Genomic DNA, 72,089 nt, shown 5'->3' on the forward strand with positions numbered 1-72,089 from the left:
CTCCGGAGAATAACAGGTTTGCAGGTTTGAATGCATTTGAGATTAAGGAGGAAACATAAGGAAGATTCCATGGAGGTGGAAGAAGCAAGGTGGTCGGCAAACTGCGGCTCAAGAGCCACATGTGGCTCTTTGGCCCCTTGAGTGTGGCTCTTCCTAAGCCTTAGGAGTACCCTAATTAAGTTAATAACAATGTACCTACCTATATAGTTTAAATTTAAAAAATGTGGCTCTTCAAAAGAAATTTCAATCGTTGTACTGTTGATATTTGGCTCTGTTGACTAATGAGTTTGCCGACCACTGGGATAGGATCAGAGAATAGTTATAATTTTGCACTCTCTTGGAGAGTGGTCAGCATTAGAAGGAGCCTGAAAGGGGGCATGTCAAAGGTGTGTTAACCTAGATGCACAAAAACAAGGCATCCTGATTAAGGCAAAGGTAAGCCTTTTACTACAGAAGTCCTGGCCTGGAGTGTGTCCACTCACCATGACCTTTCCAGGTGGGAATTTATGGTGAGATCACCTTTGAGGTTACTTTCCAAAGAACCCTTTCTTGTCCACATAAGTAAACAATTAAAGCTAACAAATGGGGAAACATGTTTTAGCCTCCTACTGTCACACAGACACCCTCTGACCACCTGAAGGCTGAGTTCCGGGTTAGAATTCGGATTCCTCAGCACTAGATGCCACTTTCCCTTCCACTTCCCCAATCCTGGAAGCCTTCAAGCGAGATTCTCACATCCACAGACTCGCCAGGCCTCATGTCTGCCTTCCAGCCACACCACAGGCCACAGGGGTTGGGCAGGTAACAGGAAAATATTTAAAGGCATGAGCCAGAATTTAGGTAGCACCATAGTTCCAATTCTCCCTGGTGGCGTTACTGCAGTGAGGGCCTGACCATGGATGGATATTCTTGGTCAGGTATATCCAAAGAAATCGATACCCTCCCACCTTCAGAGATAACCAGGAGCCAACCCATTATCTTCCTCCTGCGCTCTCTGCATCAAAACCACAGACCTCACTGGAGAGCACACGCCCTTAGCTCGGTGGAAGCTGCCTCCCAATACTCAGAGATCAGCCAAAGGACTTGTATGCATGCATATAAGCCCAACCAATGGAAACAGACATGGGGGGGGGGGGCGGGTGAGGGCATGAGTGGGGGGAGCGGGTGATGGAGCGATAAGGACACATATGTAATACCTTAATCAAAAAGAAAAAAGAAAAAAAATTTCAAAGTAATGACTAAACTTTTCTTAGTTACTATCTAATAAAACAGTTCTATACTTTTCAAAAAAAGACTCAGTAGTGCTGGCACCCGCTCTTCTCCGCCATCTGGTGGTCACAAGTGAGAACACGCCAACCTGCAAAGTGGGGAGAGATGCCAGAAACTTTCTGATGTAAGCTCTGTATCAAAGTCTGTTGTGTTTAAGTTCCTCCTCCGCTCCGTGATGAGCAGGATGAGGGATCATCCTGCAGAAGTGGGTAGGAAGCCGCAGCCTTCAGGGGAGTTGTGAGTTTGCTGTATGAGCTTGCTCAGAAGTCAGTGGGGAAAGTAGCAGTGGCTCAGCTGGAAGAGATCAGCAGGACATCAGTGTCTCCCAAGATTCAGAGCTGGAAGCAATGGTCCTGTCGGGTCTAAGGTCACCCTGAGCTGGAAAGACAGGTGTTTACCTGTGAACCGCTCTTGCCTGGGTCACCTCAGAGTCAAGTCATTGATACAACTCTTTTATTTAAAAATATTTTTTTATTGATTTTAGAGAGGAGGGGAGAGGGAGAGAGAGAGAAAATGATCAGAGAGAATCATTGATCAGCTGCCTCTTGCACACCCCACACTGGGGATTGTGCCTGCAATCCCGTTCATGTGCCCTGACTGGAAGTTGAACCGGAACCTCCTGACAGGCTGACAAAGGTGCACTTTTAAATTAATTGCTTTACAGGATCTGCTCCATCCGATTCTTTATGCATCAAATGCAAGGGAAGTTGGGAATCTGTAGAGACTCAGAGCGTGGAGGTTGCCGGGGGCAGGGCAGAGAGGGGCATGGGCGGGGCTGCCTATGGGAGCAGGTTTCCTTAGGTGGGGTGGGGGTTGAAAATGCTCTGGAAATCCATAGCAGTGGAGGTTGTACGACACTTAAGGTACTAAAAGCCTCTGAATTGTGCACTTTAAGTGTTAACCTTTTAAATGGTTAAAAATGTCATGTGCACTTTACATGAATTTGTAAACATGTAAAAGGACACAGCAAAATAGATGTGCAGCTGGTGAAAACCACCGACGGGAAGGCTGCAGCCCAGGGCTCTGAGCCCTGAGAGCCCGCGGGCAGTTTGCCCAGCGCCTTCTCCTGGCCTGTGACCCAGGCTCTCCTCCGTCCACGCGCCCAGACGCGGAGGACTCCTCCTGAGACAGCCACGGCCCACGGCCACGTGCAACCTCACCCGAGGAGCCACTGGGCGAGCCGAAAGGCGCCTCCGTGGGTCCAGGCGGGCGCTCCGCTCACGGGCCCTCCCTGGGAAGCTGGCTGTGCTGCCCTCCCCCACGGTCGCAGACACGACTATGGGGGATTCACCCCCAGAATCACAGGGTCGCCTGTCCTGCCAAAGGCCACAGCGCCATGAGCACCAGGAGACCAGGCAGTCTGAAGCCCCGGGGTCAGGGAGGAAGTTCTGTGGAGATGAACAGAGGCCCTCAAGGAGTTTCTGGGTCGACGGCAGTTTTGATCTGTGGACCTTGGATTCACTTTCTGTACATGGTATCGCAAAGCGGCCATGTCTTTACAGGCTCTTGCTTTACAGGATCTGTTCCCCAGTTGAAAAGAAATGTTTTGAAGTTTGTGTTCCTGTGTCATTTGTGTCTCCAAAGAAGGATGTCTGGGAAGCTCGAGGGGCAGCGACAGCAATAGAATTAGAATCTGGGGAAGAAATAATAACAAAACGGGTTTACAGTGAGTGTGATTATAGTGTTGCTACCACGTGGAGCTAATCCTGATTGAGCACCGCCTGTGTGCCAGGAAGTGACAAGTGCGGCACATGTGACCCCTCGTTTTGTCCGCAGGAAGCCCTACAGGGTATTTGTCCGCCGTCTACCAAGGCCTGAGGGACAGGAGGCTGCCCGGGGTCACTCAGCGGGCAGAGGAGGAAGTGTGTTTCCTGAGCCACTGCTCACTCATCATGCTCATCACTCCTGAGAAGGCGTTTTCGTGCACATGTTCTCCACTTTCCCCTGTCGTTTTGGCTCAGTTTGGGGATGTAAGATGGGTTGGACCTTCTCTGAAGGCAACAGTTTTTCAGATTTAATGATTAGGGTGTGGTGCAGGCCAGCGTTTCTAGTTCAAGGTCAGCTTCTCCAGCAGTTCCTGGTGTCACCCCTAGAGGGAGGCAGTTCTCTTCTGCTAAGAGTTAAGGTTAGTTTACTAGGGTCTGAACCAGAGTTGCGAGTGGGGTAAGAGACCATGTATGTGTGTCTGTGTGTATATGAGAGAGAGAGAGAGAGAGAGAGAGAGAGAGAGAGAGAGAGGCAGACAGACACAGACAGAGAGCAGTAAGGAGATCTATTCAGATCTGTGACCTGAAATTTTATGAATCTCATTGGATAGGGAGATTATGCCGCAGGAGCCCTTGACCTCATCGAGGCGGTTTCCCTGGAGGAAGAGCTTTTCTCTGCTGCTCAACCCTCCCCCTTCAGGAGCAGTATCTCCATTCATCTTCCTTCATCTCTCCATTCATTTTCCACATCTGGAGGGTCTGGAAGAAGATCCTTGATAAAATGTGATGCAGGATGGATGGCCAGGTTCCCAGCAAGTCGCCTCGTGTGCAACAAAGCCCTCAGCCAGTGCTGGGAGGACGTGGGTCACGGGTGCAGTGACAGTCTCCTGATGACAATGTGCTCTCCCGGCCCTGTGAGCCCCCCTGCGGTCAGCACAGGGACACAGCCGGTGTCCTGGGAGGCTCTTGTCCTGTGGTCTGGGCTCCTTAGTTCAGAGCTGCCTGCCAGGTCCAGCCTGCACCTTCAATGTCAAGGTAACTCATGTGGGACCAGCTTCTCTGAAAAGACTGTGAAGAGGTCAGCACTGCTCTTTCTTGTGTCCCATGGGACTTGGTTTTCCAGAATCTCTGGCTTCCTGTCATCTCAGAGGAGTAGCTTTGCTGCCAGAAGGAACGGAAGGGGGAAATCCTCTAAGTATACCCCTGCTCCTGGGAGATACTGTCATCTTTCTATCGGGAGGCTCAACTCCGCTGTCTGTGGGCACTTGCCTGAAAGAAAGTCTCCTCGGGCGCTTGCAAGACTGAACAGTCACAAATGCCAGAGAGATGGAAGAGAAGGGCAGGGGACACCACAGTGTCATCCAACTGGCAAAGTTGCTGATCCTTGGGGGGACAAAAACAAAACCCAGGTAGAAGCAAGAAAGGGGCAGAAGGCAGGCGTGTGGTGAACATAGCGCTGACCTGTGTTCCAGGTGCTGCACACGTATCGTCTCATTGGATTCTCACCACTGTACGAGGTTGTGTCCTAAACCCATTTCGGAGAATGTATCTGAGGCTCAGAGACCTGAGTGTGTCTGCCTAAGGCGGAGGCCTGAGCCAGCAGCCTGGTCAGCTGCAGTGTTCTGTGTGTGGGAGGGCGGGAAGCAGAGCAATGGAGTTAGCTGCCAACACTGAAAAGTTAAGAGCCCTAGCTGGTTTGGCTCAGTGGGTAGAGCGTTGGCCTTCGGATTGAAGTGTCCCGAGTTCAATTCAGGTCGAGGGCACATGCCCGGGTTGCAGGCTTGATCCCTAGTAGGAGGTATGCAGGATGCAGCCAATCCAATGATTCTCTCTCATCACTGATGTTTCTATCTCTTTCTCCCTCTCCCTTCCTCTCTGAAATCAATAAAAATATATTTTTTAACAAAGAGAAGAAAAATTAAGAGATTTCACCCTAGCCAGTTTGGCTCGGTGGATAGAGCATTGGCCTGTGGACCAAAAGGTCCCGGGTTCGATTCAGGTCAAGGGTATGTACCTCAGTTGCAGGCTCCTCCCCGGCCCAGGCCCCAGTCAGGGTGAGTGCAGGAGGCAACCAATCAATGTTTCTCTCACATCGATATTTCTCTCTGTCTTTCCCTCTCTCTTCTACACTCTCTAAAATCAATGGAAACATATCCTTGGGTGAGGATTAAAAAGAAAAGAAAAGAAAAATTAGAGATTTCACCATAGTTGGGCTGTTTGACTTCTTATGAAAAATTGGAAGTTCTGGCCACATTGGCTTCACAATCTTGCCTGATGCCAGTCAGTGGGGAGGAGGGTGGCCCCTAACTCCAACTGGCCACTAGACCAAGAGAGAGAGCTCAGAAGCAGGCTCCCCACCCCATGTGTGAAATTCTGCCTGTGACAGAAATCACATTGCATTGGAGAGTGTGACCTCTGGGACAAGGTCAGTGCCAGGGGTGGAATTCAGTCCCATCCAAAGCCAGGTGGGCTCTCCGAGGGCCTCGGTGGGATGGAAGAGATGTGTGACCCATGGATGCCCATGTTGCTTGCTGCCCAGGTGGCTGGTCTGCTCCAAGGGGGTGGTAAGGTTTCCATTCAAACAGTCCCTGGAAGAGGCAAGACCGATTGATCTGCAGTGGAACCTAGACCTACCTGAGGCCGGGGAGGAGCCAGGAGCTCTGCCCGCAGGTGCTGGAGCAGGCCCTCCTTCTGCAGGGAGGGGGCCGGAGGGGGCAAGCAGGCCTGGACTGAGGGAGCGCAGGCAGGAGGCAGAAGCATGTGGGGCCTGGAGCCTCAGTCCTAGACCAGGCAGCTCACCTGTCACTTCCTGTCCCTCCCAAAACAGCACTAAGGGAGTAGAGGGAAAAGCAGAGCATGGCCCCCAATAGGAGACACCATGAGGGCCCCCCGGGGGAAACCCGCTCTGGGGAGAAAGGAATGCATGAGGGGCTTCCTATGTCTGTAGTCTGAAATCTATGGAAGGGGGTGGGGGGGGATAGAGGGGGTCAATGGGAGGAAAAAGGGACATATGTCATACTTTCAACAATAAAGATTTTTTTTAAAAAAGAGACGCTTGTATCTGCTCGCCCTCTCCCACCCAAAGATTTTGATCTTTTTCTTTTCTTTTTTTTTTAATTGTTATATCTTTCTTTACTCCATTGTGTGATTCAGTGTTTTATTTATTAGTTATCATTATTATGGTTTTGGAGGGGTTTCTTTTTCTTTTCTTATCCTTTGTTTTTCTATGGTATGATTCATTTCAAGTAATAAATAAAAGTCATTGTTTTTATTTTTATTGTTTATATTAATAAAACTTATTTATCTACACTAATAAAAGAGAAACATGGTAATTAGCGTACGACCGCTACCCTTTTCATTGGCTAATCAGTGAGTATATGCAAATTAACTGTCAGCCAAGATGGCGGCCGGCAGCCAGGCAGCTGGAAGCGAACATGAGGCTTGCTGCAGGGACTGCGGGCTCCAACGTTCCCCGCCTCACTTTCCGGCCTCTCAGTTGCAACTCTAAGCAACTATGTACTATGTTGCAAATAAGAAGCTAAACAAAAGCCCAGAAACGGGCTTTCAGCCGGGCTTTAGCAACATTGTATCCATGTTTTCAGCGAGGCCTCAGAGCTAAAGCTGGCCCAGAATAAAAAAAAAAAGTAAACAAGGAGCAGTTGGAAGCTTCAGTCACTCGCTTCCGGAAAACAGCCCTCAGCCCCTCACCCAGACTGGCCAGGCACCCCAGTGGGGACCCCCACCCTGATCCAGGACACCCTTCAGGGCAAACCAGCTGGCCCCCACCCGTGCACCAGGCCTCTATTCTATATAGTAAAAGGGTAATATGCCTCCCGGCACCGGGATCAGCGGAGCAGTGAGGCTCCCAGCACCGGGATCAGCGTGACAGGGGGCAGCGCCCAAACCCCCTGATTGCCCTGCAGCTCTGTGTGTGACAGGGGGCGGGGCCACAACCTCCCTATCTGCCTTGCTCTGTGCCTGATAGGGGGGAGCTCCCCAATCTCCTGATCGGCCCTGCTCTGTGTGTGACAGGGTGCGGCACCCCAACCCCCCCCCCCCCCCCCACGGGTCCTGCTCTGTGTGTGACAGGGTAGAGCCACAACCTCTCCATCGGTCCTGCCTCAAGTGTGACAGTGGTGGGGCCCCAACCCCCTGATCAGCCCTGCTCTGTGGGTGATAGAGGGTGGCGCCCCAACCCCCCTCCACTGGCCTTGCTCTGTGTGTGACAGGGTAGAGCCATAAGCTCCCCATTGGCCCTGCCCTGAGTGTGACAGGGTGCAGCGCCCCAACCCCCTGATCCGCCCTGCTCTGTGTGTGAGAGGGGGCGGTGCCCCAACTCCCCTATCGGCCCTACTCTGTGAATGACAGCGGGGAGCTCCTCAACCCCCTGATCAGCCCTGCTCTGTGCGTGACAGGGTACGGAGCCCCAACACCCCTGATGGTCCCTGCTCTGTGCATGACAGGGGGTGGCGCCACAACCTCCCCATCGACCCTGCCTTGAGTGTGACAGGGGGCGGTGCCCCAACCCCCCAATTGGCCCTACCCTGAGCGTGACTGAGGGTGGCATTGCAACCTCCCTATCTGCCCTGCTCTGTGCATGATGGGGCGGCGCCACAACTCCCCAATCGGCCCTGCTCTGAGCCTGACCAGGGGCTGCACTTAGGGATTGGGCCTGCCCTCTGCCACCCGGGAGCAGGCCTAAGCCAGCAGGTCGTTATCTCCTGAGGGGTCCCAGACTGCGAGAGGGCACAGGCCGGGCTGGGGGACACCCCACCCCCCCCCCCCCCCGCCCCGAGTGCACAAATTTTTGTGCACCGGGCCTCTAGTATTAAATAAAAGCAATTGTTTCTATCAATGTGGCATTGCTGAGCATGAAGTACATTCCTGATGCTATGCAACCAGCACCACTATCTGGTCACAGAATGTTCCCTCCCCTCAAATGGAGACCCTCACCTGCACCAGAAGTGCCCACTCCCCTCTCCTCCCCCACAGCAGCCCCAGATCTGCTTTCCGTCTCTGCTCCTTTACTGATTCTGTGCGTTTCCTATAAATGGAATCTTACAGTAGCGCCTTTTTGTCTGCTCACATACTTTGGTTTGTTTTCATCTGAAATAGCATTTTTGTTATTGGGAAGGGAAATCCCAGATGGATTAGAGGTCAGATGTAAAAAAAGGGGGCAGCGGGGGGGCCTTTAGGGAAGTGTGAGCATCATCTGGGGTAGAGAGCACTGTGCTGAGTGTGACCCCAGGGCCAGAATCCAGTGAGGAACGGCTGGCTCTTCCTGTGCCCTAAAGGAAAAATGAGAAAAATGCAGAAACCTGGAAAGACAAACCATGAGCTGGAAAGCGTTCCTCACAGCCCAAGGCCAGAGAGAGGTGTCACATCCCTGTGGGGCAGAAAACTCTTCAGGTCGGTGTTTTCTAAGGGGCCAGAGGACAGACACATGCACCTGCAAAGAGGGGCTGTGTACAAGGCAGTACATGTCAGAGATGCCCCAACCCCCCGAGGGGGACACCCACACTGACACCACTGGGGGAAGCCACTGTCTCCATCAGGTTGGCAGGCTTCTGGTCTGAGCCAACCAGCCTGGGAGCAAGGCCCCGGCAGATGCCCTGGGGAGAGGGGAAAGGCCCCTCCTCTGGGAGAACAATGGGCAGGATCCATCAAGGTCCCACAGGTGCACCCCCTCACCTGGCAGGGCTCACCCTAGGAGGTCGCCCCACACAAGTTCTTGCACAAATACTTCAAAGATGTCTTTCTGAGACCACCCATGAGCACTGGTGAAACAGCTGGAATTTAAAACCCACACACTAATGTGCATGGAGAGGCGATGGGATCCACCACTCCTGGCCCACGTGGGCGAGGGAAGCTGAGCCACTGCTAAAGTGGGTGCAGAGGTCTCTGCTGCCAGACAAAGACCTCAGGGGTCCTCTCACGTGAGACACGTGGACCAGCCTTCGGCATCCAGCATCCCACCTCTTAGACCACATGCATGTGATTGCAATGGGCAGACGTGCATTTGTGAAAATGAGTCTGCCTGTCACAGAGAGAGACCAGAGAGGCGGAGCCTGAGGCATACCCACCAGGCCACACGTGATGGTCACCTCTGGGGTGGGACTTGCAGATCTCTGATCTTCTCCTTGAGGTGATGCCTAGATGTTTATAATGCATCTGTGACTTTAATAGTCCTACAAATATTGAAGTCATTAGTTCAGTATTAAACATTTATCCCTCATCTATGGTATAAGTGCATTGCTGCAGATCTGAGCCTGCCACCTGGCCCTGTTACGCCATCTGGTGGGGAAAAGAGAAGACATGGATCCACCAGCCAGGAGAGATTTTAGAAACTTCTGCAGGTCATCTATAGCAATTGGGTTCTGTTCAGGTTCCTCACGGTTCTTTTTTTTTTTTTTTTTTTTTTTTATATATATATTTTATTGATTTTTCACAGAGAGGAAGGGAGAGGGACAGAGAGTCAGAAACATCGACGAGAGAGAAACATCGATCAGCTGCCTCCTGCACATCCCCCACTGGGGATGTGCTGGCAACCCAGGTACATGCCCTTGACCGGAATCGAACCCGGGACCCTTCAGTCCGCAGGCCGACGCTCTATCCACTGAGCCAAACCGGCTTCGGCTCCTCACGGTTCTTTGTGAGCAGGAGGAGGTGTTACCAAACCGAAAGAGGGTCTGCCCACCAGTGCACAGCGGAGCCAAACCCTGAACACTGAGTTCTGCAGTGGAGAAATTAAAGCAGTTTATTGGCAGTGCTCCAAGCATGGAGAACAGAAAACTTGATTAAAACTGAATTTCCCAATGCTTTTTTAAAAAATTTATTTTTATTGATTTCAGAGAGGAAGGGAGAGAGACAGAGGAACGTCAATGATGAGAGAGAATCATTGATCAGCTTCCTCTTACACGCCCCCTACTGGGGATTGAGCCTGCAACCTGGGCATGTGCCCTTGACCAGCATGGAACCCGGGACCCTTCAGTCCGCAGGCTGATGCTCTATCCACTGAGCCAAACCAGCTAGAGCCGAATTTCCCAATGCTTTTGATCAAGGATTCTTCAAGGCAAAGATTGCGAATTAGGGGCTAGGCGTCCTGGGTGAAGCTGGTTGACTAGTTCTTGTGCTAGCCTCAGCAGTTTTCCGTAGTCTGATTAATTTAGTTCCTGAGGTCGTCTTGCCTGGAGCCCTCACAACTGTGGTCAGGTGATCTAACCGGGTTGAAGAGCCAGGATTCTGTAAAAGATCTCATGATTGGTGTTAGTGATGTTATCTTTAAAGCAAAGGGCAGAAATCAGGCATCTTGTGACCACTGTTATTGTTTAAGCTATCATGGCTTTGTGCTAAATCGTTACATTTTTCTATTTTTCTATTGTCTCAAGCAAAGTGTCCTTTTACACATTTTTTCCTGGAAACTTACTTTGCAGGCAGGCCTCTGCGGCATGACTAACCTATTTCCTTAATCTTCGACCGTAAGCTACATGACAACCGAACCAACTGAAACATGCAGTTAAAGCCTGTACCTGTATGTGGGCACCAGGATCTAACACCCAAACATGGGCACTGTTCACTGTGGGTTTCAGAGGGACCTGCCTGCAGGACGAGGTTAGATTTTCTCAGAAAGGAGAGGACTCGAGTATATTTTGTTCTTCCTCACCTTTCCCAGGCTGTGGCAGAGTCTGCCAGTCTGGGTACCGAGAGGTTCCGGTTTACCCTCCCAAGACCAGGAGGGAGGGGTTGAGGCAGTCCCGCCCAGGCCAGCAGCTCCTGGGGGGAGCGGAGGGGGAGCGGGGCGATGTGCAAAGGCTCAGGCGGAGGAGCAGGAGGGACGGTGGGGCCCCTGAAGCCCCTTTACCTGTTTTGGCTTTGAAATCCTTTACCCACCTGCCCTCTCTCAAGCCTGAATGAAAGGTGAGAATGTGTGCGTGTGTTTGTACGCTCAGCCTGAATGGAGGACATCGTAACAGCCGAGCTCTGAAACCAGCAAAGCCGTATTTTCCTGGGCGATGCGTTCTGGGGAAACAGCATGTGAGCTTGTAACTGATCCTGGGATGAGCACAGCCCCTGGGGCGAAGGCTCCAGCTGCGTGTCTGAGACACATTGCAGTCCCTGCCCCGCAGCAAGCCCAGGACATGCTACCACGGGCAGCAATCCGCCTCCTGCGCTTAGGACACGTGCGGGGCTGAAATGAGAGGTGCCCCTTGTCCGTGAGAGTCCGGAGCAGAGGGCCTCTCCTCCTTGCCTTTCTGCGGCGATGACTTAAAACCTATGCTGAGTCAAGATGCTCCCGCAGCAGCATCGCCCTGGAGACCACGTGCTCACTTGGAAATTTCTTCCCAGTGGGACGGACTGGGAATGGGAACTCACCGGCTGACCTCGCTTTGAGATTCTGCCCTCAACTTGCAAATCTCTGTTTATCCCATTCGCCCCCACCCCCACCTCCTGTTCTGAGAGACACACCTCTCCTTGCACAGCCGGCAGAGGTAGGAGGAACACCCGAGGGTGATCTCAGTCTTTGCCTTGGCCGGGTGCCTTGGCTGTCACAGCTAAACATGAGACAGGAAACTCCAGTGTCGCTGAGTGATGTTGGGAGTGAGCCAGGGCCAGAGCATGACTGGTTAATAAGTCAAATAAAGTAAAATAAAGACCCTGATGTCCCCCAGCACCGAGCACAGCCATGAACACACGGCAGGTGCTGAGTAAGTGACTGCTGAGTAAGTTAACACATTTTTTAAAGTAGAGCTAAACATCCACGTGGATGGGAATCACATAAAATATCATCTCACAGGCAGTTTGTTGTGCCCAAGTATGAGAAGAATTATTTTTAAATGCATCTGCGCTCATAGCTAATACTTTGATAATGACACACAACTTATTTTTTTATTGGCTATCTGTTAAGTCTGTTCTTGGCTCTCAAACATTCACATGGGGTGCAGTTCTCAGTGCTACCAGGAGGGTTAACTCCCTCCACACCCAGCGAGTTCTCCATGCTGCACCCCGAGCTGCAGGTACCCAGCTGGGTCCAGGCCAATTGAACACCGGCCCCTGCCTGTTAAGATCCAGATTAGAGCGGGGATAACACAATTTCTCTGAGGCTCAGTTTCCCACCTCTGATGATTTTATGAGCTGATGGTTATTAGAGGGCCTGGTATGGTGTCTGGCACAGGAAGGCACTCAGAAAAAGGCAACTGAGAGCATCTTCATGAAGTTCCTTTTCTAATCCTGAACCCGTGAGCAGTAGCTCGTCAGTGTGTGTGACCTACAGCAGTGTTCTTAAAGCTCACCTCGCTCACCAATGCCCTGGAGGACTTGTGCCAACACAGGTGGTGGCTCCACCTTCAACTTCTGACTCAGCAGGTCTGGGGGTTCCCAAGTGTGCTGCAGCTGGTGGCCTGGGAACCCCACTCTGAGAACCACTGGCCCTAAGGAACTGGTATTAAAGTCCATTTTTCTCTCCAAAAGTCAAGTGTTCCCCAAGCTCCCAGAGCAAAGCTGGCCCTGCAGCACGGAGAGAGGAGCAGCGTGCCTCAGCAGCCACCATCCCTGCCTCACTCCTGCTCCTCCACGGCCCTCTCCCTGTCCCAGGTCAGGCCCCCAGTGCTCCCAGGGCCTGTGTCTGTGTTCTAGAACTCTTCACACAAAGGACTTAGCTGACAGACTTAGAGGGCTGGATCCCCAGGCTGTCTGTGCACCAGGAGGAGGTTCTAGACAAGCCCTGTGGATCATCTAAATGACTCTTGACTCAGAATTTCTAGCAAAAAAAATAAAAGCCAAGGGTTCAAACAGGGAAAGGGAGGCTGAAAGGCCGTAACTTAATTGGTCCTACCTGGCTGCCCCGAGACCAGTGAGTGGGTGGTCACCATCCTGGTGGGTGTGGCAGCTAGAGGCAAAGTGTCTGTGTGTCTGGATGGTCACTGGGAGGTTCCAGGTGCCTCAGGATCTCTGGGTTAGGTTCTCACCCACAGGTACCTCCAGGAACCCCTGCAGCAGCCCGTTCCCACGGGGGAGAGCAACTGCCCCCTCCACACAGACACACAGTCTTTCTCTCCTGGTTGCCTCTTTTGCTGCCTCCCCCAGACTGGGTGGCCTTTTAAATGTCACCTCCTCACATATGACCCACATCCTTCATGTACAAAATTGCTAATCAACTAATGCATCTTACACCTATGCACAGCCGCCTGCGGGCTTCTGACCAACCTGAACCGGTCACTCACTCACATGCGGAAGGTGAATTTCATCCCTATTCCACCAAAATTAGGATTACACGTCAGAGCGACATTTCCATGTATGCTTATAGGCATGCACATATACGCAGGTATGGGGGGCTGGCGTGTGTGTGTGTGTGTGTGTGTGTGTGTGTCTGTGTGTGTACCACTTCAGGGCACTGTAAGTACAGTGGGGCCTTGACTTACAAGTGTCCTGACTAATGAGTTTTTTGAGATACCAGCTGTCTCTCGCCGATTTTTTGCATTGAGTTGATAGAGTAATTTGAGTTAACAAGCTCCTTAAAGAGCTCGGTCTCGGAACGAATTAAACTCGTAAGTCAAGGCCCCACTGTACATAGGATAGAGATGGAGGCACAGATATGATAACAAAGGTGTTTAGGAAAATGGATAAGTAGATATAAGTAGACTTATAGATGCATAGATAAAGGTCATGGATCTGAGCAGACACAGTCGTAGATATGGAGCCATGTCAGTGTAACGTAGGCAGACCCACATATCCGTAGATCCACCACACAGGTGATGCTACGGATGTCATCATTCCTACTGGGAATCATAAACACTAGGAAAAATTGTGATTGAAGGTGGGGGGTGGTGTTTCTCTGTGGGAGTTTGTGGTGTCAGTGTGTAGGAATTCTCTGACTTTTTTGCTGCAAATGAGCCCACTTTGGTCCATGTCATTGGTTTTCATCAGGAAGAACCCAACAAGATCCAGCTGAACCAAGTGATTTTCTGGTTCAGTTTCCTGAAGTCTCTTGTGTCAGAAGAACCATAGGTAAGCTAAGATGTCCCCAAGGGAGTGGATGCCCTCCTGCTGGCCAGCAACCCCTTCTGGAGGCCATGCTCAGATCCTGCAGCTGCTAACAGCTGTGGCTCCCTGTTCCTCCTTCCTACTAGAAGGTCTCCTCTCCCAAGGTTTCCTGAGGCTCAGCTGTTCATGTGGTTCTGCAGGGACTTGCTCAGGATCTCATAGCCCTGTCCCGAAGACCCAACTCTGAGCAATAGTCCCTGAGAGCCGTTTCTCGCTTTCTTCCTACTTTAGAGCTGTGGCCACTTTTGTCGGATGCAAAGGGCAATGCCTCCTTCCTTAGCTACTGCGCTCTTACCTGATGGGCACATAGTTCATCGGCAGACTAAGCTCTCCCTCATTCTGCAGTTCCACCAAAAATGCAAGAAAGCCCCTCCGCTGGCTCAGTTGGTTGGTGTCCTCTCGTACACCAAAATAAGAGGTTGCGGGTTTGATCCCCGTCAGGGCGCTTACATGAGGCAACCAATCAATGTTTCAATGTTTCTCTCTCACATTAATGTTTCTCTCCCTGTCCCTCTTCCTCTGCCTCTCTCCCTTTCTCCCTCTCTCTCTAAAAAAAAAACACAAAAATATCAGGTGAAGATTTTTTTTAATACAAGAAAAGGGACCATACTCACTGAACAGATGATCTTAACTTTATCCCTGGAGGAGGGGACAGCATGGAATAAACTTCTTTTGTTCTTTTCATACAACCGAAACAGCCTCCCTGGTGATATGCAAAGCTCAGGAGTCACTTTTCTTTTAAAAAGCAGATAATAATCAAATGAATTGGGCTGAACTCCCCTCGCCCTCACCCTCGGGGTACCACCACACCACTTTGCCTCCTTCTTTCTCACTCTCTTTCATGCTTCCTCTTAAACACTCGCAGCGCTGAGAGGCCCTCTGTCCTGTGAACTGAGCCATTCCTGTGGGCTCGCTGCATTCAAGGGCGCTCTTTGACCTTGTAAAGGGCGCTGAGGTCAGAGGAAGACCCCCTCACCGTGCAAGCCGGGGCTATTTGGAGGAAGATCTGAGAAGCTGCCTGGTGTGCTGTGGTCGGTGTTGGTCCACTTCTGAGCAACCTTCCTGAAGGCCCAAGAAATAGGCTCGTTCTGTTGGTGTCAGGCCTGGGACCTTCTGGAGGTCACACTGCACAGCGGGCATGGGCCTCGGGTCTGCGGGCATGAGGCCCCCACACACACAGAGGCCAGAGCACCCAGCTCACCTGGGGAGGAGAGGCAGCCAGGAAGCCAGGAAGGAGGGCCTCCCTCTGACACCGTTGGCTCTCTGCCTCCAGCCTCTGATGGTGAGATAAAGAAGCCGCTTCAAGTTGCCACCCATGCTGACGTCATGACTGTTCCTCATCCAGCTGGAGACGGGTTGGGACATGACAAAGACAAGATGCTGTAGGAGAGCTCAGGAACAGGTGAGGGCGGCCGCCGACTTCAGGAGCAACACAACCAGCGTTATGTGAACCAGGGAACGGAATTCAAGCAATTCCGTTGGTTGACTTTTTTGCTGTACTTTTTATTTTTACCAGAGCAATGAATACACATATTAACAAATCACTTAGAAGTGAAGAACACGGGATAAAAAGGAACAGTCCTCTGACTTCTCTCTTCACCACTCGCCCCTCCCCCACCCGCCGCACCCCTGCCATACATAACTTCTTTTAGTGGGTTTCTGTTGTGTATGTTTTTTTTTCTTTCAGCTTTATTGAGGGATCATTGACAAATAAAATTTTAAGACAGTTAAAGTGTATATTGTGATGATTGCATATATGTTTACATTGTAAAAGGATTTCCACCACCTAGTTAATTAAAACAAAACATTCATCACCTCATGTGTTTGTCTTTTTTGATGAAAAAAATTAAAGTTCTACTCTCTTCACAAATTTAAATTCTGTCATAAAGTGGTGTCAATGATAGTCACCATGCCATACATTAGCTCCTCGGTTTTTTGGTGTTTTAGCTTCAGTTCTTTTGATGCTCATTGTCCTACCCCTGACCAATGTTCCTGAAACAGAAGCTGGAACCACTAGAGGTCATGAGTTCCATTTAGAGGGCTCCCCAGTCCTTTCTCCAGTGAGGTGGCCAGGAAAAGAGTAGAGTGATGAGGAAGATAGCGGCGTGCATTCCATGTCAAGTATTTTGTAAGACTTTTGTTTCATTTGTAAACATGGATGTGCACAGGGTCATCATGCAAAAACTAAATAAAAAGTATCACATACTGTCAAACAGGTTTGAAACCTGCAGCTCTGTGTAACATGCTAATAAGCTGAATTCTCACTTTGCCCGCCGAAGACACTTGTATGTTCTCTTCCTGACACAAAAGTTCAGGCTTCTCTTTAGATCTGCGCGTGCCCCATGCTCCTCCTCTGCTCTCACATTGTCAGCTACAGCAGCATCTACCCGCCCCCAACCCCCCACCCCCCGCCCGCCGGCCCAGCAGGGATGAGGCCCGCTTGCTCCAGGTTAGCGGAGGCAGCTGCCTCTCCAGGCCCAGGGGCTGGTCTGACCCTGTGGCCAGTTTGTATGGATACTACAGGCTTGACATTAAAGTTGAGTCTGGAAGCCAGGGAGCCGGAATTTTTTAAATTCCAATGAAACTACTGGCTACTCTGCTGGCCCCGGCAGCCATACTGGGAGGAGACTGAATCCAAGCATGGGGAACGGGGGAGAATCGAAGCTCTCATGATGAGACGCTGCTGGGTATCAAAAATGTTTTAACCATAGTAACGAACTCACTCCTTGGCACAGCATTATCTTGCCTTCTGGTATTTAACCAGCAACTTTCTAGATCCCAGCACATAATTCACTCTTTAAAATTTTATTTTTTAAAATATATTTTTACTAATTTCAGAGAGGAAGGGAGAGTGAGAGAGAGATAGAAACATCAATGATGAGAGAGAATCATTGATTGGCTGCCTCCTGCACGTCCCCTGGGGATCAAGCCCAAAACCCAGGCATGTGCCCTTGACTGGAATTGAACCCGGGACCCTTCAGTCTGCAGGCCAATGCTCTATCCACTGAGCCAAACCAGCTGGGGCCAAAAATTTATTTTAGATAGAGAGGAAGAGAAAGAGCAGGAAACATCTATTTGTTATTCCACTTATTTATGCATTCATTGGTTGATTCTTACATGTGCCCTGACCAGGGATTGAACCTGCAACCTTGGCGTATCAGGACAATGCTCTAGTCTAACCAACCGAGTTACCTGGCCAGGGCTATAATTCACTTAATTTGGCATCACATTCCTCCGTGTCCCTGAGATTTTAGTAAGTAAATAAATGAGAACTTAGACATAGGAGGGGGAAAAGAATAGGCATCTAAGTCAGGTCGTCCCACTATGACTGGCCACCAACCCCTCCTCCAGGACTGTCACTGCCCTCTAGGAACTAACCTTTGGGTCTTATGCAAATATCACCTTCTGATGCCTTTTTTCTGCTTAGTCACCTGTCTCCCTAGTCTCCTGGGTATGGACAGGTTACCAGTGTATCTCCCAAGGCCCTGAGGAGTTGGCAGCGTCTAGGACTGAAAGCAGATGGTGCTCCACCAAATGCCTTCTCTGGAAATACCTCCTCTCTCTGCCCTCCAGGAATTTTCTCTCTGAGGCTCAGTTTGGAGCAGAATTGTGTTCAGAGGGCACCTCAAAGCTTAAAGCAGACGACGAGCAGAAAGGTGCCCACAGGCCCGGCGCCTCAGCTGCCACATGTGAACAGAGTCCACCCTGGACCAGCATTATCTGTAGAACTAGCCCAGACAGGGAGGGCAGGGGGTAAGTGTTTCAAAGGGGAACTTCTATTTTTGTCACATTGTTTTTTCTTTCTGACTTTTGCTTTTTAAAGAAATAAACCTGCCTTAACTGGTTTGACTCAGAGTGTCGGTCTGCAGACTGAAGGGACCGGAGTTCAATTCCACTCAAAGGCACATGCCGGGCTGCAGGCTCAATCCCTAGTAGGGGGCGTGCAGGAGGCAGCCAATCAGTGATTCTGTCTCATGACTGATGTTTCTATCTCTTGCCCTCTCCCTTCCTCTCTGAAATTAATAAAAGAAATTTTAAAAATAAAAAAGAAATAAATCTGACATATAAAGCTACAGTCACCTCTGACCATCACCTGTACCTCATTCCTCTCCCCCGTCTCCAAGGCCAATCGCCATTACCTTGGTGTTTATTTCCAGACCTTTGTGATATATGTGTGTTAAAAATTTCCCCTAACAGTGTAATATTATAACAATATAAATCTTTTTTCTTTAATTTTAAGCCTTCAGAGAAGTTACAAGAATAGTACAATGAATCCACATGCTCCATGCCTAAATTAACCAAGTGTTTACATGTTCCTACATTGCTGTATCTCTCTCTCTCTCTTTCCTATTTGTTTATTTATTTACTTTGCAAACATCAAGACATTTCAGCCCTAAATAAGTTAACCTGGATCTCCTAAGGAGAACATTCTCCCACATAGCTACAATAGAATTAAGTCTCTCGATGCAGAAACATAACATTGACATATTATTATTAAATATATGGTACACATTCAAGTGAGGGCCACTTTCTCAATAATTCATTCTATGGCTGTTTTTATTCATTTATGTATTTATTTTGAGATTCAGAATCCAGTCAAAAATCACTTATTTTGCACTCTCTCTCTCTCTTATATTGACCTTTCTTAAGAGTCAGAGGCAATTTTTTCAGAATCTCTCTTATGACATTCACAAGCTGGATTTTTGGCTCAGTACTGATATTTGAGATCCATCTATACGAATGCCCTGGGTTATTCCTTGTCACTTCCCCACAGATCTTGTCACTGCTCAGACCCTTGAGTGCTCTGTGCAGCTGGTGCCTCTGTCCATTTATGTTCTATGAGTGACCTCCTACTGTCCCCTCTGGCACATCCACTTCATGCAGAAAGAAGCAGTCCAGGACATGCAGCTGCTGGACCCCCCGCCTGCTCCGCACCAAAGTCTGGAAGAAGCTGTTTTCCCTCCAGACCCCACAGGCCCTGCACCAGTCCCAGGGCTGCTACACCCTGGACATCCAGCTCCTGGTGCCCAACCGTGATGGAGGAGCTGCTGCAGACCCTACATGCCGAGGGCATCTGCACCCGAGACCTGAGCAGAGAGGCCCTGGTGGGTATCCCCGCCTTGATCAATGCTGGAAGCCGGTCCATCCTTGCTGCTTGACACGGTCGCTGCAGGAAAGAGGCATCTGCACAGCATATGTTTCAATGGACATGGCATATATAGCATACTGTTCTTAATATGTTTGCTCCCTTTAGCGCCATGTGTTTTAACCAAGGTCACCTCTCCGAGAAAGGTTGTTTCCCCAGGTGGGGATCTTTCCCTGAGGTTAGGGAGGGGATACAACCCCTTAATTAAGTGCCAGGCGGGTAGTTAAGCTACATAATCTTTACTCCCTGGAATGGAGATAAGAAACGCCCTAACCTTTGTAATAGAAATTGACAGGATTAAAATCGGCTGGTATAAATACGGATGTAACTAGACAATAAACATCAGATCCTCATCAGATCCTAACCAGAACCTAGCCAGAGAACATGGCAAAAGATCCTGGACAGAACCTGGCTACAGAACTTCACTGGAGAACCTAGACACAACATGGCAAAAGAACCTGGATAGAACCTTGCTAAAGAACCTGGTGACTGAACCTGGCTGGAGAACCTAGCGAGAGAACATGGCACCAGAACTTGGTTGGAGATCCTGACCAGAACTTCGCTGGAGATCCTGGAGGGAGAACCTCGCTATGCTGATGAACTGAAACCAGTTTCCATGTCATTCATTCTTCGCCGACTCCGTCCACACCTTTGGGGATCCCTGGACCCATTGGGGTTGGACCCCAACAGATCAAGACACACACCTGCAGGCCCCTGGATGGAGGAGGAGGATGAGGCGAAGGTGCCTGGAGCACCTCACCCCTTCATGTGCGGCATCTGTCACAAGGTCCAGGTGAACCTCTGGGGGTTGATCCACCAGCAGGGCATTAAGCTAGACACGGACATCCACCTGTGGGTGAGCAGCTGCAAGAATGACAAGGGGGAGCCGAGCTTCCGGTGCTCCTGGTCACCCACGGACAAGGCATCGAGGTCCAGGTGTACATTCTGGAGACAGAAAAGATCAGTGCTGCCTCCTGCTGGCCTCAATGTGCAGCACCGTGGAGAACTTCTCCGTCACCATGCTGCCAAGTGGTTGACAGCTCCAAATTCCCGAGCACCCAGCAGCTGAGGGAGCACCGGGAGCACAGGGTCTGGCACTGACCCGTACAGCGGCCTCTCTAACTAACACCGGGGGGACAAGGAAAGTTTTGGCAGCATCATGAGCTTCAAGTGTCCCATCTGCTCTCAGGCCAGCCTGGGGATGGACATCCACACTTCACAGCAGAGCCTGGAGGAACCTCAGTCGGCCACTAGACCCACCCCATCCCATGGTGAACGAATGTGGGCCATGAATTTGGGCTTTCTCACTTTGTGGCAAAGTACAATACCACCAAGGAGTTCTTCCTGCTCCAGGAATGGACCTCCCAACCCCAGAGCGTGGCCAGCAACCTGATGTCCAAACTGTGGGAACCGGGGTGCCTAGGACGTGGCAAACTTTCTACCCTAAGTGTCCTCTGTGTTCAAAGTCAACCTTGATGGCAATGGCCAGGAGGCCTACGTCTGGAGCTGCCACAGGGCACATCTTCTAATCCCATGAGTTCAGTTGTGTCTGGGTGAGGGCAGCCTTTGTCTCGGGCAGGGTCTCTTTGGATGCAGTAGCAAGGGGGATGCAGCCCATGTTTCCCATTGAGATTCCAGGTCATCACTCCTATGCCCTCCCTTCCTCCCACTTCACCTATTTTTCTGCCACCCCCACCTCCCTCTCCACATTCCAATGTATGAGAATGGTCTTCCTGTGGAAGAGCCAACCTTGTCCTCTCCTTCAGCCACTTGGACCGTTGGTGTCTCTCTTCTCTCTACTTCATCTCACAGCCTCCAGCACCTGGCTCCTTATTGCTCACTTCACGGGAATTCCTAACCCTTCAATGGTCTTTCTCACTACCATATTGATTGTTCTTTAAAGGGCACATTTATCCCACATGTGTATTCCTTATACTCTTTTCCTTGTTATACCTCACCCTGAGCTTATCTCTTTTATATCTGTAGAAAAAACTCCCATGTAGGGAACCCCAGTGTATTACTTATAAATGGACAATATGCGCGTGCCTTTTACAAAAGAGGGTGTATTTGAAACTATCCAAGTGAGCCAGGAGTTGTCACGAAGAACACACTCCCTCTCTGAACCTTGCTGTAGGCTGATCATCACCAGATGTGCTTCACCCTGAGGTTTTGGGGAGATTTTTGTTTCTTCTTGCAAAGACAGGGGAGAAAGGAATCCTCCCCTAGAGCGATTTCATGGCCTGTGTTGTTGCTACGATAAGACATGCTTTTGTCCGCTTTTGTGTAAACATCAATGCGCATGTCCACATGGAACTACAAACCGTCACACTCTGTCATTTCCTGTCATCGCAGGTTGAGGGTGGACAGACACAGTTGTAGGATTCCAAAGCCCAGAAGACCCCTGAGTCGTGAATTGTGGCAGCCCTTTGTCATGGGTGCATAGCAGGTGGCTTTCCACGTCCTAGTTTGATAACTTTGTATACTTAAAGTCTGAAAAAGAAAGTAAAGCAAGTTTTCTTGCAGTGATTTGAAATTGTGATAGAGTTTTAAATTCATATAAAGGAACATTATGTTAGTACACGCAGACCCAGGGAAAGGTCCTGGGACAGAATAATCTACCACCATAAGCGGAGGGCAAAGAAAACCTGAGGATGTAGACACAGACAACAGTGTGATTACCAGAGGGAAGGGGTGGGGTGGTAGAAGAGGGTATATGGAGGATAAATGGTGATGGAAGGAGACTTGATTTGGGGTGGTGGACACACAATACAATATACAAGTGATGTATTATAGCAGCAATTTTCAACGGGTGCACTGTGAGAATTTTGAAAATATACATTACCTGAGTATTTAGTCAGAGGCAGTGACCTCCTTTCCCTTAGATTGTCAAATTAAAAAATGACAACAGCCAACACAATAGCAGTCCAAAATTATACGTATTTTTCTTTGTCAGATCGGCAAAAATTTAATATATTTTTTGGTGTGCTACACAATCTTAGTTATTAGTTTATGGGTGCCATGAGATGAAAAGATTGAAAATCGCTGTATTATATCATTGTACACCTGAAACCTATATAATTTTATTAACCACTGTCACCCCAATAATTCAATAAAAAATTAAATTTACAATAAAACTTAAGAGACTGGCCACTCCAGTCTGGTAACTAATAGAGTTTATTAAGAGAAACTTACAAACAACTTGCATCTTGGATGACTGCAAGGCAAAATGGACCTCCAGGCTGTTTAGCGGGTGTCAAAGAATTATAGAAGGCAAAAAGGGCATAGTCACAGCTTCTAGTTCGTGAATGCTAACAGGTACAGGGAATGAGCTTACTTGCTTGAGCAGGTCTGGATAACAACCTGTTCAGGAGCCAGCACATAGCAGGAGGCAGGAGAGGGCTGCTGGATTCTCTCAGCATTAACATTGTTTACAATTAAACAGTCTCTGAGGGGTCCATGACAAACAACCTCCCTTCTGGCCTGGCAGTAGATCGAGGGTCAGTCAGTGGTCATGCCTTGGTCATGTCTCTCCTCCACACATGTTTGAATTCTTCAGTCGTGAGAAGCATGTAATTTAATGTTATATCATATGACTATATGAATGAGTGTGCATGTACATAAATAGTAATACAGGTATTTTTACTTTAGCTATAGGGTGTAACAAAAAGTTATTTGTTTTACTTCTTTTTTATTTATTTTATTTTTAATCCTCACCTGAAGATATGATGGGGGGGAGGGAGAGAGAGAGAGAGAGAGAGAGAGAGAGAGAGAGAAACATCGACTGGTTGCCTCCAGGGATTGCACCCACAGCCGCAGTGTGAACTCTGACTGAGAATAGAACCTGCAACCTGTTTGGTGTCTGAGATGACACTCCTACCAACTGAGCCACAAGCTGGGGCTTTCCTTTTTCATTTTTAAAAATATTTTTTCTTTTAAATAATTTTTTATTTTTCAATTACAGTTTACGTACAATATTATATTAGTTTCAGGTGTGCAACCCCATGATTAAACATTTATATAATTTATGAAGTGACAACCACTCCGATAAGTCTGGTACCCATCTGACACCATATGTAGGTATTACAATTTTTCCTATGTTGTACTGCTCATCCTCATGACTATTCTGTTACTGCAAATTTGTATTTCTTAATCATCTTTTTCACCCATCCCCCCAGCAGCCCTCCCATCGGACAACCATAAAAATATCCTCTGAGTCTATTTCTGTTCTGCTTTTTCTTTTCTTTTGTTTTTGTTTTTTTTTTTTAGATTCCACATACAAGTGAAATCTAGCATTTGTCCTTCTCTGTCTGACTTCACTCAGAACAATACCCTCTATATCTATTCATGTTGTTGCAGATGGCAAGATTTCATTCTCTGTATGGTTGAGTCATATTCCATTGTATATATGCACCACTTTTTCTTTATACATTCATCTACTGATAGACACTTAGGCAATATTATATCCTGGCTATTGTAAATAATGTTGCCATGAACATATGGCTGTATATGTGTCTTTCAATTTAGTATTTTGGGTTTCTTTAGATAAATACCAGAAGTAGAATTGCCCTTCTTTGTCTCTTATTATAGACTTTGTTTTATTTATTTTTTATTGAAATTATTGGGTTGATACTGGTTAACAAAATTATACAGGTTTCAGGTGCACAATTCTACAACACTTCATCTGTACACTGTAGTGTGTGTTCACCACCCCAGATACGGTCCTTGTTTTAAAGTCTATTTTGTCTGGTATAACTGTTGCTATTCCAGCTCTTTTACCTTTCATTTCCATTTTCATTAAATATCTTTTTTCTCTCCTTTTCTTTCAGTCTGTGTGTGTCTTTCAATCAGAAGTGAGTCTCTTGTAGACAGACTATGTAAGGGTCTTGTTTTGTTACCCATGCAATGATTGTATGTTTTTTTACTGAAGCATTTAATCTGTTTGCACTTACAGTCTTTGTTGATATATATGTATTTATTATCATTTTTAACCATTTTTCTTTCTTCTTCTTCTTGAAGAAGACCCTTTAACATTTTTTGTAATACTGGTTTGGTGCTGATGAACTCCTAGCACTTTATTTCACCTTCTATTTTAAATGATAGCCTTGCTGCATAGAGTAATTTTGGTTGAAGATCCTTGCTTTTTATCACTTTGAATATTTCTCTCCAATCCTTCTGGCCTGCAAAGTTTCTGTTGAGAAATCAGCTGACAATCTTGCGGGAGCTCCCTTGCAAGTAACTGCTTTTCTTTTGCTGTTTTTACAATTATCTTTGTCTTTAATTTGGCAATTTGATTATGAAGTGTCTTTGTGTGAACCTTATTGGGGTCATCTTGTTTAGAAATCTCTGTGGTTCTTGAACATGTATGTCTATTTCCTTCACCAGGATAGAGAGGTTTTCCATCATAATTTTTTCAAATAGGTTTTAAATTTCTTGCTCTCTTTCTGGCACCTCTATGATGCAAATGTTGGTATGCTAGAAGGTGTCCCAGGGGTTCCTTAAACTATCTTTTTTTTTTTTCCTATTCGGATTGTTTTCTATTTCTTTATCTTCTAAATTACTGATTTGATTCTCTGCTTCATCTATTCTACTGTGATTCCCTGTAATGTATTCTTCACTTCAGTTATTGTATTTTTCATTTCTGACTGGTTCTTTATGTCTTTTATCTATATTTTTATGTTATAGCCTTTGTTTGTTTTATTGAATTTATTGGTTGATACTGGTTAACAAAATTATATAGGTTTCGGGTAGACAATTCTACAACACATTATCTGCACACTGTATTGTGTGATGTTTGTTGAAGTTCTCACTAAGTTCCTCTACTCTGCCCCTAAGTTCATTGAGCATTCTCATAACCAGTGTTTTAAATTCTGCATCTAGTAGATTGCTTGTCTCCATTTTGTTTAGTTCTTTTTCTGGATTTTTGTTCTATTGTTTCATTTGAGACTTGTCTCTTTGTCTCTGCATTTTGGCTGCCTCCTATGTGTGTTTCTAAGCATTAGGTAGAGCTGCAACATCTCCCAGTCTTGGTAGAGTGGCATTATGTAGTAGGTGTCCTGTGGGGCCCAGTGTTGCAGCTCCCCCACTTACCTGAGCTGTGTGCTCAGGGTGTGCCCCTTCTTCCATGTGGGCTCTGTTCACCTTCCTGATGTAGTTGAGCCTTGATTGCTCTTGGCATGTCAATGGGAATGATATACACCCAGGCCATTGATTTTGAGAACTGGCTATGACCACTGTGCAGGGGCTGACTCCACAAAGCAGGACTGCTTCAGCTGGGCTCTGATGCCCACTGAGTCCACCCTGGAGTTTGTTGCTCATGAAGGTTGTTGGGTGGTACTTCAGTGTGTCTGAAGCTGTCTACCAGGTGCTGTCTCTGGGGAGGTGTTGGCCAAGGTCAACCACCATCTGTTCCCTGACTAGGACCATCCAGGATGAGCTACAAAGCAATCTTCAGATGGCTGCTACTTGTGCTAGGCTTGGAAGTACCCAAAAGAGGCCAAGCTGCAAACCAAGGCCAACTGCTGCTAGATACAGCTTAGCAAGATACAGCTTGTTTGACAGATTTTAGCAAAGTTTTAAGCATGAACCAAAACAGGCCATTTGTATGGAAAAGTTGATAGAAATGGCTTGAGTGGGCCCAAAAGTTGGTTGGGACGAGATTTCAGGGAACTACCAGGGCAGGGCCAATAGTGTTAGCTAGGTTGATGGAGACTTGAACATGTACCACCTGCCAGTTTTGTGGAGAGAGGGCTCAGAAAAGAAACAATGGCCTCTGCCAATGCTTCTGTCTGGGAGAAACTTGCCTCTCCATCTCTCACCCTGATGCAGATCAATTCAGTCCCTCCCCACATGTTCCTGACACCTTTCAAGCAGCTGCCCCAGTGCCAGACCTCAGAGGAAGTGAGTCCAGGTAAGTCCATGCACAGGCCCCTTTAAAAGGAATGTGTGGAATTCCAGCACCCCTTGACCTTACTCAGCCACAATCCCCACTGGTTTTCACAGCTAGAAGTTACAAGGACTTCTCTTCATGACACTGGATCCTGGGCTGGGGGCCTGATATGGGGTCTAAACACAGCCACACCCCCCCCCCCCCCCCCCGCCATCCTCAGGGGGCACCTTCATAGCTGGGATATCCTTCCCGATTTTTAACCACCACACATGGGTGTGGGACTAACCTGTTCTGCATCTCTACCACTCCTACCAGTCTCAAGATTTTTCTTCTGTATATCCTTAGTTATAGGGTTTTTGTTCACATAGATTTCAAGAAGCTCTCTTTGGTAGTTTCTCTGTAGTTTATTTGTAATTTTGATGTCCTTTATCTTTTTTATATAAAAATTATTGCCTGTTACATAAGTGTGTTGGTCTTCAATTCAAAGAAAAAAAATGTTTTCTTGTTTTGTTTGCACTCAGTACTCCTCATAGTGGGAAAATAAATCTGAAATCAAGAGAGTTATTAAACCTAATCTCCCCGTGATGGAAACCAACCAGTTTATGTAGGTGTATAATTATTACTAAAATTGGGAATGGTGTGGAGAATAAAAGGAGCCTAGGTGATTTTCAGATTTGTTCTCACTTTATTTTTTAAAATATATTTTTATTGATTTCAGAGAGGAAAGGGAGAAAGAGAGAGATAGAAACATCAATGATGAGGGAGAGAATCATTGATTGGCTGTCTCCTGCATGCCCCCTACTGGGGATTGAGCCCCCAACCCAGTCATGTGCCCTTGACCGGAATTGAACCCAGGACATTTCAGTCCACAGGCCAACGCTCTATCCACTGAGCCAAACTAGCTAGGGCTTGTTCTCACTTTAAAGAAAAGAGGGTCCTCCATTTCCCTTGGGTGAACCAAAACCCAAGCAAAGTCATTTAGTGCCAGCCGTGGGGGTAGGACGCTCTGTGATTGTGCACAAAGGTGAGGAATGGTGTCCTGCAGGAGGAGAGAAACCCTCCTACCAAATACTCCTACCTCCTGCCTTTCTCTCAGTACAGACCACTGTGCACAGGCACCAAGTAGGAAGTCTGGGTTTGACCTGCATGGAGCTGTGAGTGACAAAGCTCGAAGAGACCAGCCCATGTTAGTAAAATCTCAAGGCTGCCTTTAAAAAGTGGGCAACAAGAAAAGGAAGGAAAAGAATAAAAAGATAACAATCATTTTCTCTGTTTTTCCCAAATTGGTGACAATAAACATGATTTGCTTTTATAATGAGAAAACTATTAATAAATTAAAATTAAAAACTACACATACATGTGCCTAGAACGGATGACACTGACATTGAAATTGTGGTTGCCTTAAAAAGTGGAACTTCCTTCCCTTGTGTCAACTTCCTCCTGAATGTTGGCTTCACCATCTGTCACTTCAAAAGAGAACTTCCCATCACAGGGATAAAAGTACCTGACAGCTGGAACCCAGAGGGAAGAGGTTTGACCTTGACAGCATGTGTGTGAAAACCCAGAGCAGGACTGTGACTGCTGCAGCCTGGGTCAGGGAGCTGTCCCTGTGCAAACATGGAGGATGGAGGAGACAGAGCTACATGACTTGCCTGGCCCTGGTAACCCTGGGTCGGTGCTGAGGAAGGAGAAGTTCTTTCCAAGAAAGGAGTTCTGTTTAGGAGGAAGGTGCAGAGGGAGGTTGCTGGGCAAATCAAACGAAGGGCTGTAAGAGTCTTTATACTTTTGTTCTATGTACGTGTGAGGACAAAACTCACACGTTAGGTTGTGGGACCAGCGGGGCTCCTAATCGTTGAAGCCACATTTAGGAATCGCTACAGGCCGACTTTGAAGAGCTTAAGGAGCACTGAGCTCACTGCCACATCCTGAGAAATGTCCTGGGGGACATTCCAGGGACATTACGTATCTCCGAAGCTATGATCCCTGGCCAGGCTGAAACGGCCTGGCAAACCCCACGTGGGCAGCTGGCTCGACCTCCTGCAGGAGGGAGGAAACCAGACCACAGCTCACCTCCTGCGGCCACACTGAGAATCCTTAGGGGCCAGAAGAAAAGCCGTTCATGGGCCCTTGTTCTCAGAGTTGCTGTGAAATGAGCTTGGACAGCGTGCTCCTCATCCCCTCTGGGCTCTGGCTGCACTTGAGCTGCCATGCGGGCCTGAAGTCCCCATGTGGACAAAAGCACCCCAGGGACCCAGAGGTTCTAAGGCATGGGCTGGAGAGTATTTCTGAGCATTCTGATTGGTTCCAAATCTGGACCCCAGACCTTCAAAACAGAATCAGAACTCAGGGTGGGACTTGGTGGGATTTCTGCAGAAAGAGGTTTACAATTACAATCACAGGATTCCCTGACATCATAAAGCTACAGCTGGTCCATCAGTGTCCAGCGTCCATATGATCTCACTAAACCCTGATGATGTGACCCCAGAAAAGCAAACAGGACCTGGTTACTCCTGCATAAACAGCAGCTACGTCCAGAGAGGCTGTGACACCGAGAGTGGTGGAAATCTGAGCTTAGAAGTGGAAGACATCCATAAAGAGTAAAAAGATAGTTTCAGTTTTGCAAGACAAAAACAAGTTCTTCAGTCCTGGCCAGTTGCTCAGTGGTTAGAGCATCAGCCGGTGTACCGGAGGGTCTTGGGTTCAATTCCAGGTCAAGGTCATATACTTGGATTACAGGTTCAGTCCCCAGTCCTGGGTCAAGCACGTGCGGTAGTCAACCATTTCTCACAGCGATCTCTCTCTCTCTCTCTTTCCTTGCCTCTCCTTTCCGCTATTCCACTCTCTCTTAAAAATCAATGGAAAACATATCCTCAGTGAGGATTAACAACAACAAAGAAGTTATGGAGATGGATGGTGGCGATGGTTGCTCAATAATGTGACATGTCCTTAATGCCACTGCACTGTGCAGTTCAAATGGTTAAAGTGACAAATTTTCTATTATATCCCATTGCCACATTTTTTTAAGAAGAAAGATAAAACTGGAGCCTAGAACCACCCAGGTAACAGTGGAGCTTCAGAGTAATGTACACGACTGCCACTGTGTTCACATCACTCAGCAAAGCAGGACTCCCCAAAGGGGAGATAGAAAGAATGACAGATTGATTTTCAGAAGAATTTTATATTTGTTATTTCAAAAATATCTTAAAGTGGTTACTATAGGGAGGGATTAAGAATTTAGTTTAGCTTTTTTATTATTTGCTGTTTAATTTTTATCTGTTTCAGCTTTAATTCAACTGAATGGTAACATTTTATCCAATCTCTTAAACTCATTTTTTTCCGAGTCACCAAAAAGTGTGGTTAAACCAAACCACCTATATGTCTCTTCATTGTAAAATTGGGACTTTTTTACAAGTCCCATGTGATCATGTGAGATGGATTCCTGAGGACTTAATCAGGCCAAACTGTTCATGAGGAGACACATACTCCGCTGCATCATTTTCCAGAAGTTTGCTGAGCACCTATTCTGGGCTCCAGCCCCAGGCTCACAACAGGGTCACTGAGCCAAGCAGACCTATGCCGGCTCCCTGAGGCTGGTCACCTGCTCACTGAGGAGGGTCACCTGCTCACTGAGGCTGGTCATGGGGCTCAGCTCATTAGCATCCTGAGGGATGGAAGCTGTGCTGTGGGTCACAATCTGAGGGTGAGGTCACACTTGATGGTTACAAGCAAAGATCACAACTGATGAGAGAGGCCTGAGCCTCAACCCCTCAGGCCCAGGAGGAAGCAGCTTGCAGACACACCCAGGACAGGGACAGGAGGTCTGTCCCAGCAGAACCCCCGGGGCCTGAGGGTGGACAGGGAGGTGACCCTGAAAGGGCATTTTAAGGAGTAGCCACCCCCCTTCCATGTGCAGCCCTGGAAATACTGGTGGCAGAGCAGGAAGTGACCCCAGGACACAGCTGCTAATCTCCCCAGAACCACCCAGGCTCAGAGGGTTGCTGGCTCATGACTGTTGATCACAAGGACAAGTCTTCTCTCAAAGGGAGTGAAGACGTGTGAGGGCGTGAGGATGAGCAACAAGAAAAGAGTTTCACAAACAACTACAGCAGGGTCCCCTGGGATCCTAGGTGATGCATTGTCTCTCTCAGGGCTGATGCTTGGTGAGGGCAGCCTGGCAGGTGCTGAATGCTGTGACCCCAGCCAGCGGTGTTCCCGGGAGGGGTACAGAGGAGGGACCGAGACCAGCTCTTGGCCGATGAAGTGTCTTGTCTGTGGAGGACAGACTGTTCTATGATGATGGGATCACTGCCGGACTCATGAGCTTGATCTGGGCCTGAACAGAGACTGCTTCCTGTAAATGCCCTCAGAGACTATCTGCGCCCCGGGCCCCCCAACCCCCCGCGGCCCCCCTCATGCCCCAGGCACACTGGTTCCTGGAACAGGCTGTCATCATCTATCCTGCAAGTGTGCAAGGCGTTTTCCCTCATCTGGGATGAGTCATGCCAGTACCCCCTCCGGGCTGCCCTGCTCTACGTCATTCTTTAGCTCCCGCCAAGAAGCATGTGGGATAGCCTCTTCCTCTAGCCACCACCAAGACGCACCTCGGCTGCAGTTTTCCTTAATAAACCCTGTTAACCACCTGACCGAGTGGCCTGCCCTTCTTCAGTCTCTCCCTGCCCTCCTCCCTCAGAGGTAGATTCTCAGACTTGGCGCTTTTCCCCGGGTCTGCGTGTACACACATTGTCCCAGTGAAATCACAGAATTTTACAATGAAGAGATTTACATCTGGTTTGGTTTAACCACACTCTTTGGGGACTGGGTGGGGGTGGGGGTGGGGTGAGTTTAAGAGATTTAGATAAAATGTTAGCATTCAATTGCTAATGATTCAGACTATCAGGTCATCTGACTACAACCGGGGTCTTTTATCCTCCGCTGCTAAGTATTTGTATTGTAATGTAATATGTGTTGTTGGGGAAGAATAATTTTTTCCTTACCCTTCTAAGTTCTTTGGCTGGTATAATAATCACATCGACATAAGACAGATTAACAGGAGAAAAACAAATTTAATTACTCATTATCCTAGCAATGACAGGCCAAAAAGCCAGGCAAGAAGCATGTGTTTGATTTTAAAAAAAGAGCTTTTAGGAAGCACCGATTCAGGCAGAAACCCAAACAGTGTTCTGATTAGGAGACAAAGGCAAGGGGTGCTTCTGAGGAGGGGAGGGGACCAGTTACATCAACAGAAGGGAGGTATTTATGTTGGTGCTGATAAGCTAACCCAGAGACACGAATTCTAACAAAAGTTTTTAATTTTCAGTCTAACAGCCCGGTATTCATAATATCTGCTTTCTCCTTATACTTGCAAATAGTTCTTTAGGACACAATGTTGCTTTAGGTCCAGGCCAAAAGTTCTTTTGCCCTTTTAACATTCCAAAGGTTTGAGGAGTAACACAGGCAAGGCAGTTCTAACTGCATTTGTAAATGGCTCTGTTTACTTTTTTTTTTTTTACAAGTCCCATAAAAATATGAGAGCCAAGGGCAAGCTGGGCCATTGAGCTAAGGAAGGGGATAGATCCTGTGGCTTCAGAGGGGAGACAGGTAATTACAGAATAATAAAGAAGGCATGCTGGCCTAGCTGGTTTGGCCCCGAGGATAGAGCATCAGCCTGCAGACTGAAGGGTGACACTGAGAAGGGTTCAATTCCGGTCAAGGGCACATGCCCGGGTTGCAGGGTTGCAGGCTCGATCCCCAGTAGAGGGCATGCAGGAGGGGGCTGATCAATGGTTCTCTCTCATCATTGATGTTTCTATCTCTCTCTCCCTCTCCCTTCCTCTCTGAAATCAATAAAAATATTAGAAAAAAAAAAGAAAAGAAAAGAAAGAAAGCATGCTGATTGCCCGCATGCAGATAGGTCTTCCAGATAAACCATTATCTCCTTTTCTGGGCCAACCTCGACACCCCACCTAAACACCTTTAGGTGAGTAAGGGAGAGGTAAAGTTTTTCTTGAATTGATTGGGTCTTCATTGTCTTCATGTCAAAACAAACCATATACCAAGATAATATATCTTGGGGAATCTCGTTAGAACCTCTTTATGTGCATGTGTGTGTCATTAGTGTATACATGCATGTATGTATTGTATAAGTGCATATGTACATGTGGGCATTATATGTTTGCATAGGTATATGTGTATATATGTGTGTGTTGTGTGTGAATGTGCATATATGTAACTGTGTGTGTACCTGTGTAAGTATATGTGCGTATACATTTGTGTGTGGATGTGTGTATATGTGTATCTGTATGTTTGTTGGGGGGTGTAGTGTCTATAAGTTTATGTTTGTGTGTGTGTTTTGTGTATGTGTGATGTACATATTGTATATAAGTGTGTGTATATGTGTCTGTGTTTCATAAGTTGAGGGACTCTCAGGCCCTAAAGAGAATCTGTGCCTCTGGCCAAGAGCCTGGTTCTCACCCATTCAGCCATGATGCCCGTCTCCACAAGCGGGGTGACCACAGAGCATTACAAGACGTTCTTCCCCCCACGCCTGCATACCATCCCCCTGCCCCTGAGTGACCCTCAGGTTCTGTGAGCCCTCGGATTGTGTCACAGCCAGTGCCCGGATAAGCTTTCTGTCTCCCAAGAAGGGAAGGCAGTCCCCCTAGGAGGCCAGGGCTGCCTCCTGAAGGTCAGGTGACTCTGTGACCAGCTCTCTCCTGGGAGGGAGAAGCAGGTGTTTCCTACTGAGCCTTCTGCTCCTGAGTCTGCGGGGAGTCAGGCAATGCCCTTGGCTTTTAGGACAATTCGATGCTATGAGAGTGTTGGTGTTTTATTTTTCTAGACATTTTTCATGTAATGAAATCTTTGAAGCTAACATTATGACAGCTAGTTGTCAGTGTTCTTAGAGGCTCTTCAGAAACATCAGTGTCAATGGCTGCATAACACTGAAACAGTCATTGTCACAGCCCAGTGACCTAACTCTCCCAACCATGAGACAACCAGGCGTTTTCCCTGTTATACATAACTAGAGGTGTGGTGCATGAATTCGTGAACTGGTGGGATCCGGCCCCCCCTCACACCCCCTCCCCCTGTTGGGGCCGATCAGGGCCAGGGCCGTGGGGGGTGGGGGAGAGGGGTCACAGGCAGTTGGCCAGCTGGCTCTGCCCCCTGGTTGAACTCCTGGTCGAACTCGTGGTTGAACTCCTTGTTGAGGATATTAGGCTTTTATTATGAAGGATTCTGAAATAAACATCTTTATTCTATATTCTGTATTGGACGTGACACATTTATTTTTGGATTTTGTCACTTGACAGTTAAAATCCAAGGAGAAGAGCATTTCTTGCTAAGCAAATAAGTTGCATTTGTGTTGTTCTCTGTGGGGTTTTCTTTTTTCCCAGAAAATATTATTTTTATTAATTAACTGTTGACATGCCTTATAATGCATTTAAATATATATATTTTTTTGCTTTTAGAATGTCACTCTTTGAGCAAGAACAAAAAGAAAATTCAATCTTTTCATCATCATGAAAGACAAAAAATCTTTAGTTATGTCTATTGATAGTTTAGAAAACTTTCAGTTTCAAGACTCACTTTTGCCATTTTTCTTTTTTTTTAAACATATTTTATTGATTTTTTTACAGAGAGGAAGGGAGAGGGATAGAGAGTTAGAAACATCGATGAGAGAGAAATATCAATGAGCTGCCTCCTGCACACCTCCTACTGGGAATGTGCCCACAACTAAGGTACATGCCCCTGACCGGAATCGAACCTGGGACCTTTCAGTCCACAGGCCGACGCTCTATCCACTGAGCCAAACCGGTTAGGGCACTTTTGCCATTTTTCCATATAAAAATTTAGGATTGCTCTCAAATCTAGGAACTTCTGTCAAGTTGTATTTCTTCATGTCTATGCTATAGGTTCTCTGATGTGGAGTTTTCTCACCTAGTGACTTATTATTAGCTCATTGAATTGTCAGCACTCATGGACCAGTGCACCATGGCCGATGACCTTCTCTGTCTGGCTTAATGTCCTGAGTGTCGGGCAGGCACCTCTCACCAGGAAGCAGTCTTACTGGTTTCTGGTCTCTTCTCTTTGCGTGGCTGCCCTGCCACCTGGCCCGGGTTCCCAGTTCTCCCTCCTCCAATGTTCTGCACCTGGAAGCCAGCCTCCCAGCCAGGTTCCTGCCCACCTTGGTTTTGGGAAGCTGCTGAAGGACCTACTCAGTCAAAACAGGCCATCAATAGAGAAGACCCCACTGAGGACCTCGCCTGTAGAGAACACCCAGCCCCAGGGCAAAAATGCAAAACCAGCTATTTTGTAGAATGTTCTGCTGTGTGGGTCTGTTTTATCGCTTTCTCCTGGTGACATTTAACTTTTGCCTCCAAAAACTGGACAAAGGTGGGCTAAAGTCTTGATTAGATTCTCATTCCTCGTTTTGGCAAGAATACCATTTTGAAAGTAAAAAAATAACAGTGAACTTCGCTTCTCTTTGCCCCCAAAGCTGTAGCTGAAGCTGTTTTCCATCAAAGAGCAGCTTCTGTGTTTCTGACTGTGAGCCCTGAGAAGCTCTGCTGTGCGCCACACTCTGGGAGTTAGTTCCATGGAAGACAAAATTTCACAGAGAACGCAGACTGACAAAGTGAGACCACTGAGAAACAGCGACAACTAAATGCTGTCACCAGTATTGCCCCTCAAAATTTTAAAAAATATCATAATGCTAAATTTAAAAAAAAAAAGGATAAGGTAAAATAATAAAAATAGAAAGTTTTAATATACAAATGATGCATACTTTTTCAATTGAGAAATTTAATCTTAGAAAAAATTTCTTTCAGAGATCTTTCTCTTTCTCCATTTCAACAGACTAGTGACCAGTCGTCATGGGCTGTGTGGGCTTTTAAAGTTTATTGTTGCGTTTTTGTCCAGAGCTTTGCAATTTGCTGTGTATGGAAGCTCAGAGAAAGCAGCACAGGCCCTTCTCAGCAGTATTTCACGGCCATGCTGATTCCATCCTCTGAAAACTATAAACTCACCTACTGCTCCACGGGTAGGCTGTGCTTTGGGACGCACCTGAGCTCTGGCTACACTTGAAACAGGTCACAGGATCTCAGCATCGGGAGGAAACCTGGAAGTCAGGCATGTGGGCCAGAGCACGGCCCCACCGTGAAATGCAAGGGTCACTCGTCTCTGTTCCAACAGTCCGAGGACGGAGACTTGGGAAAGCAGGTGTTAATTCCTAAGTGCGCTGACACTGCCACCTGAGTTCCCATCCTTGTTTTGTCTTCCAGGTTACACAGACATCCAGATTCCTTGCCCACAACAGGCACTTAATCATTTTTTAAAAACAGTTATTATCCGATGCTTATGGATTTTGTTCATCTCCTAAAGACAAGTGCAGTGGAGACAAGATGATCTTGAGTCAGGACATGCTGGGGGCCACCCCAGCTTCTCAGGGGCTTTTGGAATTTGGAAAGATAGTTGTCTCCCGTAAAACCTGGTTCTTTATGGAAAGCGAGGCGATCCCTATTTTGGAACTTACAGCCTGGACATTTGACTCTGTTCTTTTCATTTCCACTTTAATAATTCTAACATTTCCCAAAGCAATGGCTAGCATTGCCTAGATCCAGGGAGGGTTGCATATAAGAAAGTCAACAAGAGCCCTGGCTGGGTGGCTCAGTTGGTTAGAACATTATCCCATCCACCAAAAAGGTTGCAATTAGAGCTCTAGTCATAGCACATACCTAGGTCTTGGGTTCCATTCCCAGGTGAGGTGTGTACAAATTGATGTTTCTCTCTCTTCTCTCTCTCTCTCTCTCTCTTCTCTCTCTCTCTCTCTCTCTCGCTCTCTCTCTCTCCAAATCAACAAACACATCCTCAGGCCAGGATAAAAAAAAAAATCAACAAGAAATGAACACAGCTCTTTCTCCGTCATCGAGGTGCGTGCATTCGCTTCTCCTTCACCATGTCTTCCCACAAGACTTTCAGGATCAAGAGGTTCCTGGACAAGAAACAAAAGCAGAATCGGCCCATCCCCAATGGATTCAGATGGAAACTGGTAATAAAATCAGGTACAACTCGGAGAGGAGACATTGGAGAAGAACCAAACTGGGCTTATGAGGAATCACACATGAGAGATGGCTGACATATTTATGCTGTATCCAGGTTGCCTACACCATTAAATGATTAAAAAGATCACTACTGTCTGGATAGTTGGGGCTTTTTAATTGGAAAATTAATGGACTCATGGTTTTGCTCTGTTGATTTTTTTTCTGCAGTAGAAGGTTGGTTCAGTAATAAATGTGTGAGGCCTTTTAAACTGAAAAAGAAAGAAATGAACATACTCGTATATAGAGAACAGACTGACAGCTGGGGGGGGGGGGGGGGCGGGGAAGGGTGCTTGCAGGGCTAGGTAAAAATGGTGAAGGGATTAAGGAAAACAACAACAACAATAACTCATATACAGGGACAATAGTATGGTGATTACCAGAGGGAAAAGGAGGGTGGGGAGAAGTAAAAGAGGGTATAGGAGGGATAAATGGTGATGGAAGGAGACTTGACTTGGGGTGGTAAAAACAATACAATATACAGCTGATGTATTACAGAATTGTACACCTTAAACCATTGGTTCATATAATTTTATTAACCGTCACCCCAATAAACTCAATTAAAAAATAAAAAACAAGAAAGGAACATTATCATTCCAAAAATACTGTCCTCATCTGAAATTAAGGGGCTGGGAGGAGAAGGGAATGAAGAATTAGGTATAGAGCTTCAGTTTTGCAAGATGAAAAATTCTGGAGATGGGTGGTGGTAATGGCTGCACAGCAATGTGAACGTACTACATCAAACAATAGCAAGCACAAACAAAAAGGGGGGGAAGGAATATGTAGATGCAGAGCTGAGATAAAGAAAATAAGAATAAAGTATTAGGGGAATAGGGGGAGGAAAATGGTTTAAAATGAAGAAGGGAGAAAAGAAAAGAAAAAATGTTTGAAAAGGAAAATACAGGAGAAAGCGGATAGACCTAAAATAAGAAAAAGGGAAAAAGATGAGAAATCAGGAGAGAAAGAAAAGAGGAAAAAATAATGAGTAGTAAAAAAAGAAAACAAATGAGTAGGAAAAGGGAAGAGGAAAATTAGATATATGAATGAAACAACAGAGACTAGAATCGTGGTTGGCAAACTGCAGCTCGAGAGCCACATACGGCTCTTCCACAAAATACCACGTGCGGGCGCGCACATACAGTGCGATTGAAACTTCGTGGCCCATGCGCAGAAGTCGGTTTTCAGCCTGGGCGAGTCTATTTTGAAGAAGTACTGTTGATATTTGGCTCTGTTGACTAGTGAGTTTGCCGACCACTGGACTAGAGTAATAACAAATCAATAATGCAGACAAAGAAGATAAATTTTAAAAGGAAAAAAAGAAAGGAAAAGAAAGTGAAAAAATGAAGTGGTGTTCTTCTCAGCAGAGTCAGGTGCCCCCTGGGAGCTCGCTTCGATTCCCACCTGTCTTCCAACTCTGGGCTTCCTGCGAGGCCCTCAGGTGCTGACCCTGTCAGGCACTGTCCCCTTTGCTTTCAGCAGCCTGCTTGAAGCTCCCAGTGATCCGCTGAACCACCGTTGGTGTCTGTCTCCACAGTTATTGGCTGCAATCAGGAGGGGCCTGTCTGTCCTCTAAAGTAGGTTTGTTAGCAGCACGGGGCCCTGGGCTGGGTCTGCAAACTTCCCCTGTTCCCCAGGCTCCGCCTCTGCCCGCCTTTGCCTGTCAGCCAGCTGTCAATCTTAATCACTCAAAAGTCTGTTTCTGAAAGGGCTTTAGGGATGCGGGGGATGGGGGGGGGGGGGGGGGTCCCTGTCCCAGAGCTACTCCTACGTGAGTGGCCCATAGTATTACTCTGCCCTCAGCTGGACAGAGATCCTCATATGGATACCAGCGGGGTGGGCTGGAAACCTGTGGTTTTTATCAGCTCTCTAGTGTGGGGAAAGTGCTGGTCTGGTTCCCGGGATAGTCCTCCCCCAATCCCGTCACTGAGAGCTCCTGCGACTGTTCCAACCCAGAGGCTTGGCATCAGCTTTGTTTCCTGGGAAAAGAACAAAATACAGGGTGTGGCATGCAGGCTCCTGAGGGTGGGGCAGGCTGTGTCACCCAGGGTGCATTTTTTTCTTTTCCTGTCCTGTGGCTGCTGGGAGCAGCCACTTCCTCTCAGGAAAAATGGCCATTTCGGTTTGGGGGCCGATGAGCAAATGTTCCTGGCTGCTGTATTTCCAGGTCTCCCTGCAGTGCTTCCACCGCAGCATCTCCTTAGGCGCCTCAGTCCCTGTCTCCCTCCCTGCACCAAAGCCTTGGCTGAGTAGCTGCAAATGAAAACTCTTGTGCTCTGGGTTAATAAAACAAACAAATAAAACAAAACAAACGAGATGAAACTGCAGCTTTCTCTACAACCGGCTCCAGACTCCACCAGGCCAGCAGCCCTGACGCCTTTCACTGCTGGGTGTTACGTGGGCTGCAGGTCTCGGCTCCGGTGCTCCGGGCTGTGGAGCCCAGCTGGGTTCCCGTCTCTATCTTCTGAGGAAACAGACCCTCCCATAGCCAGGTGCTCCCTCCTCCTCTCGGCCTGCCCGCCGCCTGCTGCCCCTGGAAGCTGGGTCCGCTCCTCCCATGACCTCGCCCTTCCTACTGGTCTCCAGGTGTATTCTGTCCTTCCTTGATATAAGTCTCCTCAGCTGGACCTCAGTTGGTAATTCCAGGCGAATGTTCTCCAATTTTGTATTTCCAGTCTGGCCCTGGGATGAGGTACATGACAGGTCTGCCTATTCGGCCACCTTTTTTGCTGCTAGCATAAATTATTATTAATAATATAATTATTATCCTTTGCAATTGTTTTCAGTGATTTTTAATGACCATCAGTCTTCAATCCTGGCTCTGTCCAGCCCTAAAGTGTTGGCTTGTCTGAAGTTACACCACCTCAGATCAAGCCCTGGCTGCCTGGCTTACCAGCTGAGACTGGTCCCCAAACTCGCCAAGCTTCCATCTATTCATCTGAGAAATGGGGATTAGGATTATGATGATGATCAAATGCCATAATCCAAAGCAGAGTGAGTGAACCATACATTCTACACTATCTACAGCTAAATGCCACAGGGATTTTGGATGCATTTTTCTCCCCCATTTTGCTTTTCTAGCTATACTTCCTAAGTTTTTCATAATGATTACCTGTTTGTTTGTTTTTAACTAACAAAAAATAGTAACAGAAGAAACTGCTGGAAGAATAATGGCCAATGTCTCACTAAGAACCCTTAAAAACAGCCACTACCAATTTATTCACTGAAAGCTCTAAATGGGAGGAAAACAAGCCAAATATTAATGATGTGCTTACTGTCCCATCCACAGGAATAGGACATAAGGAATGGATGACATTATTTTTCATGAGCCAGGTAACTGGTTTAGTTAATTGTTTTATTTGGTAATTTATATTCACACTAGAGGCCCAGTGCCCAAATTTGTGCACCAATGGGGTTCCTCAGCCTGGCCTGCTGGATCAGGCTGAAATCAACTCTGCAACATCCCCCAAGGGGTCTCGGGTTGCGAGAGAGCACAGGTCAGGCCAAGGGACCCCACCGGTGCACAACTGGGGCCAGGGAGGGACACGGGAGGTTGGCCAGCCAGGGAGGGACCGAAGGAGGGCTCCAGGGCATGTCCGGACTGTCTCACTCGGTCCTGATTGGCTGAACCCCAGCAGCAAGCTAACCTACTGGTCAACTGTCTTCCCCCTGGTGGCCAGTGCATGTCATAGCAAGCAGTTGAGCAGATCTAGCATATCATTAGCATATTACACTTTGATTGGTTGAACGGACAACTGGACACTTAATATATTAGGCTTAATTCCCCCTTAAAGGGGGAATTTCTATACCCAGATATCTAATCCCCAAAAAATATATGGCTGGCATTGTTCTACAGAAAACTAAAGTCACTTCTACAGGCATCTATTAACATGAAAACATTGAAACCTGTAAAGAATTTGTGTGAGTTTATTTGAGCCAAACTGTCGACAATTGCCAGGAAGCAGAACCTCAATGAATTGAGATAATGCTCTGGAGAATGGCAGGTTACATCTATATTAATACATTGCAATCAAAGGAAGGGTCGTAGATGGGTTACATGAAATCCATTGGGAATAGACTAGAGAGGCGGGAGAAAGCAAAGGGAGGGTGGGGAATGGGGAGGGGGAACCCCTGGGATTGGATAAAAAGTAAAATGATAGGCACATACTTAGGTAGGTGTAGGAACAATTAACATGATAACAATGAAGGAATTTGTGGTCTCTGTCCTGGCGCCCAGCACATTAGGTTGTGCCCCACAGGGTCCAGAAAAAGGGAAGTTACAAGTTACCCAGACATTTCAAGGGTATGTTATCAGATAGGCTCACTTAAGGTAAAGGTTGACCTTGTCAGTGAAGATACTGGCCCAGGATGTAACTACCCACCATAACTGCTTTTAGTTAAAGTTTAATTTCAGACCATCCTTTGTGGTTACTTTAGGTCTCTGAGTTTGCAAGACCGCCATGCAGGTCTTGTCAGGTTAGTATGTGGTCCTATCATCCACACATCTCATTTTTCTGACACAAAATGACTTCTTCCTGATTCTTCTCAACAACCAGTTTTACGTCACCTATTCTTCTATTTATTCCAGCTCATTCTCCCCAGAGACAGTCTTGCCACACTAAGGGGGTGTGTGCACCTCTGCTCATCTCTTTCTCCTGAATGCCTTCCCTTTGTCTCTGGAAACTAGGAGCTTTTGAATGCTAACTCCTCAGCTGCATCTCTAGAGGCACTTTGCTACTAAAGCCATTGTCTATGGAAGGTCAAGGCCACCTGGGGTCTTTTAAAGGCAATCAGGAAGCCGGTTATCAGTCTGGCTTTCGGAAGATGTTTTTAAAAGGAAGGAAGTCAATGGATTATTAATGAGTTTGTAGAAAGGATTTTGAACATTTACTTAGGCACTCAGTGCAGAACCGTGAACTCACTAGGGAGCATAAAGGAGAGGGTCAGACGGAGGTTGCTGTGGGAGGGGGAAGGCCCGACAGTGGCCCTGCACGTGCTGGGTCAGCGTGATGAGAAGGCCCCACCTGAATGCAGGAGGCAGCAGCAACCAGCAGGGCCTGCCCATCAGAACACATGTCACAGGAGGAAGGACTTGCCCTTCCTTTCTCAGGTCACAGTTGTTATTAATCAAGTTGGAAGTCCAAGATGCATTCCTGCCCCTTACTCCACCTGGTTGAGAGAGGCCAGTAAGCCAGGACAAGCGAAATAGGGAAACTGGGACAGATAGTTCAACAGCAGTAGACAGCCATCTAGAAAATCTAGATGCCAAGCAGTTGGCAGCCATCAGTAAACCCTGTCTTCCCTAAAGCAGGGACACTTGAGAGTAAATGGTTCGCACTTCTCCCCAGCCAGAAGGTAAATAGCTTAAATCACCCTACTCAGGGAGACAGAGAGCAGGAATCCATTAGTGCCATTTGCCGGCCACACCCAAGGACAGATGAAGTTACAAGAATAAATCTCCTTTTGGTACATCAGCATAAAGCTGATGAATATTCTATTTCGATCCTCCCCTAAGAGCTCCCCTAAACACCAGCCTCTGAAGCCAGCAAAATGAAGGTCCCAGTGTATGCTCGCTCCTTCCCAGGAGCACACCCGTCCCTCCCCCACCACTTCCTTCCCCACAGCCATGCATCTCCTAAGCCAGTGATGGCAAACCTTTTGAGCTCGGCGTGTCAGCATTTTGAAAAACCCTAACTTAACTCTGGTGCCGTGTCATATATAGAAATTTTTTTTATATTTGCAACCATAGTAAAACAAAGACTTATATTTTTGATATTTATTTTATATATTTAAATGCCATTTAACAAGGAAAAATCAACCAAAAAAATGAGTTTGCGTATCACCTCTGATACGCGTGTCATAGGTTCGCCATCACTGTCCTAAACTCTAAGGCACCCACGAGGCTTGCAACCAGGGGAGCAATGGGCAGTGGCAGTTCGTCCTGGGCAAACCCCCTGAACCCGTCCCCAAGGCCTCCTTTTCTCTGACTCCTTAGTGAGCCAAAGCGGACCAGCCTGGGCCCATTTCCCAGCCCTTTCTTGTTTCACTGTCCGCAACTTTAATAAACATCCTCTAAAATTCACCTGGATTTGTGACATTTTTCCCGCATGAAGTCAAGAATCCACCCATTACTGGCTGGCCCTAGGCAGACCTGCTCAGGGCCACATCCCCTCCCCGGTAACATGATTACTCACAAGTAGAAGCCCTGAGTGGAATTAGCTTGTCCTAAAACTAGGAGCGACTTCAGTCTAATGTTTTCCCCCCATTTCAATGTTTGCTGAAATGCTAGTATGTTTCCCAGAGAATGAAGAGTTATTACACTTCACTCAAGGGCACCAGTGCTGCTTTTTATATAAGGGAGCGTAGTTCCTGCATAAATGTGACTATATGGGAAGGTAACTCAAGATATAAGATGAAGCGTGATGGTGTTGTGAGAGTCCCAGTGACTGCTTTGGGCGAGTTTGGGCTGGCCTTGTGAATTTCAGTTTTGGGGTCTAAGCAGAAAAACCGTCATCACTGACTACTGATGAGCCTGCGTACTAATCCTCAACCTCTGCTGAGCTGTCCCGTCACTAGAATGGTTCCAGTAGGAGATATTGTCGGCATTACAGTTAACACAAGCTCACTGCCACAGTGCCATTATTGCCAGTAGTTCTTGCTACCACAGCTCCTTTGGGAGATCTTATCCACAACAGGCAAAAACCAAGGTTAAAACAATGAAGAGGTCCTGGCCGGGTAGCTCAGTTGGTTAGAGCATTGTCCAGATTCGCCAAGGTTGTGGGTTCGGTCCCTGATGAGGACACATACAAGAAGCAACCAATGAATGCACAAATAAATAGAATTACAAATTGATGTCCCCCTCCTCTCTCTCTCCCTTCCTCTTGCTCTAAAACCAATAAATAAACATTTTTTTTAAAGGAATGAAGAAAACCAACACCAGTGCTGTAGGAGGAGCTTGGAAGGAGCAATAGAGGCCATCCACCCATCACATAGTCATGAGTCACTCTGGGCAGGTCAACAGGCTCCATTTCTTCAGGCTCTGTGTTTAGACAATGCCCTTGATTCTTCCTTCCCGGCTTTAGCCTGGGTGTCATAATGCTCACTGAGTCATTGAGCTCTTCTGGTGGAGTATTTCCCTCAAGAAACTGACAAGCCCAAAGGGCATGTTTTGGCAGGTGGCAGAACAACTAACAACATGTGTTTATCTCCAGATTCAATAGCATCTCCCCTTGCTCCAGTGCCAGAGGCTTTGTCAGCCCAACACTCTCCACCAAAGCCCAGCCTGGTGGCTGATTCAGGCCTCCAGGGTGGAGGAACCAGCTCTTCCAGCTCTGGAGCTAACATCCCCAAGGTTTGTTTTCTAACTCCTCCATGAGTAATAGGGTTAGTGTGCCGACCTGCTGGCTGAGGACTGTGTTTGTGACAGCTGGGAGGCCAGAGTCCTGCTTCTGAGACTTCTACCAGGCAGATATTGCAGAGCAATTCTCTCTCTATCTCTCTCTTCCCCTTTTGTCTCTCTTCTCTTCCTCTCTTTCTCTCTCCTTATTTTTCATCTCTCTGTTGGGGAAGAAGGACTCACCTCGGTACTTTCTCACATACCCCCCATTAGGAAAATCCCCAAGGACAAGGCGAGGTCCAAGCCCTCAGAGAAAAAGCTGAGCTGTCACAAACAGCTCCTCTTGTCCTGCTATTCAAAGCTAGAAGTGGAGCCGCATGGCAGGTGTTATAAACTCCATAACCAAAAGTAAGCACACAGGTTGGTCTCATCATAAATTCCTAACTGGACAGGTCATCATAGGTAGGCACCTCCCAGGCCTATAGCTTTCTTAGCAAAGGTCAGTCTTTACCTTGAGTGAGTCCTGTCCATTGTTCTTATGCATCCAGGTTAATAAAGCTTCAAAAGGTCAGAGTAATTTTCTTTTCCAGATTCTTCGAAAGCACAACCGCTGGCACCAGAGCACAAGACCACGAAACTCCTCGTTGTTACCTTGTTGCCCATTTCTATGTGCTGTAAATGCTAAATGCTAACTCCCATGCCCACCAACGTAAAAGAAGGATGTGCGTATCCATTTTGCTTTATATCCAGGCCTAGACATTTCTCCACTTCATTTTCTTCTCCAATAGAGTTAATGTAACCTCTCTTACATTTTCTCCTGTTATTCTAAATGTATAAAATCTGCTAAAGAAAGAAAGAAAGAGAGAAAGAAAGAAAGAAAGAAAGAAAGAAAGAAAGAAAGAAAGAAAGAAAGAAAGGAAGGAAGAAAGAAGATTGTCATTCTCCAGAGCATTTTCTCAATTTATTGAGATTTTGCTTCTGGACATGTTTTCAAAATTTTGCCTTAAATAAACTCTTATAAAACTTTTCTATATGTTAGATATATTTTCATCAACATTTACTTGGCACAGTCGATAGGATTCCAAAGAAGTCCACCCAGGACCAACCTGCAGACCCATAGCCAGTGTTAGGTACCAGCAGGGGTCCATTGTGCCCCACTGGCACCCTGCTTCCTATCTGGTGAGCTTGGGTGAGTTTTCTTTTGGAATCCTGGACCTCCCTCACTTGAGGTCGGTCTTAACTTTTTTGAACTATTCTTAGAAAATCCTCAAGGTGGCACTAATGGATGAGGGCTGAGATAACCCAGGAACGGGAGGGAAAAAAAATGGACAACTGTTTCTGATTTCAGCTTTTCAATCAAAATACTGGGGATCTGAACACAATTTTTTTGCTGGGCAAATAAGAGTCTGAACTCGTTCATCTCCAAAGATAAGGGGCACATACCATGCCCCCCACCCCCGGCCCCGCGCCCCAATATCGGGGCTTTAGGTGACTAGGAATCTCCGTGGGAGTGCCTGAGGAATGCTCAAGGTGCAAGGTGGCCCCACAGGGAACTCCAAGACTTTGTAATTACGTAATTGATTCATCAGGGCATGTGCACACAAAGGCTGGCTGCTTAGCTCTTCGAGTCCTAATGCTGTATTAGACAGTCAGGGAGAGAAATGGAGACATGTAAAAGGGTTCCAGCAACTTGACAAGAGACAGTCCTTCAGAGCTCAACCCACAAGCAGCACACTTCAACCCACCACAAAATACTACTAGACGTTTGTTCAGACTCTGTAGATCTCAAAAGAAAACTAAAATTAATGTGAGAAATCATGCCTCCGCAGCCAACAAGCCCCAAGATACCCTGAACCCCCTATTAATATTCCTGCAAACTATATGTACAATTTATATGAAGTCTTAACTTGCAAGTAGCTACAGACATGGGAAGATTTAATTAAAAGTGGTATCAGCTTAATATGGTCAAAATAGGTCTCTTTGACACCTCTGAATTAATTTCTGTGTGCTCAATTGAAAATAAAGCAAGCTCTAAAATCAAACTCTATGAATGAAAAACACCTCAATTGGCAAATAGACGCCTTTAAATGAGTGCACAAGTAAATTATCTTCCCAGGGGAAGTTAACAAGAAAATTACAGAGCCTGTCTCAGAACTTAAAAAGGCTCCCAAAGCCGGGACCGGTTTGGCTCAGTGGATAGAGCGTCGGCCTGCGGACTGAAAGGTCCCAGGTTCGATTCCGGTCAAGGGCATGTACCTGGGTTGCGGGCACATCCCCAGTAGGAGGTGTGCAGGAGGCAGCTGATCGATGTTTCTCTCTCATCGATGTTTCTAACTCTATCTCTCTCCCTTCCTCTCTGTAAAAATCAAAAGTCAATAAAATATATTTGAAAAAAAAAAAAAAAGGCTCCCAAAGCTGCTCTATGCCAACACCACGATCCCCCCTTCTCCAACTGCCCCTCTATATCCTATGCTTTTCAGAACTTCCTTGTCCAGACTTATCCTCTCTTCCTTCTCCCTTTTCACTCCTCTACACCTCCCACACCATCACTCCCTACTGAGCTAGGAGAGACTCAGAATAGAGAGCTAGATCAAGGTAGACCAGAAAAAAAGAAAGAATAGAAAAGAAATTCTGGCATCTCCTTTTAAATAAAAGCCAGTTTCAGCAGTGGGGGTGAGGAGGGACCAGCAATTGTTTAACTTCCTTGGACTAGAACAGAATTAAGAAATCTAGCTAAAGGTTTTCTTCACTCTCTCCAAGATCCTGATGGGTTCACCAAGGAGTTTGATTTAAGAATGAGAATGTATGATTCTCGCTATTCTGACCTATTTCAATTAATATACTTATTGGTTTAGGAAGGACAAAGATAATGATACTAAAACCATGAATTTATAATTTCAGCAAAAAAGCAATCAGGCCAGACCTCCTAGAAGGCTTTTTCAAAAAGGGGGGAAGGAATCTACTTTTACTGTAAAAGGCAAATCATCTTAAGAAGGATTGTAGAAAATTGAAATGGAATTTAGAAAAAGTAAGGAGACAGGAGTAAGCATAAAGCTACTCTGAGGATTAGGAGAAGGCATTTCCTCTTCTTATGACCAATGAGAAGAAATTGAAATGATCATAAAAGGGGAAACTACTAAGGCCCTTGTAGATATTGGGGCTACTTTTATCTGTTCTTAGCCCCACCCAATTAAGTTGCCCTCTCCCTCAGAGTAAAGCTTCTGTAAAAATGGTAAGGATATCTAATCAGCCAATTAAAACCTATTTTCTTCCAGCTAAGGAATGTTATAGGGCAACATACAATTTTACTATTCAAATGTACCCTAATTCATCTAATAGAGACTTTCTTGAAACCCATGATGTCTACATTTATTTTTCTCAGGAAATATATTTAAAAGTAAATGAATCAAATACTGAACCAAGCCCTAGCCCAGTGGTTCTCAACCTTGGCTGCACATTAGAATCACCTGGGAATCTTTTTAAAATCCTGATTTCTGGGCCTCATCCTCCGGAAATTCTGTTTCTTTGTTATGGGGTGGGGACACAACATTAGTAACAAAGAAACAGAATTTCCAGAGGATGAGGCCCAGAAATCAGGATTTTAAAAAGATTCCCCGGTGATTCTAATGTGCAGCCAAGGTTGAGAACCACTGCTCTAGACCACTCTCAAGAGAGCATTTTCTCAGTCCCTTGATCTGGCCTCCAGGCATGTCCTCTATTTAGCTCAAATAAATTCTAACAAATTCATAAAATTTTCTACAGGTTTGAATGTTCTTATGTTGACAGGGTCTAGTAAAGCATATACAGTTTCCATATCGATACAGTAGGGAGAAAGATATAAGGATATAAGTCAGTTATATCATCTATTCCTATTTTGTCTTTTATCTCATTCATAAATGGATAGCTGTTTTAAGAAACCACTACAATAATAACTATAGGTATTACCATCAAAATACAATGAGAAAGGTTTTCATAAAGAATTTTAAAGTCCAAATTTTAGCAGGTCATGTGCAGAATCTTGGGATAACTGATTATCCGGATGCCATTTTCTACCCATCCTCTCAGCCTTCCTCGATTCTTTACAAAGAAATGTTTATGCTCTAGTCTATCTGGAGACAGAAAAAAAAATTTAAACCTTGCTAATAAAAGACCCTTTCTGTGTACAAGCAATTGGAGATATTTTAGATTCTGTTTATCTTTTTACTTGCAGGGTTGGACACGAAATTCTCTACCCCAGCCTAAAGTTGGAATTTAGGCTAAAAGTGGAACAGGGGATAAAATAAAAAGAGAATCAGCACTTTTCTCCTTAGAGCTTTTTTTGAAAAATTAATTGTTTACCTTATGACCCCCATCATCCATTTACCCCACTCCCCACTCCCTGCCTGTGGCAACCACCAATCCCATCCTCCACATCCGTGATGCAGGCTTTGCTACTGCAAATAACATGGCAGCACGAAAATCCGTTTACTGAGTAAAGACAAGAGAGTCAGAGTGGGGCAGCCGGCTCGCGATGAAAATGCAGAGCGAGGCCTCCGGAGTGCAGAAGGGAACTGGAGGTGCTGTGCCAGGAGCCGCGGGCTTCCTTAGAGGGTTTGACCAAAACACAGGTGGAAATGGAAAGGCTGTCTTCCACTGCCAAGGGAGTGTGTGAGCTGGAAAATTACCATGATGGGCAGGACAGCCAACGTCCCTCCTCCCCCCGTTTCACAGCCCATGTTTACCAGGCTCCCCTGAAGCACCATCGTGGAGGCGCGGGCCCCCTCACCGCGGAACACGCTGCACACCAGCGGACTCACCCTGCCTGCCTGTCCCCGGGGCTGCGCCAGCCCTACCTGCGGAGGGACAGCAGGTGCTGTGGCGCTGTGACCCCACCGGCTTCTGCATCGCCCACGGTGGACAGTCTTCCGTGTGGGACCCAGGGCCGTATCCCAGCGTCATGCTCCGGGCTCTGGCATGGCCACCCGCCGACCTTCTTAGGGTTGCCCTGACTGGACCATTTCACCAGCAACCCGCGGCCTTTCCAACACACTGTTACTGCTGCTACTTAGCATCATCATCACTACCCACGGTGAACCTGTCACCCACGGGGACCCCGGCATGAAATAAATGAGTTCCCCTACAGAAAATAGATAGATAATGGTAGATTAGATAGATAGATAGATAGATAGATAGATAGATAGATAGATAGATAATAGATGGATAGATAGATGATAGATGATAGATAGATAGATAGATAGATAGATAGATAGATAGATAATAGATGGATAGATAGATGATAGATAGATAGATAGATAGATAGATATAGAGTATTGGCCTGGCCAGGTAGCTCAGTTGGTTAGGGCATCCTCCCACTATGCCAAGTTTTCTGGTTCAATTCCCAGTCAGGACACATACAAGAATCAACCAATTAATGCATAAATAAGTACAACAACAAATCAATGTTTCTCTCTCTCTTGTCCTCTCTCTAAAATCAATAAAATAAAAGAGATATGATTAATGATTTACTAGGCAAAGATGAGAAAGGAACTAAACTAGGCATCTCTAAAGTTTTCACTTCCTAACTAACAAATAATATTTAATTCAAGTGCACATTAATGGTTTAAATGGAGGAAACAACTTCCAATATCAGATTTTTAGATATAGCATTTTTTTTTAAAAATCTAATCTTAGGGGGAAAATAATTATTTAAAGGACTCATAATCTCCAAAATTTGACATAATGGACCAGATAACTACCCTAAATAAGTTTGACTGAAGTAATAATTTTTTAAAGAAATATTTCCTCAGAGACATAAACATGTTGTAAATGCTCCACTGTTCTGGGTTTTTATTTTGTACTAGAGGCCCGATGCACGAAATTCACACAAGAGTAGGCCTTCCTTCCCCCGGCTGCAGGCACTGGCTTCCCTCTGGCACCCAGGACCCAGGCTTCCCTTACAGCCCCGGCTTCGTCCGGAAGGTCCTCTGGAAGGACGTGCGGTCTAATTAGCATATTATGCTTTTATTATTATAGATGGAATGACTTGGGCTTATAGTTTAGTAGAGACAAGGTCCTCACAGCAGGACAGGCTAAAAAACTTTCCGAACAGAAACGGTATATACTACAGAAGAAAAAAGACTTTTCAGTCCTTTGAGGGAAATTCTGGTTCCGGTTCCCGCATTCCCCCCTCTTCTCTTCCTGGCAGTTGTGCGCTTCTCAGCCTTCCTGGGAGAGGCTCTCAAACTCCTCTTTAGAAACAGGGACTAAGGCCCAGGGGAAAATGTATCGCCTTACAAAGGAAGTGGGCACTCAATAACAAATTGCTCTCCTTCAGCATGAAAGATGAAAGAATGCTGTTGGAATCTTATGTCAACTGAGTAGTTCAGAAAAGTGTAGAGAAAAAGAAAGTAAGGCCCAGACTGGTGAAGAGGCTTCTCGGGGTCCTGCATTCAGCTCATCCTGAGCTCAGAGGGCTTCCTTCCGTGGGAGCAGCTGCCCATCTGCCTGTGGATGAGCCCAGGCTGCAGGGACAGGTCAAAGGTCAACCTTCCCTTTTCCAGCGGCTTTTCAAAGAGAGGATGACTCACCCCCTCACCTCTACCCGCGTCAATAAGCACAGTTATTTATGAGTCTTACTTTGGACATTGTGGTAGGGTCTATAGATTCTTGGCAACTTCCTACAGATGCTTTCTTTATCCCAGAGGAAGGGAATAAATCTTCTCAATATTATTTTTTTTGCCTTGATCTCTGACATGTTTTATGCTAACAACATTCCTATTGAGATAGATATGATTTACATGGAATAACATTAGCATATCTTAGGTGTATATTCTGACACATGTACCCACCCTATCTATCCCCCAAATCAACATATAGAAATTCTCTTTAGCCTAGGAAGATCCCTCACGCCTGTTCCTGCTAATACTTCCCCTGAGGCAACCACTGTTCTGAGATCTCTCACCAGAGAAGAGTCTTGCCTCTTCCTAAACTTCATATAAAAATTATATATAGAATATGTTCTTTTCCATGGGTGGCTTCTTTTGCCACATAGTGTTTTTGAGATTCTTCCATGTTGTTGCACACATTTGTTTTTTGATTGTTGAATATTAATATATTACAGTATGTCTATCTCCTGTGGATGGACACCTGTTCATCCGTCTCCAGTTGGGAGCCATTATGAGTAAAACTGTGACCAATGAACAATCCCACCTGGGTATACACCTGACCAGGGGTTGCTGCATCAGTGGGTAGGTGTGTGGTTAACGTTTCAAGAAACTGTTGAGCACCTCTCCAGAGCGTTTTTACCATTTTACACTCCACTAGTATTGTGAGAGTCCCAGTTGTTCCACATCCGCACCAACACTTAGTATTGGACCCCTTTTAATTTTATCCATTCTCATGGTTGTGAAGTGTCATCTCATACAGTTTTTTAAAAATATTTTTTTATTGATTTCAGAGAGGAAGGGAGAGGGAGAGAGAGATGGAAACATCAATAATGAGAGAGAATCATTGATTGGCTGCCTCCTACATGCCCCATACTGGGGATCGAACCCACAACCCAGGCATGTGCCCTGATCGGGAATTAAACTGTAACCTCTTGGTTCATAGGTCGAGGCTCAATCACTGAGCCAAGCCGGCCGGGTCTTACAGTTTTTAAGAATACTTGAGTGTGATCTCTCCCTCTTGAGCATGCCTGTCCCTTTCCTTCCCCTTTTCTTCCCTCAAGGCGCATACCTTTGCTATCTTTCTCCTAAGCTCCAAGAGACCTTCTTTTACCTCTGTAACTTGCTTCCTGAGTCCACATAGCCTAGCTGGCTCACTTCTTCATGGCTCCCTTCTTTTACCTCTGTGACTTTATAAATAAACTTTGCTTGTGTTTGAAAAAAGAAAACTTGAGCCATCTTAGCACACCTCAAATAATCTCCTCAAGTCTAAAAGGCAAGTAAAGTTATCTGTAATTTAAAATATGGTCTTGCTGTATCCGGCTTGGCTCAGTGGTTAGAGCGTCAGCCTGCGGACTGAAGGGTCCCGGGTTCGATTCCGGCCAAGGGCACATGCCTGGGTTGCGGGCTCGATCCCCAGTGGGGGGCGTGCAGGAGGCAGCCGATCAATGATTCTCTCTAATCGGTGATGTTTCTATCTCTCTCTCCTTCTCTCTTTCTCTGTGAAATCAATAAAGAAATATAAAAAATAAATAAATAAATAAAATAAAATATGGTCTTATCTGTATCATGAGAGGTCAAACATATGAGACAAAGGGGTGTATTTTAGGGCCTGTGGGTGTAGTCTTAGGACATGTCTGCCTAATTTTATCAGTTTGGGAGCATAAGTTGATAATGTTAATTGATTATTTCTTGGTTTTAAACATATATGTTTTATGGCTCACATCACCCAGTTGGTAACCTGTCTCATAGGAAGTAAAGACATAAGTGGAAATAACCTTAGTCTCAAATCCTCAAATAAATATTTTCTGAATTAAGCAAGACCTCTGAAAGGATTTTGCCTTTGATTTCACAATAAAGCATCCCTACTGTGTGCTAATGCTTTCCTTATATCGTCTCATTTAATCTCCACAACAATCCTATGAAGGAATTATTAGTATTACCCCATGAAACAGGCTTAGGGAATTACATTACCTGCCTAAGTTCTCACAGCTGGAAAGCTGCGTAATGGCCACTCTGCCGCAGCTCTGACTCTGAGCCAAGTAAACTGCTTTCTCACAGCAGAGAAGTGCTTAGAACAGACATGTGAAGAAAGAACACTGGGTGCTTTCATAGAAGTATTTCAAGACAAGAAGACAGTGACTGTCTAGAGATGTGGAACTACATTTCTAAGCAGAGCAAGCTCAGTGCTCAGTGGGTGAATTCATGATTGACTGATAAATGCTTCTTTACTTGAAATAACTATTTTTGTCTCAATTTTAGAAATATTGTCTAGATTTCCAACTGCTAAAGTGACTTTGCCATCTTTGTGAGAGATGAGCAATCCCTCGCCATAGCTTCAATCCTCACCCATTCACCAAGGGCCAACATCTGTCATATATTTTAATTTCAAAGGAATAGAATTTATTATAAATATTTTTATCAAACAGTACAAAAGTGTGTATTGTTGAATAGGGGAAAAAAACCTGTGTTAAGCAGGATATAACATGCTATCTTTTGTGGAAAGAAAAGGAGAGAATAAGAATCTATATTTATATTTGTTCGTAGAAACATAAAGAAAGTATAGAAGATTTGTGCATAGAAGGATGAACCTGTGAAAGAGGCAGCAAAAAGATGGACGTCTGCAAGCCAAAAAGAGAGGCCTCAGAGGACACCAACCCTACCAACATCTAATCTTGGACTTCCAGCTTCCAGAACTGTAACAAAATAAATTTCAGTTGCTTAAGCAAAAAAGAGAAAAGAAATGATAGAAGAATGCCTAAGAAACTTACAGTAGCTGTTACGTGGGTTGGGTGTTGACATAGATGAAAGAAAACTTTTTATTGTATACTTTCATATATTTGGGGGCTAGGAACTATGTGAGTTTATATAAAATGTTTATTAAAATTTTTGTTTAAATAAAAAATGCTGATTAATGGAAAAGAACATAAAGTTAGTGTCTCCAACATAGCCCATTCTTTCTCATGGCTACAGAGAACTGTTATAGTTTGTGACATATGCTTCTAGATTTTATATATATATATATATATATATATATATATATATATATATATATATACTGATTTCCATTCATCAAAATATATATAGATGCAGTACTTTTATTTTACCAGTATTCTGGCTTTTAATGAGATCATTCTATGCACATTGTTCTAGATTTTGCTTTTTGACTCAGCCGTAAATGCTAGGCAACTTTACTTGTTTGTATACATAATACTGTGATTAAACATTTCCCAATTGATCAACATTTAGGTTATTTTTAAGTTTCCTACCATAAATAGTAACAATAAAAATATTTGAATATGTGAAATATATACAGGGTGTCCCCCCAAAAATGTATACATACTTTAACAGCTGATAGCCCAACTTTGAAAATGAAATGTATTTTAATAAACACTGCCTTTATAATCATTCAAAGCGTGTGTACACATTTTTGGGACAAACTATATAATCAAAATGGTGAACATTTCCCAAAAGCTGGACCAAAAAATGACATCAACTTATGAAAGCAAACAAGAGAACCTATTTCTTCACACTTTCACCAACCTTAAATATCATCAATTTTTATACTTACTCAAACTTGAGAGGTTTGAAGCATAAAGATATCTTATTTTAACTTGCATCCCTGGGGTGATGAGAGGTGAGCTTCTTCCAGTATTTTGTCTCCTTGTGCTCACACTCTGAAAACAAGACAGGCCATGAGGTGAAATCTATGGCAGGACTTCCCTGTCAGTTTCTTGATTCAATGCTTTCATCACATCAGAGGAGCAAATAAGTGAGACATCAATGTCATCTAAAGACAGGAGTTGCAATGGAAATGCTTTGGAGGAACAAGCAGGAAACTGCCAACGAAAGCTGAAGGGAAGGCAGTAGAGAGTGGTGAGGACTTTGGTAACTGGAGAGTGCTGACCTCACTACAGAGACTATCATTTGTAAAGATGTTAATGGTTGTGCAGACTGAATTTCACTAGTTTTAGATATTCCAACTTTGACTTAAAATGATAAAGAGCTGATCACCAAAGAAATACATCTGAGCCCAGCCAGTGTGGCTCGGTGTTTGAGTGTCGATCTATGAACCAGGAGGTCAGAGTTTGAGGCACAGTCTGGGCACATTCCAGTGTTGCAGGCTCGATCCCCAGTAGTGGGCATTAGAGGAGGCAGCCAGTCAGTGATTCTCTGTCATCATTGATGTTTCTATCTCTCTCTCCCTCTCCCTTCCTCTCTGAAATATATATATATATATATAATAAAAAAAGAAAGAAATACACCTGAGTATATAGATTATGGCTTCTGTTGAAAGAAATCACAGAGTGGAAGGAATACACAGCAGATTATGGGAAGCTGAGGATCATATCAGTGAATTAGAACATAGGGTAGGAAAATATCACACAATCAGAGAACCAAAAAGAAAATACAATTAAAAAACAGGACAGCTTAAGAGAGCTGTGGGACATCATGAAACATAACAATATCCTCATAATAAGGTATGCCAGAAGGAGAAGAAGGTGAGGAAGGGATAGAGAACATGTTTAAAGAAATAATGGAAGAAAACTTCCCTAACCTGGTGAAGGAAAAAGTAACACAAGTCCAGGAGGCACACAGTCCCAAGCAAGAGGAACCCAAACAGGCCCACACCAAGACACATCATAATTGAAGTGCCAAAAATTAAAGACAAAGACATACTATTAAAAACAGCAAGAGAAAGGCAATTTGTTAGCTACAAAGGAGCTCCAATAAGGCTTTCAGATGATTTCTAATCAGAAATTCTATAGGCCAGAAGGGAATAGCATGATGTAGGCAAGGTAATGAAAAGCAGTGATCTGAAACCAAGATTACTATATCCAACAAGGCTATCATTCAAATTAGATGGTTAAAGAAAGAGCTTCCTAGACAAAAAAAAAAAAAAAATGCTAAAGGAATTTATCACCACCAAACCAGCACTACAAGAAATGCTAAAGGGACTGCTGTAATGAAGAAGAATAGAGAGAGAGAAAAACATAGTCATACAAAATTAAAATGGTAATAAATAAGTACCTATCAATAATAATGTTAAATGTAAAAGGACTAAATTCTCCAATCAAAAGACATAGGTTAGCTGAATGGATAAAATACATGATCCAACTATAGCCTGTCTACAAGAGACCCACCTCAGAAGAAAAGACTCACACGGGATGAGAGTGGAGGGATAAAAAAAATTTTTTCCATGCAAATGGAAACGAAAAAAAGCTGGGGTGGTAACACTCATATCTGACAAAATAGACTTTAAAATGAAGGCTCTCACTAGAGACAACAAAGATCACTACATAATACTAAAGGGATTGATCCAATAAGAAGCTATAATGTTGGTAAACATGTATGCACCCAATATAGGAGTACCTAAATATATAAAAAAAAATTTCTAGAGGACTTTAAGGGAGAGATCAACAACAATACAGACATAGTAGGGGAATTTAACATCCTGCTAACATCACTGGATAGATCTTCCAGACAAAAAATTAACAAGGAAAGATCACACACCATCACACACCGTGACTCTAAATGACACACTGGATCAGATGGATTTGATTGATATTTATAAATCATTTCATCCTGAATGCCGTGAAATGATTTCATATACATTCTTCTCACACATAGGGCATTTTCAAAGATAGACCACATTTCAGGACACAAACTAAGTCTCTACAAGTTCAAGAAGATTGAAATAATATCAAGTATCATATCGAACCACAATAGAATGAAATTAGAAATCAACTACAGTAAAAACACTCAAAAACATTCAAACACATGGAGGCTAAATAGCATGTTATTCAACAATGAATGAGTTACCAAAGAGATCAAGAAACAAATAAAAAAAACTTCCTGGAATCAAATGAAATGAACACACAACAATGCAAATCTCTGGACACAGCAAAAGCAATCCTGAGAGGGAAGTTCATAGCACTACCGGCCTACCTCAAAAAACAAAATAATAATAATAATAAAATATTTAACCCAACAACTTAAAGAATTAGAACGATAACACCAAGAAAATCCAAGAGTAAGTAGAAGGAAGGAAGTAATAAAAATCAGAGCAGAAATAAATGACATAGAGACTAAAAAAAATACAAAAAAATCAATAAAACCAAGAGCTGGTTCTTTGAAAAGATAAGCAAGATTGATGAACCATTAGCCACACTCATCAAGAAGCAAAGAGAGAGGACCCAAATAAATAAAATCAGAAATGAAACTGGTGAAGTAACAACTACACCACAGAAATACAAAGGATTGTAAGAAAATACTATCAACAACTATATGCCAACAAGCTGGACAATGTGGATGAAATGGACAAATTCCTAGAAAAATACAATCTCCTAAAACTGAATCAGGAAGAATCAGAAAACCTGAACAGGCCAATAACATTGGATGAAATTGAAGCACTAATAAAAAAAAAAAAAAAAAAACTCCCACCAAACAAAAACCCCGGTCCAGATGGCTTCACAGGGGAGTCTTACCAAATATTCAAAGAAGAACTAACACGTATCCTCCTCAAACTATTCCAAAAATTCCAAGAGGGAGATAACACTTCCAAGCTCTTTTATGAGGCCAGCATTATCTAATTCCAAAACCAGATAAAGACGCTATAAAGAAAGAGAATTACAGGTCAATATCCCTGGTGGCCATAGATGTTAAAATCCTCAACAAAATATTAGGAAATTGAATCCAGCAATATATTGAAAAGATCACACACCATGACCAAGTGGGACTTATTCCAGGGATGCAAGGCTGGTACAATATTTGCAAATCAATAAATGTGGGGGTTTTGCGCTGGCGGAGGCGCTATGGAGGCGGACGCGGGGCCGGTGCCTATGCCCGAGTCAGCACGGAGCTCAGAGCAGGGCCCGGACGCGCGGGGTCCCCGAGCGATACTGGGGCCGCCTCCTGCACAAGCTGGAGCACGAGGTGCGGGTGGGGAGGTCTAGGCGTTGGGGCCGGAGCGGGCCCTGGGGACGCCCGGGGTGCACCCACCCGGGCCCTGCCACTGGGAAGGTTGTGGTCTGCGGGCCGGCCCTTGGCGGGGAGCCGCTGGGGTTTGGTGGCCCGGTTGGGGGGGAGGGGGCAGGCGAGGGCTGGGTCCGCCTGGGAAAGGCTGGACACGTGCGGAGAAGGTGTGGGGGGGTGGGGGATGGAGGATGGGGGGCGGGGGGGCTCGTGGTGTGCACCCCTGGGCAGGTCTCGGAGTTGGGGGCGGTGTGGATGGACGAGGCCGGAGAAGCTGGCAGAGAAGAGCCACGAATGCCGTGATGACCGACTTAGACTTTGCGTCCCCGAAAGTGGGGGGCCTGAGAGTGGGGAGCCTGAGAGTGGCTGCCGGGGCCTGTACCTGTGGCCCGGTCCTACCTGCACCTGGGGCTGGCCAGGGCCGCGAGGAACCGGGAACTAAAATGAAGCCTGGCTCCTGCTGTGTGCCAGGCCCTGAGCTGCTGCTCCACCTCCACGCCCAGAGCTGTCCTGGGAGGAGTAAGTGCCATCACCCCCATTACACAGTTGAGAAAACTGAGGCTCGGGAAGAGGAGGTGACTCCCAAAGTTTGTCAGAACTGGAAGCTTTCAGCCACCGCCTCTCCCTGGGAGAACAGGAGCCCCATGAATTTGTGTGGCTTTAATTCTCGGACATAAAAGTTTTTCATGTTCCTCACTGGACTTGAGCCTGACTCACCCACATTTTGCAGATTAAAGAAAACAGTGTGGGGAGAAACCAAGATGGCGGCATAGGTAAACACCGGAGATTGCTGCCGCAAACAACCACTTCAAAAATACAACTAAAAGACGGAACGGACATCACCCAGAACCACAGGAAGGCTGGCTGAGGAGAGACTCTTCAACTAGAAGGAAAGAGAACAGCATACTGAGGCTCAGAGGAGGCGCAGTGTGGAAAATACAAAGGTGCGGAAGTGAGCGCGCAAAGAGGGCTGGTGGCTGAGGGCGCGGTTGTCGTTTTCAATCTGGAGGGAGTCTCAGACTCTGAACTCCAGATCCGGGAGAGTCTCTAGGGACTCAGACTCAAACGGGAGAAGCGGGATTGTCTGGCATCAGTTGGAACGTGAGGGCAGCTTTCTCTCCGAGGTTTGCAGCAGTTGCTGGGGTTCTGAGAAGCAGAGCCTCTGGGAACGGGACTGAGAGCAGCCATAACCGCTCCCTCTGCCCGCCCTGTTGATCCTGCCCCGCCCAAGCCCTGCGAAGAGCCATTTGCCGGATAGCCTCAGGCAAAGGCTAGATTAGCACCTCTCCAGAGGACAGAAGTTCTCCCACTGCAGATACAGGTGATTCTCACAGCCAGTCTGCCTGGTGGTCAAATCCCTCTAGTATTAACTACAACAATCAAGGCTTAACTAGAACAAGACTGCGCACAAAGACCACAAGGGGGTACACCAAGAAAGCATAAAAAATGCGGAGACAAAAAAACATGACAGAAATGGAGGATATAGAGCTAAAAAACGCACTTTTGAGGGCTTTCAATAATGTGCTAGAAGCTGCCAATAAACTTGATGAGAGCCTCATGAAATCTAATGAGACCCTCGATGTTGTGATAAAGAACCAACTAGAAATTAAGCATACACTGACTGAAATAAAGAATATTATACAGACACCCAATAGCAGACCAGAGGAGCACAAGAATCAAGTCAAAGATTTGAAATGCGAAGAAGCCAAAAACACCCAACCGGAAAAGCAAAATGAAAAAAGGATCCAAAAATACGAAGATAGTGTAAGGAGCCTCTGGGACAGCTTCAAATGCACCAACATCAGAATCATAGGGGTACCAGAAGATGAGAGAGAGCAAGATATTGAAAACCTATTTGAAGAAATAATGGCAGAAAACTTCCCCCACCTGGTGAAAGAAATGGACTTACAGGTCCAAGAAGCGCAGAGAACCCCAAACAAAAGGAATCCAAAGAGGATCACACCAAGACGCATCATCATTAAAATGCCAAGAGCAAAAGACAAAGTGAGAATCTTAAAAGCAGCAAGAGAAAGAGACTCAATTACCTACAAGGGAATACCCATACGACTGTCAGCTGATTTCTTAACAGAAATTTTGCAGGCCAGAAGGGAATGGCAAGAAATATTCAAAGTGATGAATAGCAAGAACCTACAACCAAGATTACTTTATCCAGCAAAGCTATCATTCAGAACTGAAGGTCAGATAAAGAGCTTCACAGATAAGGAAAAGCTAAAGGAGTTCATCACCACTAAACCAGTATTATATGAAATGCTGAAAGGTATCCTTTAAGAATAGGAAGAAGAGAAAGGTAAAGATACAAATTGTGAACAACAAACTTGCATCTATCAACAAGTGAATCTAAGAATCAAGTGAATAAATAATCTGATGTACAGAATGAACTGGTGATTATAATGAATCAGGGACATAGAAAGGGAATAGACTGACTATTCTTGGGGGGGAAAGGGGTGTGGGAGATGCGGGAAGAGACTGGACAAAAATCGTGCACCTATGGACGAGGACAGTGGGTGGGGAGTGAGGGCGGAGGGTGGGGTGGGAACTGGGAGGAGGGGAGTTATGGGAGGGAAAAAAAAGGAACAAATGTAATTTGAACAATAAAGATTTAATTTAAAAAAAGAAAAGAAAACAGTGTGGGAGATGGAGAACACATCTAAAGAAAAATGAAAAAGTCCTAGATATGTGTAGGTTCTCCCTTTTCGTGAGGACAGCTCCATTCTGCTCACCAGCTGCTCTGGCCTGGACCCTGGGGGGGTGGGGGGGGGGCGGGGCCTTGGATAAGGGGTGGCCCCTGGTTTGGGGTAGTTAGCCTAATGTTGAAGGCAGAGCACTTTCACGGGTCAGCGAGTGGGTCCTTCTTAGCTGGAATCAGGCCCCTTTTCTGGGGGCTGCCTCCTGGGGCCGAGGCAGACTAAGTGGCATCAGTGATGAGGGGAACTCCGGAGCCAGACAGGGTGTCCCTGGGCCTGGCCAGTCCCCTCTCTCAGCCAGTTTCTGTATCTGCAAAGTTGGGGTTGGACCAAGTACCTTCCTGCTCAAAACACAGGCAGTTGCTGTAAAAAAGATACAGTGTGGACTGCAGATAGTCCATACCTATCTGCTGTAACAGTGAATGCCCTTCCCCCTCCCCCCTCCCCAGTGACTTGCCCTCAATTCCGCCTGCATTTCCTGAGCACTTGCCCTGGGGTGGGAGGGGACCCCAGCAGTTTGTTAGGATAAAAGGTCCTCACTCGCTGCAGCCCCGCCAGCCTCCATGGGCAGTAAGCTCTGACTTGGGCAGGTCACTCACCCCATGGAGCCTCCATCTAGAAACCAGGGTCTTGCCCTGGCCCAGAGGCTCAGTTGGTTGGAGCGTCATCCCGTACACCACAAAAAAGGTGGGTTCCATTCCCAGTCAGGGCACATACCTAGGTTATGGGTCTGATCCCCAGTCTGGGCGAGTATGGGAGGCAACCAGTCAATGTTTCTCACATCGATGTCTGTCTGTCTCTCTCTCCCTTCCTCTCTCAAATCAATAAAACATCCTTTTAAATAAATAAATAAATAAATAAATAAATAAATAAATGTGATACATCACATAAACAAACTGAAAGACAAAAATCACATGACCATATCAATAGATGCAAAAAAAAGCATTAGACAAAACCCAACACCCATTTTGATAAAAATCTCAGCAGAGTGGGAATAGAAGAAGCATATCTCAACATAATAAAGGCCATTGATGACAAACCTACAGCAAACATCATATTCAATGAGCAAAAACTAAAACCATTTCTCCTAAGAACAGGAACAGGACAGGGATGTCCGCTTTCACTACTCTTATTCAACATAGTACTAGAAGTCATAGCCACAATGATCAGACAAGAAGAAAACATAAAAGGGATCCAAATTGGAAAGGAGGAAGTAAAACTGTCATTATTCACAGATGACACGGTATTGTACATAGAAAACCCTAAAGACTCCACCAGAAAATTACTAGATTTAATCAATGAATTTGGCAATGTAGCAGGATACAAAATCAACACCCAAAAAATCTATGGGCTTTTTTATACACCAATAATGAATTCTCAGAAAGAGAAACTAAACAAACAATCCCATTTACCATTGCAACAAATAAATTAAGATACTTAGGAATAAACTTAACCAAGGAGATAAAAGAATTGTACTCAGAAAACAATAGGATGTTGAAAAAAGAGATAGAGGAAGATGTAAACAAATGGAAGAATGTAGCATGTTCATGGATTAATAGAATTAATATTGTTAAAATGTCCATACTACCCAAGGAAATCTACAGATTCAATGCAATCTTTATTAAAATACCAGCAGCATATTTCGCAGAGCTAGAACAAATACTCCAAAAAATTATACTGAACCAAAAAATTAAAAAATAAAAACAAATTGCCAAAGCAATCTTCAGAAATAAGAAGAAAATTGGAGGAATCACAATACCAGATACCAAGTTATACTACAAAGCCACCATAATCAACACAGCCTGTTACTGGCACAAGAGGTGCCTTATAGATCAATGGAAGAGAACGCAGACCCAGAAATCAACCCAAGCCATTATGCTCAATATTTGACAAAGGAGGCAAGAACATGCAATGGATTCAAGACAGTCTCTTCAATAAATGGTGTTCAGAAAATTGGACAGATACATGCAAAAAAATGAAACTAGATCACCAACTTACACCATTCACAGGAATAAATTCAAAATGGATAAAAGACTTAAATGTAAGTTGGGAAACCATAAAAATCCTAGTAGAAACCATAGGCAGCAAAATCTCAGACATCTCTTGTAGCAATATGTTTACAGATACATCTCCTAGGGCAAGCATGTTTGATATGCTTGTCCTAAGGCAAAGAAAACTAAGGAGAAAATAAACACATGGGACTACATCAAAATAAAAAGCTTCTGCACAACAAAAGAAACCATCAACAAAATGAAAAGGGAGCCCACTGTATGGGAGAACATACTTGGCAATGATACATTTGATAAAGGATTAATATCCAAAATATATAAGGAACTCATACAACTTAACAAAAGGAAGACAAACAATCCAATTAAAAATTGAGCAAAGAACCTAAATAGACACTTCTCCAAAGTGGACATACAGATGGCCAAGAGACATATGAAAAAATGCTCAAAGTCACTGATCATCAGAGAGATGCAACTTAAAATGACAATGAGTTGTCACCTCTCACCTGTCAGAATGGCTTACATCAACAAATCAACAAATTACAGGTGCTGACGAGGATATAGAGAAAAGGGAATTCTAGTACACTGCTGATGGGAATGCAGACTGGTGTAGCCATTATGGAAAACAGTATGGAGTTTCCTCAAAAAATTAAATATGGGAACCACTTCAAAAATACAACTAAAGACGGAACGGACATCATCCAGAACCACAGGAAGGCTGGCTGAGTGGAAGTTCTACAACTAGGAGGAACCGAGAATCAGAGGAGGCGCAGTGCTGAAGTAAAATACTAAGGTGCGGAGTGCGCACGGCGCGGGCTGGTGGCTGAGGGCGCGGTTGACTGTTTCAATCCGGAGGGAGCCTCAGACTCTGAGCTCCAGATCCAGGCGAGTCTCTAGGGACCCAGACTCAAACGGGAGAAGCAGGACTGTCTGGCTACGGTCCCTCTGAGGTTTGCAGCGGTTGCTGGGACAGAGAGGCAGAGCCCCTGGGGATGGACTGAGAGGAGCCATAACTGCTCCGCCCTGTTGATCCCGTGGGACCCGCCCTGCCCAAGCCCTGCACAGAGGCATTTGCCGGATAGCCTCAGGCAAAGGCTAGATTAGCACCTCCCTAGAGGACACAAGTTCTTCCACTGCAGACACAGCTGATTATCACAGCCAGTCAGCCTGGAGGTCAAATCCCTCCAGTATTAACTACAACAATCAAGGCTTAACTACAACAAGACTGCGCACAAAGACCACTAAGGGGTGTACCAAGAAAGCGTAAAAAATGCGGAGACAAAGAAACAGGACAAAACTATCAAGGGAGGATATTGAGTTCAGAACCACACTTTTGAGGTCTCTCAAGAGGCTTCTAGAGTCTGTCGATAAACTTGATGAGATGTACAGGAAATCTAATGAGACCCTCGATGGTGTGATAAAGGACCATCTAGAAAGTAAGCATACACTGACTGAAATAAAGAATATTATACAGACTCCCAACAGCAGACCAGAGGAGCACAAGAATCAAGTCAAAGATTTGAAATGTGAAGAAGCGAGAAACACCCAACCGGAAAAGCAAAATGAAAAAAGAACCCAAAAATACGAAGATAGTGTAAGGAGCCTCTGGGACAGCTTCAAGCGTACCAACATCATAATTATAGGGGTACCAGAAGATGAGAGAGAGCAAGATATTGAAAACCTATTTGAAGAAATAATGACAGAAAACTTCCCCCACCTGGTGAAAGAAATAGACTTACAGGTCCAGGAAGTGCAGAGAACCCCAAACAAAAGGAATCCAAAGAGGACCACACCAAGACACATCATAATTAAAATGCCAAGAGCAAAACACAAAGAGAAAATCTTAAAAGCAGCAAGAGAAAGAAACTCAGTTACCTACAAGGGAATACCCATACGACTGTCAGCTGATTTCTCAACAGAAACTTTGCAGGCCAGAAGGGAATGGCAAGAAATATTCAAAGTGATGAATAGCAAGAACCTACAACCAAGATTACTTTATCCAGCAAAGCTATCATTCAGAATTGAAGGTCAGATAAAGAGCTTCACAGATAAGGAAAAGCTAAAGGAATTCATCACCACCAAACCAGTATTATATGAAATGCTGAAAGGTATCCTTGAAGAAGAGGAAGAAGAAGAAAAAGGTAAAGATACAAATTATGAACAACAAACTTGCATCTATCAACAAGTGAATCTAAGAATCAAGTGAATAAATAACCTGATGTACAGAATGAATTGGTGATTATAATAGAATCAGGGACATAGAAAGGGAATGGACTGACTATTCTTGGGGGGGAAAGGGGTGTGGGAGATGCGGGAAGAGACTGGACAAAAATCGTGCACCTATGGATGAGGACAGTGGGTGGGGAGTGAGGGCGGAGGGTGGGGTGGGAGCTGGAAGGAGGGGAGTTATGGGGGGAAAAAAAGAGGAACAAATGTAATAATCTGAACAATAAAGATTTAATTAAAAAAATAAATAAGTAAATAAATAAATATGGGATTGCCACTTGACCCAGTGATTCCACTTCTAGGAATATATCCTAAGAAACCAGAAACACTGCATTCAGAAATAAGTTATGCACCCCTATGTTCATAGCAGCACAATTTACAATAGCTGAGATCTGGAAACAGCCCAAGTGCCCATCAGTAGATGGAGTAGATAAAAAAGCTGTGGTACATTTATGCCATGGAATACTATGCAGCAGAAAAAAGAAGGATCTCTTACCTTTGAGACAGCATGGAGGGACCTGGAGAGTGTTATCCTAAGCAAAATAAGCTAGCCAGAGAAAGACAAGTATCACATGATCTCACTCATATGTAAAATCTAAGTAACAAAATAAACTGATGAATAGAGTGGACCCAGAGACATGGAAGCATGGAACAGAGTTCGGAATCTCAGAGGAAAGGCAGAGGAGGGTGGGTGGGAGGTAATCAATCAAAGACCTTGTATGCATATATGCATAACCCATGGACACAGACAATAGGGTGCTGAAGGCCTGGGGTGGGGGATGGGAGCAGGCTGACAGGGGTCAATGGGGAAAAAAGAGGGACATATGTAATACTTTCAACAATAAAGATTTATTTAAAAAAAAAGTAAAGATGGTTAAGCAAAGTCTCTTGGCCATAATGGAAAGGGGAAAAAAAAGTCACCCTAACCAGTTTGGTTCAGTGGATAGAGTGTCGGCCTGCAGACTGAAGGGTCCCAGGTTCGATTCCGGTCAAGGGCATGTACCTGGGTTGCGGGCACATCCCCAGTAGGAGGTGTGCAGGAGGCAGCTGATCGATGTTTCTCTCTCATCGATGTTTCTAACTCTCTATCCCTCTCCCTTCCTCTCTGTTAAAAATCAATAAAATATATTTTAAAAAATGAATATACGTGTACTAACTAGAGAAAAGGGAAAGAAAGAGATGTCATATAGAGAGAAGAACATTTGTAAATGCTTGGAGGTTTAAATAAGCCAAGAATTCTTAATTATTTTAAGTTTAAACACTTGAAATTGCCATTTTGAAAGTCAAAATAGTCGAGTACCAGTAAGCTCATTAAATAAAGCAAAATATCCTACATAATAAAAGCCTAATATGCTAAGTGTCCAGTCATCCATTCAACCAATCAAAGCATAATATGCTAATGATATGCTAAGGCCTCTCAACCACTCACTATGATGTGGACTGACCATCAGGGAACAGATGTTCCAACCGGTAGGCTAGCTTGCTGCTGGGGTCCAGCCGATCGGGCCTGAGTGAGATGGGCCAGACACGCCTTGGAGCCCTCTCGCGGTCCCTCCCCAACTGGCCAACCTCCGCACTGGTGGGGTCCCTTGGCCTGGCCTGTGCCCTCTCTCAATCTGGGCTGAGGGAGCCCCCCCGTTACCCTCCGAGTGCACAATGTTTGTGCACTGGGCCTCTAGTCTTCTATAAATCTACCTACGCCACAGCTACTTTACTTTAAAAGGTCCAGACCTTACCACAGGACAGTGAGAACAATGCCATTGTAGTGTTAGTACTCACATGAATTAGTTCATTTGCTTTTATTATCTGACTCAAACTTCTTGCTACATTCTTTCTGTTTATGTGATTACCAACTCATGTGGGAGCCAAGTTTTGGTAACAGCCTGAATCAAAGCAAAGAGTTGTACCTCTTGCAGTAAGAGTCTGCCTACAGGGCCAAGGCCATCCCAAAGTCTACTCTCTACAAAGAGGCCTTATGGGCTGTGATGGAAATAATGGCTAGGCACCGACAGGCAATGTGTTCTGTATTGCTCTGAGGTATGAAACATTACCTGTTTGGTGAAGTAACATTACATAACTGCTGTATCGCCTCTTCCACTAATGATTCACCAGTTTCACGCGGCCATTCGTCACCATCATTATCCTGGTCATCACCAATTACATGTGCAGAGCACCCACACGGGGATGACACTGTACTTGGTGCCTGACAGAATGCAAGGAAAACAAAGAGCAGCCCTCATAGAGTAAACTGTTGGAGCTGTGCATTTGAATATGAAACACAGAACAAACATACCTGTACATCTGAGCCTACCTGGGTCACACGCGATAGAACAAACTCATTGAGCTTCACAGGGGTTATCTGTGTTGCAACCGCGAATGGAGCACATGGTCTTTCCACAGGAAAGATGCTGAGGAGGGTCCCACTCTTTGGGGATCTCCGATTCAGACAAAATGATAGGAGGAAGGGCACATAATAGGGATAAGACCACAGCTGTTTAATGGTGATTCACCTTACTAACTTACAGGTTTTCTTACAGGTCCTAGGAAACTGGAAGCTATAATTACAAGAAGAAAAAAAGGCTTTAAAAAGATAAAACACCACCCTTGCCAGTTTGGCTCAGTGGTTAGAGTGTTGGCCCGTGGACTGAAGGGTCGCAGGTTTGATTCCCAGTCAAGGGCATGTACCACAGTTGCAGGTTTGATCCCTGGCGCCAGTCAGGGTATGTGCAGGAGGCAACCAGTCAATGTGTCTCTCTCATAAATGTTTCTCTCTCCCACTCCACCTCCCTCCCTTTCACTCTCTCTAAAAATCAATGGGAAAAAATATCCTCAGTTGAGGATTAAAAACAAGCAAACAAACAAAACAGATAAAACAACTCAGAGCCCCAATGGGTCCATTACTCAGAAAATACATTTTGCAAACAAACCAAGGACAGGACTCACTGTGACGTGGCTGGTGTGCCTGGACTCTCGCCGCTCCGGGAGATTGCCTCAGGAATGCTGACCATTCTCCGGTCCCAGGAACGGGCAGAGCTGTTTTTTGTTTGTTTTTGTTTTTTAATATTTTTATTGATTTCAAAGAGGAAGGGAGAGGGAGAGATAGAAACATCAATGATGACAGAGAATCATTGATCGGCTGCCTCCTGCATGCCCCCTAATGGGGATCAAGCCTGCAACCTGGGCATGTGCCCTTGGCCAGAACTGAACCTGGGACCCTTCAGTCCGTAAGCCAACGCTCTATCCACTGAGCCAAACCGGCTAGGGCAGCAGAGCTGTTTTTAACATCATAGAAAATGAACTACTTTGTTATCAGACTTCAAAATCCTGGAAGGAGACACACGGACCATGGCCGCTGCAGCCCTTATCCCTGCCTGCCCACCCTCCCTGCATGTAACCTTTCTTCCTTCTCCATATATAGTCAGCCGGCTAGCAGGGGAGGTTAGACCTGAGTTTTCAAGATGAACTGCTGTTCTCCCATGCCGCCAGCATTATTGGAATAAACTCTCATATATGATTCAACCTTGTTTCTGCTTAATTTGGCTCAAGTAGTGACAGGCGGCCCTGGACACATTTTGTGTCTGGTTTCAAAAGAATTGGGAAGGCCTCTGGTGAGTGTTGAGGCAAAATCTCCAGAATCCTTTCACAAAGAAAGCCCTGACCAGTGAGTGACTATCAAGTCTCTAAATAATCGGGGAATTTGAAGGTTCCAAGGTAGATTTACTTGGTTAAGAGATGGGAATTTTAGAGATTTAGAAACGCTGGAACAAAAATTCATTTGAAATTGTCATAGGGGGACTGTTATGTAAACGTTTTCCAGTTGGCAGCCTTTAATAAAAGAGATTTTATGTGGGTATTGAAATAGAACCATTGGTTTGCCATTGTCACCACTCTAATTTGAAATTACTCCTTGCTGCTGTGTATTCCCTTCAGTTTCATATTGTACTAGATAGAGGTGGGAAAAAAGTAAAAACGGAACAACAAAATCTACTCATGTGTCTAAGAAGCTCGGTCAAGCTTTCTAGGCGAACTATACATGGTGACCCCAGTTGATAAGCAGGTCCCTTCGTGCAGGGCCAATCAGCTGATTAGAAAACAAGATGTATTTTCCCGCAGGGACCTTGTCTTGGTGGTTAGGCACTGAGGCTGGTCCTGGACAGTCCACTTACTTGGCGTGTACCTGAGTGGTACCACGCTGATGGCACCCAACAGAACCTAACCCCTAGCAGCCACAAGATCTCTCTGGGAAGCCAGGCACACATCTGTCCCGGTGCAGTAGATCAAGGCCTGCCCTTCCCCCAGCTGCCCAGTGCAGGGCAGCAAGACATGGTGGACTGTTCTCAGCATGGCTGACATGATGGTGCAGCCTGGGAAAGAGGAGGCATGGGATGGCACCAAGGTGGCCTCTGGGACTGAGTGGAGCTGTAGTGACTTCTCTGTCCCAATATTTTCCCATCTCCTTGTCCCCCCAGCCATGCAGACCTGCCCAGCGATCCCTTTTCGCTAAGGATTGGAAGTGACCACTGTGGGGAATGTCCTGACCTGCAAAGGTTTTCTGAGGGTTTATGGTGGGTATTGAGCCAGAACTTGATGAGGGTAAGAGTTCCTCCTCTGCCACTTGGTACATTCTAGTGTGTGGGACTAAAGGGAGGCTTGGATGCAGATCAGAGCAAATCCAGGCCCTGGCCATGCAGGGTCTGTGGTCCCAGGACTGGGTGCACAGGCTCAGGGACAAGGAGGGGGTCAGGAAACTATGGAACTTCGCAGCTGGGTAACAACCCTCCCCCCTCCCCAGATGGTGCCAAAGATGGGGTGGAAGCAAGGGCTCGGTCCTCTACTTTCCTTTTCCAAAGCCCCTCACTCCCAGGAGAGCAGTCTGAGCAACAGGCCGGCACAGGCTCCCCCGCAGCAAGCTGGCAGGTGAAAGGAGGAAGCTCCCCCCAGGGTGGCAGAGGAGGCAGAATGGGGCATCGATGGCCATCTTTGTTCCAAACAAGCCAGTGGCTGAAAGGGGACATTCAAAAAGCTTTAGAAAAAATAAAGTCAACTTCCATATTATTCATTGACTCTTTAAATGTGCTTCTCTAAATGTATAATGAAAAGATCAATGAACACAATAGAAAATGAATAAAGGACATAAACTGCCTATTTTAGAATAAATACAGATGGGCAATATGAAATTATAACAAAATGCACTAATAATAACACATATGAATCTCAAAATCATTGTGCTTAGTGAAAGAAGCCAGACACAAAAGAAAACATTTTTTGTATGAGTCCATTTTTATGAATGATAAAAATGATAAAGACAAAGCTATCCAGACAAAAAGCCCATCAGTGGTGGCCAGGGGCCATGCTTAGGAGAGTGGGCGGATGACAAAGGTAGAGAAACTCACCAACCCATACACTTAAAACTGATAAATTTTATGGTTTGCAAATGAAACCTGGAAGCTCACAATAAAAAAGAGAAGATTTTAAAGCTTCTCTATGAATATAAAGCAAATTCATTTAAACATTTTAGCCCAAAAAAAGTACTTAGAGTCCATGTGGTGAAACTCCTTCCTTTTATATTTTATAAGTGAGGAAATGGAGGACCCAGAGAGATTACATAATTTATTCAAAACCATTAGCCTGCTGATGGTGGAAACTTGGCCCCGCACCCAGTCTTCCACCTTCTTTCTGTGCTGCCCGCTCCCCAGCACACTTAAACTGTGAAAATAACATGTCCCTCCCACAACTTACAGGCACCATCAAACACCTTCCATATGTATACTCCTTTTATTTTTAGCACATCCCCATCGGTTCCTATCAGAGAGGCACAGCCAGTAGGAGATATATCTTGAGATTTATTGAAAGGAATTAGTTTCTGATGAACAAAAACAGATCCAGAGACAGAGAAGCATCGATCAGACCGTCAAACTTCAGAGGGAAGATAGGGGAGGGTGGAGGTAAGGGGGAGAGATTAACCAAAGGACTTATATGCAAGCATATAGGCCTAACCAATGGACATAGACAACAGGGGGGTGAGGGCATGAGTGGGGGGGTGGGGGGTAATGTGGGGATACATACACATATGTGATAACTTAATCAATAAAAAATTTTTAATAAATAAATAAAATAAAATTGTACATGGGGAAAAAAAGAATGTATGGACAAGTTGATGATACAAGTTTAAAAGGGGAAGAAAGAAAGCATTTATGAAGTGTTATGTGCGTTGTGCTATTATCTGCTGGTCCTTATAGTATCTCAGATAATCCTCAAACTAGTTCTTATTCAATGTGTGGGTGGACTGCCCTCTCGAAATCACTGTCTGTTCAAGCACAGTAAGGCATAATAACTAAAAGGTTTGGATCAGGACTGAGACTGCTTGAATTTGTATCTAAGTACTGCCAATAACTTTCTGTATGACTGGGAAAATTGCTCAAATGTTCTGTGTCTCAGTTATAACATTGAAATTCTAAGAATAGTACCAAAAAAAAAAAGGGGAATTAGTTTATGCAACTGTGAGGCAGGCTAGGCAAGCCTGACATCTGGGAGGCAGGCCGTCAGGAAAAGGGTGCTGGAACTCCGGGCACAGCCAAGCCCACAGGTGGGATTTCTGACTCAGGGAAGTTTCAGCTCTGTTCTTAAGATGCTTCGACGGATTAAATCAGACCCACCCAAACTATCCAAAATAATCTCCTTTACTTAAAGTCAACTGATATGAAAACAAAAGAAACGACGAAGTCAACTGAGATGGGTTTTAATCACAGCTTTAAAATACCTGCATGACAACACCTACGTTATTGTTTGATTGAATAACTGGGGACTATAGAGCCTATCTAAATTGGCACATAAAACACCATGGCACCCAAGTAGTAGGTAAGGACAGTATCACCACTTGTGTTCTAGAAGCACAGGGCACTTAAATCTTTTGCCCAAGGCACACAGCTAACACACATTTTGTTTTTCAATTGTAAAAAGGTTAGAAATTCTTACCTCATTATTGTTTCAAGAAGTAAATTAAATTAAATCAGTTCCAACTGTGTATGTGAAGTTCCAGGCACACTGGATTCTCCATGGTAGAAAACAGCGATTAGACCATATTTTGCTTATAAAAAGAGCTGGTTTACAGGTTAGCGGGAAAGGAACATTCTCCCTACAGGTGGGAGCACAAGCTGGAATAACTTTTTTCAGCAAGTAGTTCCAGTTCCAAGAATTAGTTTTATAATATTTGTACACACCTGTAAAGATAGATATGGAAAGATATTCATTTTGCAATCTTATTTGTAAATAAAAAACAAAACAAAAAACAACAACACTAAACTTCAATGGCCCTGGCTGGGTAGTTCAATTGGATAGAGCATCTTCCCAACACACCAAGGTTTCTGATTCAATCCAGGTCAAGGCACATACAAGAAGCAACCAATGAATGCATAACTAAGTCGAACAACAAATGGATGTTTATCTCTTTCTCTCCCTTCCTTTCTCTCTAAAATCAATAAATAAAACAAAACAAAACACTTAAGTGACTATCAAGAGAAAAGGAAAGTGTTAAATAAATTATGATACGGTCTGAAAATCAATCAATAAAATGAAACAAAACACGTAAGTGACTATCAAGAGAAAAGGAGAGTGTTAAATAAATTATGATAAGATCTGTTGATATAAGAATGTCCAAACCCATATAAAATTTTATGTATTTGAGCCAAACTGAGGACATGTCTGGAAGCAAGATCTCAACAGTCTGAGAATAGCAGTTTTTCTGTTCTTTTTATGCATTTGGAATCAAAGGCGGGAACATAAGGAAGATTGCATAAAATCCATTGGTAGGTTAGGGAGGCGGGAGGAAGCAAAGAGGAAATTCCTATGATTAGATAAAAAGTAAAATGAAGAGATACAGATCTCAGTTACATTGGTGGGTACAAGATAGTTAACACTTACAGTAAATGAGATGGTATTCATGTAACAAGATCATGTGCTCCTTGAGAGTGGCTTCTGAAGGGTCTAAAACAGTGGTTCTCAACCTTCCTAATGCCGCGACCCTTTAACACAGTTCCTCATGTTGTGGTGACCCCCAATT

The 72,089-nt window shown here is 45.3% G+C and overlaps 1 pseudogene; it reads left to right on the forward strand.

Annotated features, from left to right (window-relative positions):
• The first annotated feature begins 36,002 nt into the window (after nt 1–36,002).
• Nucleotides 36,003–36,157, forward strand: LOC138998830 (large ribosomal subunit protein eL39-like; annotated as a pseudogene).
• Nucleotides 36,158–72,089: the final 35,932 nt, after the last annotated feature.

Source organism: Myotis yumanensis, unplaced genomic scaffold (assembly GCF_028538775.1).
Source record: "Myotis yumanensis isolate MYYU_CA2020_CCGP unplaced genomic scaffold, mMyoYum1.0.hap1 SCAF_21, whole genome shotgun sequence".
Classification (NCBI taxonomy): Eukaryota; Metazoa; Chordata; class Mammalia; order Chiroptera; family Vespertilionidae; genus Myotis; species Myotis yumanensis.